This window comes from Mesoplodon mirus (assembly GCF_964341445.2).
Source record: "Mesoplodon mirus genome assembly, chromosome: 3".
Lineage (NCBI taxonomy): Eukaryota > Metazoa > Chordata > Mammalia > Artiodactyla > Ziphiidae > Mesoplodon > Mesoplodon mirus.
The window spans coordinates 76,700,620-76,772,708 of record NC_138978.1 but is presented as its reverse complement, the minus strand read 5'-3'; positions in this window follow the sequence as shown (position 1 = coordinate 76,772,708).

The following is a 72,089-nucleotide window of genomic DNA, read 5'->3' as shown; positions in this document are numbered from 1 at the left end:
ACTGAACATACTTTATATCCAACAATATCTGAGTCATGTTTTGTATGAAATATCGTAGGATAACAAAAAGTGAAGTAACAATAGCAGAGACCTTGTGAAAAGCTGAAATTTCTTTTCTTCTAAAAGAACATTAATTACATTATGATATAGAATCTTGCAGGATATACCAGCTGTGGATTTGCTGTCTGACAGTTTCCCCACCTGCTAACCACAGGTGCCAAATTTGGGTGGTGGTTGTTTTTATTTTTTTTTTCAGCTTTATTAGGGTATAATTGACAAATAGAGATTATATATATTTAAGGTACACAACACAACTTGATATTTTGATATACCTATACATCACAAAATGATCATCACAATCAAACTAGTTAACATTCCATCATCTTACATAGTTACCTTCTTTTGTATGTGTGGTAAGAATACTTAAGATCCATTATCTTACCAAATTTCAAGTATATAATACAGTATTGTTAACTATAGTCACTACAGGTGGTGGCTGTTCTTAAAAGAGAATTTCCGATGACTAGTGCTATCCTATGATTAGTGATGGATTTTAGAAACTGTTATTTGTTCCTTTCTTTCAGCTATGAATTATTTTGGGATGATAGATGGATATGTGCTAAAATGCCTGAATGTTAATGTGTTTCTTTATTTTTCATGTCATAAAATTAGAGATGGAAGAGACCTCATGAGTTATGCAGTCCATCACCCTGGCATAATGTCATGGCTCTTTCCAGAAAGGCTTTGTCTGGCTCAGTTCTAAATGAGAAAGGCAATTATACTCCTATTAGTTCCCTTGGGAGACTATTCCATTCACTGATAGATCTCCATTTTGAAATGTTGCCCAACATCAAGCCCATGTTGGTTGAATACTATTAATCCTTGACTGGATAAGCCCCATGTGGTGATCTCTATGAGAGAACTTCAGCCACATTACTCCTGTGGTAAATGTTCTTCTAGTATGCAAGTAGTAGCTGTGCTACCTCACTGGTTATTGAGTGTATTCTTCTCACTGGCTTGTAAATTCTCTCCTGTTGAATCACCTGATAAAGAATTTATTATATAATTGTTGTAAGATTTCTGCAAGGATGTTCATTGAAAGGGCATTGGGGATTCTTGCATATAGAAAATAAGTGAATGGATGATTTTATTTGATAAGAAAATTTTTACACACCAAAAGGAATGAAGTGTTGCTGAGTTATTCAACATGTTAATCAAACAATAGCCAAATGAATTTTTTTAAGAGTCACCCTAGAAAAATGACTGTTATCTGAATAAGTGAATAAACATCTCAGGCATTTGTAGTAATGATGATGAAATAATTTCATAAACTTTTAAAAGATGGAATATACATTTCTATTTCTACAGAAAGTCAAGATGTAAATCTCCAGGGGCGTGCTGTTAAAAAGATAACTTTTTTGTCTGTGCCTTGAGGATATTCATACGGCTTATTTAAACATTATTTTCTGAAAGCATAATGTTTGAATTCCCAGTTTATGCTTAGCTGATTGGGTGATGGCTTGGGAGACATTAAGCTGTCCTCTTTTCCTTGCATTTAAAAGTTTATTTCCATTTACTGCTGTAAATCTAGATTATTTTTCTCCACTTTGAAAGGAATTTCAACAAATCTCTTGATGTAGTCCAGTAAACATTCTCATGTAAAATGATCTCTAGGTTATATCTTAAGAAGCAAATTTATCCCCCTTAAAATATTATCCCCCTTAATAAGTTAATGATTTGTTCAAGTTAAGAAGAGGAAAAGCAACAAACCAGAAATAGAATTATGCTTATTTTATTATTCCAGTGCTTAGCATTTGGACAGAATATTTTTTTTTAAATTAATATAGAACACTTTTTTTTCCCCCTTTTTTTCTCCTTGCATGACTTCAGTTGGTTTTTGTTGTTGTTGTTGTTTTGTCTTTAAAGGAGACTGTTTGGATGAGTCAGTGGAGCAATAATGAAAAACAAGAGGTTGGAAGTTCCCACCCCTTTCTCCCAGACAACATGAGGCAAGGCAAGGGTTCCATACGATGTTTTAGAAAGAAATCCAGCTCTTGAGACCTCGGTTAAAAGCACAAAACTAAAAATAAAAACAAACAAAAAAAACAGCCAAAGGCTCCTCAGTGGCTGTTAAAAGGAATTTTTCTTTACTCAATCTGGAAAGGTAAATAATCCATTATTCCTTTAGAAATAGTGCTGTATCATCTTTAGGATTTGTTTTACAAAGTTTATGGCAAAGTCAATGCCAATACCCAATAACTCCATTATACACCCACATCTATGTTCTTTACCAGGAAATGAATTAACAGAAATATAAGGTAAGATTACTAAACTTTTAGAGGAATATTCAGATGCTCTTTGCTATTTCAAATCATTTTCAACTCTTGGGCATATTCTTAGCTCTAAAAGTTCATTCTGAAAAAAGAAATAAGAAAAGATAAATTTAGCTGTTACCTTAAACTAGTGCATGTGTGTGGTGTGTATACACTAACTGTTGTTAGTTTCTAAACGTGAAAGACAAAATAAGTTTTCTTTTGCAAATGCAAAGTGGGTAGTCTCCAATGATGGCTTAGCATAAAAAAATACTAATCATTTCAGACTAATGATTTATAGCTGATCTTAAACCTCTTAGGTCTATGTTATGAAAATTAAGCATATTACTCACCTGAAATTTCTCACCAATTTATACAACATTATGGGAGGTCATTATACCAAATATGATGCTTTAGAAAGCAGTCATTCTGTGATGGACTCTGGGAATACCAAAAGAAACCCAAAAGCTCTTCAGTGGAGCTAAAGTGGGCCACATGCCATGTATGTAATATCATTTCTTCATTCACTCATTCATCAAATATTTGCCTTTTATATACAAGGTGCTGTGTTAGATATTGGAGGAGAGAGGATAAGTTTGGATTATGATTTTCTCTTTTTGACCAGTTATAGATGAAGCTCATGTAGCTTTTGCCTCCTCTCTTTCTTTCTTTCTTTTTTTTTTTTTTTTTTTTTTTTTTTTTTTTGCAGTACTCGGGCCTCTCACTGTTGTGGCCCCTCCTGTTGCGGAGCACAGGCTCCGGACACGCAGGTTCAGCGGCCATGGCTCACGGGCCTAGCTGCACCGTGGCATGTGGGATCTTCCCGGACCGGGGCATGAACCCGTGTCCCCTGCATTGGCAGGTGGACTCTTAATCACTGTGCCACCAGGGAAGCCCCTCCTCTCTTTCTTGATTATGCCAAAGGCTGCAAAGAAATGAATGAGAGTCAAGAAGGTGATGGTGATTCAAAAGCCACCAGTACATTTTCAAAGCGTGTTTTTTCAATACAGTGGTGAGGGGACAGATTGAAGGAGGTTAAATAGAGAATGAGTTAAAATAAAGCTGAGTTTGAGGTATGGTCATACAACTTTGAGAATTTTTTTCTTTTTCTTTTTCTTTTTGAGACCTTTTTTCCATAAAAGTAAGAAGAGTGTTTGTCAACAGAATATGACAAGGTCAAGAAAAAGGTTTTTGCTTCCCACTAAATGAAGAAGACTTCATATGTGTTCAATCAAAGAGGAGGAAATAAAAACACTGGAGAAAAATATTTGAAAGGTGCTGTTGGTGGGGATGGTAATAGTGAGATATATATATATATATATATATATATATATATATATATATATATATATATATATATATATATATATATGTTGTGAGATTAAATGAGTAAACCTAATTTTGGGAGAAAGTAGGCTGAAATGAATCCAAATGTTCCCCACTACTGGGGGATGCTCTCCTGTGAGTGTGGCACCATCGATAGGTAGACACCCCATGGGGATGGGGATCTGCAAAGTCCTTACTTCCATCAGAAGTCCAACTATTTGTCTCTTTCTTTGTTTATAGGCTACTGGTTATTCTGTACTGTATCCAGACTGTGAGGCTTGGTTTTCAGATACTACACTAACTAGCAAGTTACTGAAATTCTCTATTCCTTGGGGATACTACATGTAAAATGGAGATATTAGTAACAATCTTCATAGGTTGCTGTGATAATGATTAAATACATTAATATACATAAAACACTTAGGAAAGTTCCTGGCACATGGTAAGTGCTTATTATTATTTTTGAAACTTTGCACCCTCTAACTGTGTCATTGGTGTCTTTCCAACAATCATATCATCAGTAGGTGTATCCAAATGATTTGCCAACATCCTGTGGCCTTTATATTCCAGAAAATGTGGTTTTCAGAAAAATTCTGGTGCAGTCCACTCTACCATTCTAAAGTAATAATTTGTTAAATGGGGTTCATAATACACTCAAATAATTCCTGCACTTCAACAATTGGCACATGAATTTCCTCTTTGCCAAAGGCTCTAGTCTCCCTAAGATGGGTAATTCAGCTTTTATCATAGGTTTTTTTTTTCTCATTACTAAAATTATTCCTATGATTATATAAAAATGCTTTAAAATCTCCTATCCTTCTGTGCACCTGAAACTATCACAACATTGTTAATTGGCTATACTCCAATATAAAATAAAAAGTTTTTAAAAAAACTCCTATCCTTAAAATATCATCTTTTGATACCACATTCCACTCTAGTTATCACCCAATTTCTCTATTTTCTTTACAGAAATTCCTTAAAATAATTATCTATACTCACTGTCTTGAATTCATTTCCCTTTGTCCTTTCTTGAATTTGATCCAATAAGACTTTCACCCCTACTGTCCACTGGAACTGCTCTTTTCAAGAATACCTAGGACCTCCCTGGGGCTTAACCCACTAGTGAATCTTGCCTTCCTCTAACTTGACCTATTGGCAGCAGGAGCATTAACAGCAGCTTATTCCCCTACTCCTACATCAACATTCTGCCCTCAGCTTCCATTTCCTCACAAGCTTGTAGTTTTCCTTCTATTCCTTTAACTTGTTTTCAATCCCCTTTGTTAAGTATTTCTCATCATTCCAATATTTAAAGATTGGGATGCCCTAGGGTACAGTCGCCAGAACTCTTCTCTTCTCTAGTTGCACTTATTTCATTGTAAACTCATCTAGTCTCTTGACTTTAAGTACTGTTTATATCCTCACAATTCTCACATTTATATTCTGGACCTGGATTTCTCCCTCGAACTTCAGACTTATCTCTGTAGCTGCCAACTCAACTTTTTCCATTTGATTGTCTAATAGCAATCACAACTAAACCAACCCTAAACTGAACTCCTGATCTTCCTTGCAAAAGTGGTTCTCTCACTGTGTTTTCTATTAAGTTAATTGTAACACCCCATTTCTGGGTTCTCAGACTCATCACTTAACATTCATCCTTGAATCTCAATTTTTTCTCATACCCTCATTTAATCTATCAAAAAATTCCAGTGTCTCTACCTTCAAAATACAGAATTTTATCATCACTTCCCATTTATCATCACGTCCAGCACTACCATCCCAGTCCAGCCATTATTCCCTCCCTGGATTATTGTAATGCATCTTGACTGCTTTCCTGGATAACATACTTGCCTACTGTGCTATACTCTATCAGAAATAGTGCTGTTACCTTACTCTAAGTAAAACTCAAAGTCCTCATCAGATACTTAGTTCAGGCTCAAAATATTGCATGACACTTAAATGGCAAAACAGAAGATCCAATAAAATAACTCTTTCCCCTCTTCAGTTTTTACGCCATGTCACTTCACTTAAACTTAAGAGAGATATTTCATAGCTGTTACAAACTCCTCTGCTACAACATCTCAGCCTTTGGCAATGCTGATGGGGGTGAGATTAAAAGAAAAAGGTAAACAAGAGAGACTGCAATAAGTCTAGGCAATAGGATAACATAAGTAACGGTTAATGAGAAAACATTCTTGTGCTTACACTCTCAAGACATAGTCTAAAACAAGCTGATTGCTGCCTTAAGGCCACTTAGACATGTTTCTTTCATGTTCTCTTACACAGTTTTGGTAGTTAACACACTGGCCCTTAAAAAGAGCATCTGTTAATTGCAATTATTGTTTCTAGGTATACTCAAATTGTATTAAGTTTACCCCAACAAATTTGATTTGTAAGTATTTTCTCACCCAGGAATTTTCAAGCCCTTTTCTGTAGTGATGAAAGAAAGACAGGAGGCAGATGGCTGAAAACACACAATATGAAGTAGGGCTGCTGAGGGCACACAAGCTTGAAACAGAAACAGACTATTTGTTAACATTCTATAAGAATGCTGGGAAATGATTGTGATTGTTTTCTGTAAATATAGAAGACCCTCTCTTCCATTTATCTCCCCAAAATAATTTTGTACAAACCATTTTCTTCTTCAATCTGGCATACTCTAAACTTACATTGGGAGTAATCAACAGATATTTTAAAAAATTGTGCTGGGCTATTGTGTCTGAAAATTTGTATAATGCTATTGATGATAACAACTTTTGTCCAAGGATCTCAAATGATAAAGGATACAAAAAAAACTCATCTTTACCAGGCACACACTCTGCCAAATATGAGACTAGAAGACTTGAAAACATTAACTCTTTCTGTCCAGGCTCAGTGGATGTTCACACCTGGTGACAGTCCTCCTATGTTTCTCCCATTCATCTCTTTCCCATTCTCAGCAGTAACTTCAGAACTTTTCTACTCTGCTCAGACTTCTGACCCTGTCATCTTTCCCTACTCTTGGGGAATGACTTTGCCTTCAACAGTACCCAGAAAACAGAAGTCATAAAAGGGAACTGTCTCAGTTTTCTTCCACCAAACTAACTAACTAACTTGAACACACTCAACTCGCCTTTTCCTATTTTTATTCATTTCAAACATTAATACTCTCCAATTGCTACTTGATTGGAAAACATCAACATTAAAACATGCTCAGGAATCTTTCACCTTAAGACAACAAATGAACAGGTAGATAATCAAAACCTCCGATCTCTCATCTATATCTCTTTACTTCCCTCCAGAGCCAAACTTTCTACTCACAGTCTCCACTTCTTTCCTTGTGGCCATGACTTTGCTTTCCCCAAGGTCTCCCTCCTTTGACCTCCTAATTGCTAAATCCAGTGGACTCTTCCCTGTCCCTAGGTTCCTTGACTTCTCAGTGTCCTTTGACCTGTCTTCTTAAAGAGTTCTCTTGCCTAGACTTTTGTAACTATACATTCTTCTGATTTTCCTGTGGACATCTTTTCTCATTCTCCCTTGTGGAACACTTTTTCTCTGTCTGCTTTGATGCTGCATTAATATTTCTTGGGGTTCTTGCCCAGAGCTTCTCTTTTCGCTGTGTGTGTGTATTCCCTGGAGATCTCACTTCAGTAAATGAATTTATAATATTGTTATAAATATTTTGTCTGTTGTTACCATAAAAAATTATGTTCAGGGAGCCTGACTCTCTTGTACATTTTGTGAATGTTTCTGGAAGCCTTCTTTGTAGTAGGTAGAATTAATGTCCTTTTCTGATTATGAGAACAAAAGTAGCATTCTCTTGGATGAGTTCTGGTTTGGAGGACTCTTTAAGATTTGTCCAAATCACTTCTCTTTAGGTCTTACTTCAGCTTCACATCTCCTCTTTCCTTGGGACAGGTTTAGCATGAATGATTCAGCACTTTAAAACACTCTTGCACTCTCTGTGTAGATTACAGCAACAAGTAGGTTTCCAGCCATACAACATGGCAGACAACTTGTCTTGATGGATTTTCAGAAGCATGAACTGAGGTTCTCTTTAAGAAGATTGTACTCAGGTTTGACATAATATACACGAGAACTTCATGTGGTCAGAAGAGATGGGATGGGGTGTGTGGACAGTTGGTTAATATTTTGAAATGAGTTGAAACTTAACCTATAGGCACAAATGCATAAACTGGGCCTGAATCTTGAAAGATGAACTTCTTGATCTTACATATTGATAATTGTTTTGTAATACTAATACTAAATTAGCAACAGTCATTAGTGGCCCTCAATATATCCACCTAGTATGAACTTCGATTGGTTTTACTCAGTATAGAACTCACTCATGAGATTGAGTTTCCATTTTGCAAAACCTTGTCACAAGGGGCCCCTTGATATGGATTAAAAAGCTATTGAAATAGAAATAAATGACCTTTTGAGCACATCATAAACACATAGATCAGGTCTTCCATATACAGGCTTACATTTTTCACACATTACCACATGTTCTTCACACGTTGTACATCTATTATTCAGAATCTTGGCCACCACTCAACTCCTCTCACCTGCCTTAAACTCCACAAATATATGTTTTATATTTTTATGTACAGTGTATGCATTTAGGCAAGCCAATATCCCCCTTTCAAAGAGATTTATTCACTTGGGAAAGGTTTACCTTCCATTCACTGTGTGTGCATAACTCAAATGAAAGCTAAGGTGGGTTATGTTTTTATGTCTTGGGAAGAATAAACTTCTTAAATGCTTTACAAGGCTTTTATTCTGGCACTGGGACAGAACCACCTTGTGTACTCCAAGTTTCTAAAATATGAAATCATTGACTCATTTTGGTTTCTGAAGGCCTTGTTTTTAACAGCAAAGAAAGGTAATCTCAGTATTGTGATGTACTACATGCCTCAGTATAGTCAGGGTAATGAGCATGTTTGAAATGGAGGTCACCAGTAACAAGAAGAACTTTAAATTGGGGGAAAAAATGTCTAGTTTGGAGCCAAAAGCTGTTGTCTTGTTAGGAGCCAACACCATCTATTGTTTCAAAACAATGTTCAAAATGGTAATACGTGAGGGAAGTAGCTAAATTTTGTAAAAAATGAAGTTGAAAGTGCCTCTCTCATGTAGCAAGTGAACCTGAGATGAAAAGGCACACTGGGGTGGACAGAAAAGTAAGTTTTCCACATGGTTGTACATATTTTTAATAAATAAACTAAGATAATTTATTCTTCCTGTGTTCCAGTAGCCACCTCTCTGCCACCTTGCAGTTCAATTTACAGAGGCTCTGTGACATGTTATTTTTATCTTTGTAGTGAAAACATATAGTAGCACAAGGCACCAATAGAAATGCAAAATCACAACTTTTCTAATCCAGATACTTAAAGTTTAAAAGTGTCTGGGGCTTGTTTTTCTTAGAGACACACTATACTTTATGGCCAGCAGCAGGAGGCATTACCGCATCAGAGCCAGGAGAGGCTGTAGGTCTTCTGACTGCTTAGATGTCCCTTCCATTTGAGCCAAATAATTCCTCCTGAAGCCACTTTTTATATCAGCATTGCATTTGTCTGCCCAAAGAGAGAGGGGTAAATCTCGCATTAGATAGTAAATTGGTAAATTTACTACTCCCTCTTATTTTACATCTGAACCTAGGCTAAACAGGCTCAAGTCCTTTGCTGTTTTGAAAATGGTATAAGTAGGTTTATAAGACATCCATATAACCTATACATTTGGGTCAAACAGATCAATAGAGTAGAGAGATAGAAAGCAAAAACAAACAAACAAAAAGTATCATTTAAGCTGTTATTTTCAACAACCAGAAGAGTCAAACCTCAGCATCCAGTAATCCTATGTAAACAGGTCCATGGAATCTTCAACTTTGACCTGGAATCTGCCACTCTAAGGAGAAGGGGCTCATGTAACATTCTTACATGTCAGCCAAGCACAGCTCCACGTCACTCAGAGACACCCTATTGTGCACTGCTTCATTCAAGTCCACCTTGCCCAGATATACAAATAGCATTTTTCATTGCATAAATATCACCACAGCCCCAAGCAAATTAACCTTGCATACAGCACTGTCTATGGCTATGAAGCCTGTTTCTTACAGACTGTAGGAGGCACCCAGGGAAAATGAGGAGAAATTAGTTTATTTTACTTATTGCCAAGATTGGAACATACTCTTTTTTTTTTTTTAATGACATAAGTGTATGTACCATGATTCTTGGCTACATGAACATTAAATTCCTTTTTAATTATGCTATTTATGTATTCATGTTGGCGCATAGCTCAAAATATTTGGATTCACCCATGATGTACAAAGGGGAGCTTTTCACACAAATAAATACTCTAATTATATACAATGCTTGCCTCAGATAGGTGGCAGGAAAGGCGGTGAGAAGAAGCTATTGTTTGCTTTCTCAGGATTTATTATACCCATTGGTCTATTTCATCATGAAATGTCTCTGTGCCCAGAACATTAGGGTTAAGAAAAAAATACATATTTCAAAGTGTGTATGCCAGCTAGTGAAAGGGCATCCTCTACCAAATAAGTCTTAGGTCAAAACCATCATGCAGCCTCTTGTAGGTGGCAGGCTCATAGAGCTGTACTTTTCAGCTGGGCAGAAGGGTGTCTATTCCTCTAAAACAACACTTAGTCCAAGCGACTGGGCCTATGGGGATGGATTCAGACTGCCAAGTTCCCATCTTGCACTTGGCTTTGCCATTTTTGTCTTCCTCCTGTTGACTTTCACTCAGCAAGGAACTTTAGATTTAGATTTGTCCCTGCAAGGATTTGTTGACACATTTTTGCTACTCTCATGTCTTCCCTTGGCTACACTCTGCAATACTCTTTTACTGTAGGAACTAAGTCTTGCTTATTCTTATCTCTGGTTTTTGGTCTGGTACTTCAATAATGTAATAAATATTTACATAGTTCCTATTATATGCTAGGTAATAAATGCTGAGGATACAATGATGAACAAGACATAGTCTCTACTTAATGGAAATGATTGTCTGGTGGAGGTTACAGGTAACTACACAGGCAATTATAATACAGTGTCATAAGTGACATGAGAAGAAACAATTTGGGTTTTTTGCCAGCAGAGAAAGCAGACACCTAGTCAGGAATGGGGGCATTAATCGGAAGTGTAAGCAAGGGAATCTTCCTAGAGGAAGTGGCGTAACCTTTATGTCTAAATAATAGGCTAGAGCCTGGCCACAGTCTACATCTGTTATACTTTATGCAAAATGACTTTTTATGGCCTCGTGAATCCAACTTGCCATTTACCATACTAGTTCATTCTCAAAATATTCATTCTCAAACTTCCACTCCTTCTCTCCCTCAGTCCTAAGTACGGCACTTAGTTTATTGAATTGACCATAACTTTACCTTGAGAACAATGGCTCATGTAACACAGAGGAGACTGCCATTGTGAGGCTCACAACAGTGGCCAGCAGGGTATTTGGGTAAAACATCAACAACATCTCCTAAACTGCAGTTGCCGCTTCCTCATTCATAATATAATTTATATGTGTCTTCTTTCTCTTTCTCTTTTACTTAAATACTGAATCCCAGGTTTTCCTGATTTATGTTCACAGCAAAATTGAGAGAAACATACAGCGGTTCTCCATATACCCTCTGCCCCTACACATGCATAGCCTCCCCGATGATCAACATCACTCACCAGAGTAGTACATTTGTTACAATTATTGAACCTTCATTGACAAATCATAATTGCCCAAACTCTGTAGTTTACATTAGGGTTCACACTGGTGGTGTAAATTCTATGGGTTTGGGCAAACTCATAATGACATGTATCCATCACTGTAATATCACACAGAGTGTTTTCACTTCCCTAAAAATCCTCTGTACTCCATCTGTTCATCCATCTCCCAACTCTGACACCTGGCAACAGACCTTTTATTGCCTCTAGAGTTTTGACTTTTCTAAAATGTTCAGATTGGCTTCTTTCCCTTAGCAAATTAGTTTCCTCTATGTCTTTTCATGGCTTGATAGCTTGATAGCTCATTTCCTTTTAGCACTGAATAATATTCCACTGTTTGGATGTACCACAGTTTATCCATTCATCTACTGAAAGACATTTTGATTGCCTCCAAGTTTTGCAATTATGAATAGAACTGCTTTAAACAATTGTGTGCAGGTTTTGGTGGTCATAAGTTTTTAACTTCTTTGGGTAAATACCAAGGAGCACTACTGCTGGATTATATGGGAAGCCTATGTTGATTTTTATAAGAACCACCAAACTGTCTTCCAAAATGGCTATACCAATTTACATTCCTACTAACAATGTATGAGAGTTCCTATTGCTCCACATACTCCTCAGTATTTGATGTTGTCAGCGTTCTAGTTTTGGGCCATCCTAACAGGCATGTAGAGGCATCCTATTGTTTTAATTTACATTTCACTGATGACATATGATGTAGATTATCTTTTCATAAACTTATTTGCAACCTGTATATCTGCTTTTGCAGTTCATTATTTTTTTTTTCCAAACAACCAGTTTTGGTTTCTGTTGATTCTCTCTATATTATCTTTGTTTTCTGTTTTAGTTTAATAATTTTGCTCCTCTGTTTATTATATCTTTAATTCTACTTTCTTAGGGTTTATTTTATTATTTTTTCCTCTAACTTCCTTCTAAAATTAGACCATTAAGTCATTAATTTTTATTCATTTTTTAATAAAACAATGTTATAAATCTCCTCTGAACATTGCTTTTAACGTTTGCTATCTGCTGGTTATGTTCTAGGCTGTCTGCCTGTGTTTTTTGCTACAGGAGGAAACACAGGTAGAAGGGTGTACTTGTCTGGCACAGGCTTTGACTCTAGCTGCTGGTTCTCTGTTGCTTTAGTCACTGATTTTTCTTCAACTTTTATTCTGAATTGCTTGTCTAGCTTTGATTTATCAAAACCTCCATGTTTGGGGGCTTCCTTTGCTTTAGATTTCTTATCTCTTTGAGTCACCCCTTCATCCAAGGTGGAATAATAGTCAAGAGCTCAGAGTTCTAGTCTTACCTCTGCTCAGTATAATGGTCTTAGGTCTAGATATGATTGTATTAGTTTTCTACTACTGGTGTAATAAGTTTCCACAAACTTAGCAGCTTAAAACAACTCAAATTTATTATTTTATAGTTCTGTATGTCAGAAGTCTGGCTTTTTACTGGTCTTACTGGGCTAATATCAAGGTGTTAACAGGGCTGCATTCCTTTCAGGATGCTCTTGGGGAGGATCCAACTCGATGCTCTTTTGAGTTGTTGGCAGAATTCAGTTCCTTATGGTTGTAGGACGGAGATCCCATTTTGTTGTTGGCTGTTAGCTGAGAGTGACCCCCCACATTTAGAGACTACTTGCATTCCTTAAGTTGTGGTCCCCTTTTACCTGTCTTTAATACCAACAACTGTGGGTTTAATTCCTCCCATGCTTCTAATTTCTCCTGTTTCCTCTTCTGTTTCATCTCTCTAGCCCTCTACTTTTAAGATTCTCCACTTTTAAAGGGCTCAAATGACTAGATTGGACTCACCTGGAAAACCCAGAAGCATTTTCCCAGTTCAAAATCTGTAACCTTTATCACATCTGCAGAATCCCTTTTACCATATAAGGTAATATTCACAGGTTTTGGGGCTTAGAGCCCGATGTCAAGGGAGGAAATCATTCTGTCTATCACAATGATTTTTGCCTCTCTCTGCTTCAAATTTTTCATCTGTGCAATGGAACTAATATCTCTCACTTATATTGTTGGGAAGGTCCACTTACTGACTTGTAATGAGGATCAATTGATGAGGTATATATAATCTGTATACTTGAAAGTAATATGCAAATTTGAGATACAAATAAAATTGTTAATAACATACTTGCTAGACATTGGGTCATATTTGACAGTGAGTCTCCAGTGACTAGCAAGGACTTAACTCTCAATAACAGTTTGCTGAGTGACAGCATCAATAATTATCACTATAATTTTCCTTCACTGGGGCAGGTTTCACTTTTGTGGGACTTTAAGGTTATATAATGTTTAGTGCCCTCTTTAAGAAATAGAATAAAAAGTTATAAATGTAAAATTAGGTACAAGCCTTGGGAGAGCCTATGCACATGAGGAGCCCTGAGATTTAATTTTCATTAGCTTTCCCCCAAATCTGCTTCTTATCTTTACTGTTGTTCCTTTTTCCTTTCTTGCTCCACACTTCACCAGTGATTTGCACCTATACTTCATTCTAGCTTTTTCTTTTTTTGGTGTTTTTATCCTGGCTTAAAACCTCGCTACATTGATTTTCTCATTGTTTCTGGCTTAGTGTGACAGTAGCTATGTAAGAAATAAATACACAATTAATGTATTTGGCATGTATTTGTTGAGTGCCCTCAACATGCCAGCAATGGGCTCAGAGCTGTGGGCACTATGATGACACCATACATCACATTTCGTAAGTTTCCAGGTTCCAACTGAGCAAAAGATAAATCCTGAGAGCAGAGGGTCCCAGTCAGGGGATTTACCTAAAGTAGCCTGAGGAAATCTAGTTTGAACAAAATTAGAACTGCTGTAAATAAGATATGACTCAAAACCCAACTGTTAGAAGTATAAGCATATATGGAAAAGAAGAGTATATTTAAAAGCCTAGAGAGTTGAAAGCAAGACAGCTCTTGTCATGTGAGGAGATGATAGTACAGGAGCCCAAGTCAGAATTGAGGTGCTGAGGGGTCAGGATATGAGGTGAATCTAGACCACATTGTGTGTAGGAGGCAGTTCGAGAGTTGACAAACTTATTAATCTCTCATAGACGTTGTGATGTTTGACACATATTATATTACTAGGATAAATGGAATTATTAACAGGAATTTCAGGGAACTTGAAATCTACTGGGAAATATATTTAAAATGAGGAGACAGGATTATTTTATTCTATGGAAAGCCTTTTAATAAAGTCACAAGAAGCATGCACCACATAACCTTGGCTGTATCTAACACAGCACATTTTATGCTTAGTCTATGTTGGCACACAATATGCACTTGTTTATTAATCATTGGGTGGGATTTTATTTGAGGCATTTTCACATGTTTTAAAACTCTCAGAGTTAAGGAAGGTGGCATTCCTTATTTTGCTTGGAGTTTGTTCTTACCATAATTGACTTATTCTCTAAAGTCCTTATACTGTCTACTTTGTTCCAGAAGCTGTACTATGTGCTGAGGATGCTAATACAAGGAAATCAAAATCCCTGCCTTAGAGATATCTCTAGCCCAGTTGGGGAGAAGACCATCAAATAGAAGAATGTTCCATGCCTGGTGAAACAGACCACAGAGAAGGAAGGGCCCACCTGCTAGAGAGTCAGGAGAAATTTTCTGAAGTCTGACATTTTATTGTTATGTCCTGAAAGATGAGTGGGCATTTGTCAAGCAGATAGAGTTAGTGAAAAAGATCATTATTTAATCAAGGTAAAGGGGGAATGGGGTTGGGGGGCAACCATGTGAAATGGCATACAGATGAAAATTTTCAAGTAGTTTAGGTGTTTGGTAGGACAGGAAAGGGTGGCTATGGAACAAGCTATAAGGTTACAAAGCCTAAGGCCTTACAGTTGAACCAGATCTCTTGACACTGGGTTCAACTCTTTCCTCTTCTGCCACTGGACTGCTTCCTAACTGGCTCATTTGTCACTATGCCTTGATCCTTTGTGTCTGGCATATCACAGGCACTCAGATACTGATATGGGAGGGTAAAAACCTGAGTGGATGTATATTACACTGCTTCTGAACTTCCCTGAAGTTTCTTTTTCTACTTTAGGGCACTATGGACAGATCCATTCTATTTTTCTCTCTTATTGTGCTGTCTCTTTTCTACTCTCTTTCATGCTCTCTCTTACAAACACACACACACACACACACACACTGGTTACCCAACAGTGTCCATTCTGAGTATCAAATTGTTTATACTTCTCAAGTGTAACTACATTCAGGAACTTTGAGCCCAGTTAGCTGACACTCTCATAACAAACTCTGGATGTGTGGGCTGGAGAAAATTTGAATAGAACAGGCTAGTTACAACTTTTAACAGGTTAAAATCACCCCTAATAATTTTGACTATATTTCAATAATCATATCTTTTCTGATTTGCCTCAATTAAAGTAGAAATGCTGAGGAAGAAGCATAATATCTCCTCTTTGGAGTCCTTTTCTTAGAACTATTTTTCCACTTGGTCAAAGAAAGACAAAGAAGAAATATCTACAAATCAGATCTAATCATTGTCCCTTTGACTGCATTGGCTTTGATTAAAAACAGGGAACTTTTTACTGTATTTAAGAAAACATGAAATAATATCTTTCTTTGTAATTTTTTCTGGTGTGACTCATTTAATCCAATACTAAATTGGAAAAACCAGCTGTTTTTTCAGTAAATTGTTTTAGCTACCATAAGGAACAACCAATGTGTAAAATCTATACATCCTTTGTATAGAAAGGAGACACTCTGAATAACATTTGATAAAACGTTTTGTGTGCAGATTTGAATAAGTTCGATGGTTGTTTTCTCCCTTCACTCTACCTTTGTTTTTTTTTTTTTGTTTGTTTGTTTTTTGTTTTTAATCTGACTTCTCCTGTAGCAAGCCTTTCTTTAGGTCTTGTTCAGCCTTCCTGCAGTCATATTTTACTGTTTTATATCTCATTCCCTCAGAGTTTTGCTCTCAGTGGAGTGATGAAATTCAATCTGTAAACCAAATCATGTTACCGGGTGGAAGCATGTAAACATGTAAGCTGTCCATCTGAAAACCCAGAGTCATGGCATTCACAGTAGGAATTTTAAGTTCTACTTAAACAGAGAGAAGTACATTTTTCTGTTTGTCTGTAGAGAAAATCCTTGTTTCCAGCTGATGCATGGATGAAAAGAAAAGAAGCTGACTATGGCTTCCAGTTTTAGGGACAGATGGAGGTACATGGACCACTTTCAGATTGTAGACCTTGGAATTAAGTGTCCTCTTCTGTACCCTGATGAGTGGAAATTTTTCTTTCTCTGGAAGACACATTAGACCTCAGAAAATACCTGTGATCCTGCGGCATTTCCGTATTTCCAATGGCATTTTAACTTATACAGACCATCTAAAAAGATTCCTTTACAATGATCTTTCCAGCGGCTTCAGCTGTACAGAAAATAGATGAATCACTCTACTAACAAGGGTATTTTCTTATCAGCATGGATTGAGTGGGAAGGGTGGAGGGAGGTGGCAATGAAAAAGGAAGCTTGATTGCTTCTGTTTGAGCTAACTATCTGATTAAAACAACAGCAACAATAACAACACCGAGAAAGAGGAAAATATACTCTACCACCAAAAAAACACAACAATTTTCACTTTGGATGGACCATTTCCTTTGAAATGGAAAGAAAAAATGAAGCAGTTACACCATGGTTGTCCCTAGCACAAGATGTATCCAACCTATAACTTCTGATTACTCAGAAATTCACAGAAAGTAAATCCAGATAGGATTAAGAAAGCCCCCAGGGATGAACAAGTGGGAGAATATTTATTTGTTTGTACCAAATAGTTGACTGAATAATGAATAACTATTAGCTTAAATTGCAATAAACACAGTTATTTAATTGAGATCTAACAGTTGCATTTTTCTTGTTTTCTCCTAAGCAGTCTCTGAACGGCATCTTCAGAGTATCTCATAAAAAGGATGACTATGATCTTTACATCTGAATAGCAGATTTGTTTTTTAGCAATTTTCTGATCCTCCCTTTTGTTCTCTAAGATGACACTTTTTAGAAGATAAGAACAGACACTCACAAAATTAATTTCCCCTGTTTGGACAAGAGTAAAGGTTTGCTTTATCTAGAAATATTTAAGTCTTTTATAGCAAAGAGATATTTTTAGAAACAGAAGACCAGGCTCTAACCCAGAATTAAGTTTCCCAGTCACTGATTATCCTCACCCTCCCCTCCACCTGTATCCTTTGGGAGTGAATGTGTTGATATTAAGGTTTATCAAGTTATATCAATTGACACATTTAACTTTTTTTCTTATTATGTTTTTTTTTTTCTAGGATATCCCATTAGAAGACAAATTTCAGAAAACCACCCTGGACTTTTAGGAAGCAATTCTTTAAAAAAGGAAGGATGGACGGGACCTTCTGGAATTGAAAAATTTTTTTATATATACAAGAGTAGGAAAGCAAGAGGACCTATTTGGAGATAAATGGAATAGAAAGGGGATATTTGTGAATAGAGCTTAGGATATTAGCTTTATGGAGAGTAAGGACAGAATCTATAGAAAGGGTTGTGATTATATCTTTATGTCTCCAGGTGTATCTAGGTTAATAATTCACAGTAGTAATCTGGAATCTTTTTCTCCATAAATTATTCTCTCTTCCTTCCATCCAGCCCAGGGAAGAGGTATGAAAATGCAGGAAGTAGAAATAGTGTGCTAATCTTTGGGACTTTTTACTTGTTAGTTTACCTGTTTGATTTTCAAACATCCCATAGGAGAGAGAGAAATGGCAGCTTGGACAAACTGTCTTAACCAGAAGCAGCAGGTAGAGCTGGACTCAGTCCCTTAAAACTATAGAGAAGTGTCTTAGCCTGGAAGGAGAAAACAAGATAGCACATACAAGCCCCTATGCAGTAGGGATAGGGGCCTCAGTCATTAACAGGAATGGTGAGCAGGGACAAAATCTCTGAGAGGAAATGGCTAGGTGGGGTATTTGGGAAGGTGGGATTCATATACAAGCTCAGAGGAGAGTTTCATGTCCCAATGTACCTGAAATCATGAGTGAGCCAGCAGTATAGAAGTGGTCATGTGCATTAAAGCTGAGGGTGTCTCAGTGGCTTTCTATTTGGATGAAGCCTGAAGATCAGAAAGGTCCCACTCCTGAATCCCAGGGCACTCTCCGAGACCCCAAAAGGAGACAGCAAATTATGAGTGGGACTAAGCTTCAGTTTCCCACCACCTCTTTGGTAAAGGTGAGTCTCAAAATAAAAATTAAGTTGAGTTTTATAATGCATAGGACTGTCTATTTCTTGCTCAAATTGAACTTGTGGCTGAGCTTCACACTTGTTAATAGGATCAAAAAAAAACAAGAACTGTAATATTGGAGTGATGATACAGGAAGTAGGGTTGAGAAGGGAAAACAGGAAAGGAAAAAAGATTGGTACCCATATTATATGGCAGATACCTGAACCATCCTCTCCTGGTGCTCTGGGGCCAGCAAACACCATGAGTTGATTGTGTAGGAGACTGAAAGGATAGTGCACTAATTGCTTCAATCAGTATTGGAAGGCTAAGTGTAGCCCTGAGGATACAAGATCAGTGCAATTCCTTGAAAGTCAGCTGGATGGAGTTTAGACCAGTGAGCCAATCAGAGCATAAGACCAGCATTGACTAGTGGACTGTGTGGGGCCGGTTTCATCGTCCACTGTGCTGCAGAAGGATTCAAAGGAAATAGTTACTTGAGACACCGAATTTCTCTACCCTTGGGTGTGAAAGTCTGTAAAATCTTCTTTTTAGTTTGTTTCAACTGCCATGATTATAACAAACCAGGGGAATGAGAAGCACCAAGAGGAAGAACCTGGGCTTCTTTTTATAAGACAGGTAATGCTTGAGTTATTGATTGGAAATATAGACATGTCCTCATCTGCACTCTGAGTTTGTGAAGGAATTCATATAGAAATAATCCATATAAAGTGATTGTCCTCAGATAAATCTGTTTCACACTGCAGTACTTATTCTCTGAATGTCAGAGGATTTATTTGGGTCAGTTGGTCTTCAATTATTTCATATAACATATATAAATTGAGTTCATTTCGATGTTGTTTGGTTTCTTGAGCCAAGTAGAAGATTCTGGGTTAAGAGTACTATGTTGGAGTCTGGGCTTCAAATTTTAGAAGTCAGATAATCTGGGGCATGACCTTTCTGACTGTTTCCTTATTTGTAAAATAGAGATGATAGCACTGCATGGTCATGTAGAGGGGAACAATGAGTAAAGGTTGACAGTTTGATATCCAAGGAAGTATAATGGAAGTACAGAGGAAGAATCATTAATTCTTCCCCAGGGATGAAATTAGAGTGACAACTGACCTTGGGATTAAAGGTTGAGTAGAATTTCACTGGCAACCACAACCACAACCACAACAACAAAAAGAGGCAGTCCCTACACAAATGACAGTTTAAGCACAGCACTAGGGATATGTGAGACTGCGTTCTATGTCCACTAAAATAGTCCTGACCAGTGCTCAAACATATATCCTTGGCATTCACCAATCCAGTAACATGCATTCTACTGGAAGCACTTATAATTCTGCCAAAGGCATTCTATCTATTCATGTATGGGACAGGCTAAAAATGCTAGAGTGAATGCAACCAGGAGCAGATAACCCTTGGAAGCAAGTGGGGTTGGGCATTGGATAACAGGGAGGGGTGTTTTTCACTGTATCCCAGGATTCTCCAGTGAGATTGAAGCTTAGTTGTCCTATCCCAAAACCTGGTTTATAATGCATACCTTATTGGTTCTCTTTTTTTCCTTGTCTCCCTTTCCTGAATGTTTATGGTCCCTTCTGGGGACATCTCCCAAATAATAAAGCAATTGCGCACAACTCATGTTTCTGGATCTGCTTCTGGGGAAATCAACTTAAGACAGAGACACTAGTTTGAAATATAGGGCATATGGAAAGGGTAGGAAGGAGCTAATGAGGAAACTGTTGTTTGGAGACATACAGTGAAACCCAGTAGAACACGGTAAGTATTTGGCTAATATGGAAAATAAGAAGCCTTTGAAAGCCTAAGCAGAGGGGAAGCTGAGAAGAAAGCAGAAGCAACATTTCATATCCATTTTTTAAAAGACATTTTTAGAGCAGTTTTAATTCACAACAAGAGGAATGTACAGAGATTTTCCATATACCCTCTGCCACCACACATGCAAAGCCTTTGCCGTCGTCAGCGTCATTCATCAGAATGATACATTTATTACCAAGAATGAATCTACATTGACACATCATAATCGCCCCAAAGCCATAAATTACATTTGAGTTCATTCTTGACCTTGTACATTTTATGAGTTTGGACAAATGTAAAATGACATATATCCATCATTCATATCATACAGAGTGCTAAAAATGCCCTAAAATCCTCTGTGCTCTGCCTATTTATCCCTCCACATCAACCGCTGGTAACCACTGAGTTTTTAATTGTCTCCATAGTTTTGCTTTTTCCAGAATGTTCTATAGTTAGAATACACAGCATGTAGCCTTTTCAGACTGACTTCTTTTACTTAGTAATATGCATATAAGGTTCCCCTATGCTTTTTCATGACTCGATAACTCATTTCTTTTTAGGGCTTAATAATACTCCATTGTCTGGATACACCCCAGTTTATTTATCCTTCACCTACTGAAGGACATCTTGGCTGCTTCCAAGTTTTGGCAATTATAAACAGAGCTGCTATAAATATCTGTGTGCAGGTTTTTGTGTGGACATAAATTTTCAACTCCTTTGGGTAAATACCAAAAAGTGTGATTGTAAGAGTATGTTTGGTTTTATCAGAGATTGTCAAACTGTGTTCCAGAATGGCTGTACCATTCCTCATCAGCGATTTTTGAGTGTTTCTATTATTGCACATCCTCACTAACATTTGGTATCATCAGTGTTTTAGATTTTGGCTATTTTGATAGATATCTAGTGGTATCTTATTATTTTAATTTACATTTCCCTGATGACATGTAATATGGATCGTCTTTTCTAATGTTTATTTGACATATGTATATCTTCTTTGGTTAGACGTATGTTAGGATCTTTGACCTATTTTTTGGTCAGGTTTTTTCTTTTGTTTTGTTTTCTTATTGTTGTGTTTTAAGAGTTCTTTGTATACTGTGGAAAATAGTTTTTTTTTTTCTTACCAGATGTGTCTTTTGAAAATATTTCTTCCATTCTGTGCCTTGTTTCTCATTCTCTTGACATTGTCTTTCACAGAGCAGATATTTTCAATCCTAATTAATTCTAGCTTACCAGTTATTTTTTTCATGTGTTGCATCTTTGGTGTTGTATTGAAAAAGACCATACCCAAGGCTATCTTGATTTTCTCCTATATTATATTCTAGGAATTTAATAGGTTTTCATTTTAAATTTATGTCTGTGACCCATTTAATTTAATTTTTGTGAAGGACATAAAGTCTAGGTCTAGATTTCTCACTATTATTATTATTATTACTATTATTGGTTGTGGATATCCAGTTGTTCCAGTATGACTTGCTGAAGAGACTATCTTTTCTCCATTGCATTGCCTCTGCTCCTTTGTCAAAGTTCAGTTGACTATATTTGTGGGAACATATTTCTGGGCTCTTTATTGTGTTCCACTGATTTATTTGAGCTTTTTTTTTTTTTTTTTTTTTTTGCCAATACCCACTGTCCTGATTACTGTAGCTTTATAGTAAGCCTTAAAATACAGTAGGATTAGTCCTTCAAATTTGTTCTTTTCCATCAATACTATATTGGGTATTCTGTGTTTTTTTCCTCTTCATATAAATATTAGAATCATTTTGTTGATATCCACAAGGTAACTTATGGGGATTTTGGTTGGGATTACATTGAATCTATAGATCAAGTTCGGAAGAACTCTGATCTTAGCAATATTGAATCATCCTGTCCATGGACATGGAATATCTCTCCTTTTACTTAGTGCTTCTTTGAGTTCAGTCATCAGAATTTTCTGGTTTTATTCATATTAATCATGTACATATTTTGTTAGATTTATATCTATGTATTTCATTCATTTTGGGTGTTAATGTAAATGGTATTGTGTTTTTCTTTTCTATTGGTATAGTGTTCTTAATTTCAAATGGTATATAGAAAAGTAAGCAGCTCAACATTAGAAAAACAAACAACCCAATCAAAAAATGGGCAGAAAACCTAAACAGACATTTCTCCAAAGAAGACATACAGATGGCCAAGAAGCATGTGAAAAGGTGCTCAAAATCACTAATTATTAGAGAAATTCAAATCAAAACTACAATGAGGTATCACCTCACACCAGTTAGAATGGGCATCCTCAGAAAATCTACAAACAGCAAATGCTCGAGGGGGTGTGGAGAAAAGGGAACCCTCTTGCACTGTTGGTGGGAATGTAAATTGATACAACCACTATGGAGAACAGTATGGAGGTTCCTTAAAAAACTAAAAATAGAATTAACATATGACCTAGCAATCCCACTACTAGGCATATACCCAGAGAAAACCATAATTCAAAAAGACACATGCACCCCAATGTTCATTGCAGCCCTATTTCTAATAACCATGTCATGGAAGCAACCTAAATGCCCATCAACAGATGAATGGATAAAGAAGATGTGGTACATATATACAATAGAATATTACTCAGCCACAAAAAGGAATGAAATTGGGTCATTTGTAGAGATGTGGATGGACTTAGAGACTGTCATACTGAGTGAATTAAGTCAGAAAGAGAAAAACAAATATCATATATTAACACATATATGTGGGACCTAGAAAAATGTTACAGATGAACCAGTTTGCAGAGTAGAAATAGAGACACAGATGTAGAGAACAAACGTATGGACACCAAGGGGGGAAAGTGGAAGGGGTGGGTGATGTGATGAATTGGGAGATTGGGATTGACATATATACACTAATATGTATAAAATGGATAACTAATAAGAAACTGCTGTATAAAACAATAAATAAAATAAAATTCAAAAATTAAAGAAAAGAAAGTTGACTTATATATTAATTTTGTATTCTGCAACCTTATTACAATTGCTTATGAGTTCCAGTAATGTTTTTTTATTTTTATTATTGTTTCAGATTTTCAACAAAGAAGATCATGTTAAGTGTGAACAAAGACATCTTTAGGTCTTTCTGCCCAATCTATGTACTTTTTCTTTTCTTTTCTTGCCTTATAGCATTAGCAAGGACTTTTAATATTATGTTAAAAAGGAGTGGTATGAAAGGATATCCTTGCCTTTTATATGATATTAGTGAGAAAGATTTAAGTTTCTCACCATTATATATTTTAGCTGTAGTTTTGTAGGTAGTCTTTATCAAGTTGAGAAAGTTCCCCTCTAATCCTAATTTAATGAGAGTTATTATAGTAAATTAGTGTTGGATTTTGTCAAATGTTTTTCTGCATTTATTGATATGATCATTCAATTTTCCTTTTTTAACCTGTTGTTGGGGTGGATTACATTATTACTTTTCAAATGTTGAATCAGCTTTGCATACCTGGGATAAATACCACTTGGTTGTGGTGTATAATTATATATATATATATATATATATATATATATATATATATATATCTTTTGAATTTTATTTGCTATCATTGAGAATTTTTCCATCTATGTCCATGAGAAATATTGGTCTGTAGTTTCCTTTTCTTATAATGTCTGTGGTTTTGGTATTAGGGCACTGTTGGCCTCATAGGATGAGTTAGGAAACATTTCCTCTGTTTCAATCTTCTGAAAGAGATTATAGACAATTAGTATAAATTCTTCCTTAAATTTTTGGTAGAAGTTACCAGGGAACCTATCTGAGACTGGTGTTTTCTGTTTTGGAAAGCTATTCATCATTGATTCAATTTCTTTACTAGATATAGGTTCATCAGGTTTCCTATTTCTTCTTGTGTGAGTTTTGGCAAATTGTGTCTTTCAAAGAATTAGTCCATTTCACCTAAATTACTGTATGATCAGGCCCTCCAAGATGAATGTTCTCTGTACACCCCCTGATCAACCAGGCCCTGCTTCACCTACACCCTACTTATGTAACTGACCTTCCATCTTAATCATAGAGCCTAATCAATAACAGCCTATGTACTTGCCTCATGCCTCAGCTAGTGATTATTCTAATATTTAGATCAGAATGTCTCCACTATGATAGTTTATCAAAGGAGCAGTGAAGTGTCTGCTCCTCTGTTGGTTTCCCTGGTAGCCAATGAATCAACCTGATGTCAGTTCTCCCTGTAACTGATAACCTCACCCTTTCCGGGGTAGAGAAGACTGCTGCCATGTCATGCCTGCCATCTGCTGTCCACGTTGGAGTATTGCTCTAAGAGCCTCTTGCTTTGGAAGTGTAAGATCCTCCATCTATTAAACCATTGCATTGATTTCTCTGTCGCTGACTCCAGGCTCCTTCTTTGATCTTGAGACATGCAGGCCTGCGGTGCAGTGTGTAGCCCAAGAGTTACCAAATTTGTGGGCATTTTGTTGTTCACAGTATTTCTTTATAATGTTTTTAATGTCAGTAGCATCTGTAGTGATGTCCCCTCTCATTTCTGATACTAGTAATATGTGTCCTTTCTCTTTTTCTTAGTTAGCCTGGCTAGAGGCTTATTGATTTTTTTTAACTTTAAAAATGTTTATTTTATTTTATTTATTTATTTTTTTATAGAGCAGGTTCTTATTAGTTATCTATTTTATACATATTAGTGTATATATGTCAACCCCAAACTTCCAATTCAACCCACCTCCCTCTCCCACCCCACTTTCCTCCCTTGGTGTCCGTACGTTTGTTCTCTACCTGTGTGTCTCTATTTCTGCCTTGCAAACAAATTCATCTGTACCATTTTTCTAGATTCCACATATATGCATTAATATATGATATTTGTTTATCCTTTCTGACTTACTTCACTCTGTATGACAGTCTAGGTACATCCACGTCTTTACAAATGACCCAATTTTGTTCCTTTTTATGGCTGAGCAATATTCCATTGTATATATGTACCACATATTCTTTATCCATTTGTCTGTTGATGGGCATTCAGATTGCTTCCATGATACGGCTATTGTAAATAGTGCTGCAATGAACACTGGGGTTCATGTGTCTTTTTGAATTATGTTTTTCTCTGGTTATATGTCCAGTAGTGGGATTGCTGAGTCATATGGTAGCTCTACTTTTAGTGTTTTAAGGATCCTCCATACTGGTCTCCATAGTGGCTGTATCAGTTTACATTTCCATAAACAGTACAAGAGGGTTCCCTTTTCCACACACTCTTTCCAGCATTTGTTGTTTGTAGATTTTCTGAGGATGCCCATTCTAACTAGTGTGAGGAAAAAGCTTATTGTAGTTTTGATTTGCAGTTTCTCTAATGATTAGTGATGTTGAGCAGTTTTCATGTTCCTCTTGGCCATCTGTATGTCTTCTTTGGTGAAATGTCTATTTACATCTTTTGCCCATTTTTTTATTAGGTTGTTTGTTTTTTTAATTTTGAGCTGCATGAGTTGTTTATATATTTTGGAGATTAATCTTTTGTCCGTTGATTCATTTGCAAACATTTTCTCCCATTCTGAGTGTTGCTTTTCATCTTGTTTATGGTTCCCTTTGCTGTGCAAAAGATTTTAAGTTTCATTAGGTCCCATTTGTTTATTTTTGGTTTTATTTACATTTCTCTAGGAGGTGGGTCAAAAAGGATCTTGCTGTGATTTATGTCATAGAGTGTTCTACCTATGTTTTCTTCTAAGAGTTTCATAGTGTCTGGCCCTACATTTAGGTCTTTAATCCATTTTGAGTTTATTTTTGTGTATGGTGTTAGGGAGTGTTCTAATTTCATTCTTTTACATGTAGCTGTCCAGTTTTCCCAGCACCACTTATTGAAGAGGCTGTCTTTTCTCCACTGTATATTCTTTCCTCCTGTATCAAAAATAAGGTGATCATATGTGCATGGGTTTATCTCTGGGCTTTCTATCCTGTTCCATTGATCTATATTTCTGTTATTGTGCCAGTATCATGCTGTCTTGATTACTGTAACTTTGTAGTATAGTCTGAAGTACTGGAGCCTGATTCCTCCAGCTCTCCATTTTTCTCTCTCAAGATTGCTTTGGCTATTCAGTGGCTTTTGTGTTTCCATACAAATTGTGAAATTTTTTGTTCTAGTTCTGTGATAGACGCCATTGGTAGTTTAATAGGGATTGCACTGAATCTGTAGATTGCTTTGGGTATTATAGTCATTTTCACAATGTTGATTCTTTCAAGCCAAGAGCATGGCATATCTCTCTATCTGTTTGTGTCATCTTTGATTTCTTTCATAAGTGTCTTATAGTTTTCTGAGTACAGGTCTTTTGCCTCCTTATGTAGGGTTATTCCTGGGTATTTTATTATTTTTGTTGCAATGGTGAATGGGATTGTTTCCTTAATTTCTCTTTCAGATTTTTCATTGTTAGTGTACAGGAATGCAAGAGATTCCTATTCATTAATTTTGTATCCTGAAACTTTACAAAATTTATTGATTAACTCTAGTAATCAACCAAAATTCATTGATTAATTTTTTCTGGTGGCATCTTTAGGATTCTCTCTGTATAGTGTCATGCCATCTGCCAACAGTGACAGTTTTACTTCTTCTTTTCCAATTTGGATTCCTTTTATCTCTTCTTCTTCTCCTATTACTGTGTCTAGAACTTCCGAAACTATGTTGAATAATAGTGGCGAGAGTGGGCACTCTTGTCTTTTCCTGATCTTAGAGGAAATGCTTTCAGTTTTTCACCATTGAGAATGATGTTTGCTGTGGGTTTATCATATATGGCCTTTATTATGTTGAGGTAGGTTCCTTCTGTGCCAACTTTCTAGAGGGTTTTTATCATAAATGGGTGTTGAATTTTGTCAAAACTTTTTCTGCATCTATTGAGATTATCATTTTTTTTATCCTTCAATTTGTTAATATGGTGTATCACATTGAATTATTTGCATATATTGAAGAATCTTTACATCCCTGTGATAAATCCCACTTGATCATGGTGCATGATCTTTTTAATGTGTTGTTGGATTCTGTTTTCTAGTATTTTGTTGAGGATTTTTGCATCTATATTCATCAGTCATATTGGTCTGTAATATCCTTTTTTTTTTGTAGTATATTTGTCTGGTTTTGGTATCAGGGTGATGGTGGACTCACAGAATGAGTTTGGGAGTGTTCCTTCCACTGCAGATTTTTGGAAGTGTTTGAGAAAGCTGGGTGTTAGCTCTTCTCTAAATGTTTGATAATATTCACCTGTGAAGCCATCTGGTCCTGGACTTTTGTTTCTTTGAAGATTTTTAATCACAGTTTTAATTTCAGTGCTTGTGATTGGTCTGTTCATATTTTCTATTTCTTCTTGGTTCAGTCTTAGAAGGTTATACCTCTGTAAGAATTTGTCCATTTCTCCCAGGTTGTCCATTTTATTTGCATAGATTTGCTTGTGGTAGTCTCTTACAATGCTTTGTATTTCTGCGGTGTCCATTGTAACTTCTTCTTTTACATTTCTAATTTTAGTAATTTGAGTCCTCTCCCTTTTTTTCTTGATGAGTCTGGCTAAAGTTTTATTAATTTTGTTTATCTTCTCAAAGAACCAGCTTTTAGTTTTATTAATCTTTGCCATTGTTTTGTTTGCTTCTATTTCATTTTTTTCCACTTGATCTTTATGATTTCTTTTCTTCCGCTTACTTTAGATTTTGTTTATTCTTCTTTCTCTAGTTCTTTTAGGTGTAAGGTCAGACTGTTTATTTGAGATTTTTCTTGTTTCTTGAAGTAGGATTGTATTGCTATAAATGTCCCTCTTAGAACTGCTTTTGCTGCATCCCATAAGTTTAGGATTGTCATGTTTTCATTGTCATTTGTCTCTAGGTAATTTTTGATTTCCTCTTTGATTGCTTTAGTGATCTCTTGGTTATATAGTAGTGTATTGTTTAGCCTCCATGTGTTCTTGTTTTTTACTTTTCCCTGTTATTTATTTCTAATCTCATAAGATTGTGGTTGGAAAATATGCTTGATATGATTTCAATTTTCTTAAATTTATGAAGGCTTGATTTGTGACCCAAGATATGATCTATCCTGGAGAATGTTCCATGCGCACTTGAGAAAAAAGTGTGATCTGTTGTTTTCAGATGGAATATCCTATAAATATCAATTAAATCTATCTGGTCTGTTGTATCATTTAAACCTTGTGTTTCCTTATTAGTTTTCTGTCTGGATGATCTCTCCATTGTTGTAATTGAGGTGTTAAAAATCCCCCACTATTATTGTGTTACTGTTGATTTCTTATTTTATAGCTGTTAACATTTGCCTTTATATTGACATGCTCCTATTAGGTGCATATATATTTATAATTGTTATATCCTCTTCTTGGATTGATCTCTTGATCATTATGTAGTGTTCTTCCTTGTCTCTTGTAACATTCTTTATTTTCAAGTCTATTTTATCTGATATGAGTTTTGTTTCTCCAGCTCTCTTTTGATTTCCATTTGCATGGAATATCTTTTTCCATCCCCTCACTTTCAGTCTGTATGTGTTACTAGGTCTGAAGTGGGTGTCTTGTAGACAGCATATATATGGGGCTTGTTTTTGTATCCACTCATTGAGCCTGTGTCTTTTGGTTGGAGCATTTAATCCATTCACATTTAAGGTAATTATCGATATGTATGTTCCTATTACCATTTTCTTAATTGTTTTGGGTTTGTTTTTGTAGGTATTTTTCTTCTCTTGTGTTTCCCGCCTAGAGAAGTTCTTTTAGCATTTGCTGTAGAGCTGGTTTCATGGTTCTGAATTCTCTTAGCTTTTGTTTGTCTGTAAAGCTTTTGATTTCTCTTTCAAATCTGAATGAGATCTTTGCTGGGTAGATTAATCTTGGTTGTAGATTCTTCCTTTTCATCACATTAAATATGTCATGCCACTCCCTTTTGGCTTGTACAGTTTGTGTTCAGAAATCAGCTGTTAACTTTATGGCAGTTCCCTTGTATGTTATTTGTCATTTTTCCCTTTTTGCTTTTGATAATTTTTCTTTGTCTTTAATTTTTGCCAGTTTGATTACTATGTGTCTCAGCGTGTTTCTCCTTGGGTTTATCCTGCCTGGGACTCTCTGAGCTTCCTGGACTTGGGTAGCTATTTCCTTTTCCATGTTAGGGAAGTTTTCAACTATAATCTCTTCAAATATTTTCCCGGGTCCCTTTCTCTCTCTCTTCTCCTTCTGTGACCCCTATAATGTGAATGTTGGTGCATTTAATGTTTTCCTAGAGGTCTCTTAGGCTGTCTTCATTTCCTTTCATTCTTTTTTTTTTTTCCTTTATTCTGTTCCATGGCAGTGAATTCCACAATTCTGTCTTCCAGGTCATTTTTCTGTTCTGCCTAAGTTATTCTGCTATTGATTCCTTCTAGTGTATTTTTCATTTCAGTTACTGTTATTGTTCATCTCTGTTTGTTCTTTAATTCTTCTGGGTGTTTGTTCTCTAATTCTTCTAGGTGTTAAATTTTTTTTGCATCTTCTTGATCTTTGCCTCCATTTTTTTTCTGAGGTCCTGAATCATCTTCACTATCATTTTTCTGAATTATTTTCTGGAAGATTCCCTATCTCCACTTCATTTAGTTGTTTGGGGGTTTATCTTGTTCTTTCATCTGGTACATAGTTCTCTGCCTTTTTCTTTTTTCTTTTTTTCTGTGAATGAGGTTTTCATTCCACAGGCTGCAGGATTGTACTTCTTGGTTTTGCTATGAAAAAAAAAGCCTCTCTAGAGTCTTATTGATTTTATTGCTCTTTTCAAGAACCGGCTTTTGGTTTTGTTGTTTTTCTCTGTTTATTTCCTGTTTTCAATTTTATTGATTTCTGCTTTAATTCTTCTTATTTATTTTTTTCTGCTTAGCTTGGATTTAATTTTCTTTTCTTTTTCTAGCAGAAACTTAAATTTTTTTTAGATCTTTCTTTTTTTTTTAAATATATATATATTCAATGCTATAACTTTTCCTCTAAGCACCACTTTCAGTGTATCCCATAAATTTTGATGAGTTTCATTTTCATTAAGTTCAAAATATTTAAAAATTTTTCTTGATATTTCCTCTTTGACCCATGTGTTATGTTTAGGAGTTTGTTGTTTAATCTCCATGCATTTTGTGGTTTTCCAGTTATCTTTCTGTTATTAATTTCTAGTTTATTTCTATTGTAGTATAAAAATGGTGATTGTATGGTTTCTATTTTTTTTAATTTTTTAAAGTCTGTTTATAACTCAGAATGTGGCCTATCTTGGTGAATGTTCCATGTGAACTTCAGAAAAAATGTGTATTCTGCTGTTGTTTGTTAGTCTATAGCAGTAGTCTATAGGTGTTATTACATACAGTTTATAGTTGATGGTGTTCAAATATTGGTCCATTTATGAAAGAGAGGCATTGAAGTCTTCAACTGTGAGAGTACAGTCAGTTTTGCAGTTCTATCAGTTTTTGCCTCATGTAATTTGACACTCTGTTGTTAGGTGCTCTTATGTTAAAAATTGTTATTTTTTGGGGGAAATTTTCTTCTTTATCATTATGTAATATTGTTCTTTATCCCTGAGAACTTTTTTTACGTTTTACTCTGTCTGAAATTAATCTAGCTACTGCTAGATCTACACTGATAATCTCTGTCTTTTAACTGGTGCATTTAGACCATTGGTGTTCAAAGTGATTACTGATATAATTGGATTAATTTCTATCATATTTGTATTTGTTATTGTTTTCTCTTTATTGCCCTTGTTCCTATTTTTGTCTTCCACTCTTCTTCTCCCTTTTGTGGTTTTAACTGAACATTTTATGATTCTATTTTTCTCCTTTCTTAGCATATCAATTATATTTCATTTTCCCACTTTTTAGAAAGCAAATACTGCCAACTTTATAATAAAATGAGTTGGAGAAAGTATTACACTAGGAAAAGTGAGTGAGTCTAAAATAATATTTTGGTAAGTAATAATGAAACCTGAATTTGTGTACCAATAGAGAATTTTCAGTCTGTTGGACTTGTTAATTAATTGGACATAAAGTTCAGAGTGGGAGGGTGTGCAGTCATGGAAGCCAACATTTTTGCCCTTGAAAATGATAGGTGATAAAGCAATCAATGAAGATAGGTAACAATGGGAGACAAAAATGGTGAATTTGTGGTGCCTGTTGAAGATTCAGATGACAGCATTTAATTTTTCGATTTAACAAATATTTGTTGAACTTACTTTGAACCAAGCAGTCTCTGGGTCCTAGGACTAAGAAGTCACAGCCTCTGTTCCTACATAGCTACACTGTGTGGTGGAAAGGTTGTAAATGTGATACAGATTGAGAAGACCATTTATATGTAGGTACTAGAATAAACTGTGGGAGTTGATTTCTTTATCTAGTAGAAAGAGTATTTTACTATTTCTCTAAGATAATATCTTTAATTTGGTGGGATTTCTTTTCATAGGCAAATAGTTCTTTGGATTTGGAAAGAATGGGTTGCAACATTTTATCTCTGAAAGCTTCACATTAACATATTTTTAAGAAGGGGTAAAGAAGAGTGAAGAGTCAGAATTATAATTTCCCTGTTTAGGTTGATATAGAATAAAGCTCATAGAGCACTGTGACTTGTTATATATTAATGGATTCTTCTCTGCTAATTTTAGTTGAATTTCAATGGCAGAGAAAATAAAGAGAAATATACTTTCTTCTCTTGATGTTACTTGCCTAGTTTGCGAATAGTAATATTTTTTGGCTTCCTGGAAAAGAAACAATGGCTGAATTGTGTTTTGAAACTCAAGGAGAAACATTAAAAAATATGTTTTATGCATCACCTAATTCTTTCTCCTTTCTTTCTTTCTTTCTTGCAATATTTCAGTATATTTTAACTAACAGTATTTTTTTTTCTTTTTTTCCTTGCTAAAGGAAGGCAGTATATGTTCTTTCCAGGTTAGAGTACCAACTTTTATCAGTTCGCTGTATAGTTCTTGGGAACCTTTATTTGTGTAATTAAAATAATGCTATTTTGAATCATTCATCTTTGAAAACCTGAGCTTTTTGTGTCCCCATTTATAATAATTCAAGAGATATAAGATATTTACCAATGTGAATGACATAATTTCATAGCTTTTACCATTGTGGGAATAGGTTTTTAAAAAATTACTGTGACTATAATTTGTCTTAAATTATTCATTCCTAATATTGTATTACTAATATTGCATAAACTTCACTCAAAACCAAATGATCTCTTTCAGGATATTTACACAGCTGTGACAATTTGACATATATCATTTCTCCTTGATTTAAAATTTTTGTTATTTTTTCAGTCACTCAACCAAATTAATCAATAAGTATTTATAGAGCTTCTATTTGGAATAACAGATCTTTAGTCTTAAAGCTCAGGCCTGCCAGGGGAATTATTCAAATTGCAACAAAAACTCTAATTTACCCACACTTTCAACAAATCCTCCAACATGTTGCTGGTTGTTTGCCTTTGGTGAGAAGGCACGGCTATAATGAAGGCCCCAAACAGTTTACACTGGCAAAGGAACACTTTTCAAAGAATCTGATGGGGACTTGGCAGCTGGGGAACTTGTAATATTTGAGACCCTGCAAGATTTGTCCCTTCTCTGTGTTGTTCCTTCCTCCATGAAGATAAAAATCTAAACCTCAGCCACATGAAAGATATGTGTATTTTCTGGGTATGGTGGTGCCTTTCTAAGAATCACATCCTCATCATCCATGTTACACGATGCATAACCTTCCTTTTACAAAACTCAATGTAAACACTAGAGGTACAGTGATATGGAAGGCACTGAAGTATGGACATCTCAAAAACCAGGGGCATTCGAGATTGTAGTGTTTCTCAAACCTTTGGTGTCAGGATCTCTTTATAGTTTTAAAAAGTCATGGAAGACCCCAATGACTTTTTTTTTTAATATGGATCATAGATAGCTATTTTATTTACCACATTATCAAAAAAGCTGAAGACTTTTTGACATTTTCATCATTAATATATTTTAAATGAAAATAATTAACCCATTACAAGTTAAGTGTGATGCTCTAGAAGCCAAAAGAAGTGTATTAATAAGGAATGCCATATCTGTCAAATGGTGTAAAATATCAGAGGCCTAAAGCTGGGTCATGAGATTTAGCAACCTGGAGGTTTTCTGTGACCTTGGAGTGAAGGTCTAGTTACAGTGGGTTTACGAGAGATTAGAAGGAGAAAAACAGAATAGACTGAGTATAGACCACCCCTTCCAGGTGCTTTGTTACAAAGACTAGAAGAAATAGTGTGATAGCTGATAGGAAGCGTGAGTCCACTAAAAGGTGTGTTTTCTGGTTTAGATTTTGCTTTTCAAGATGAGAGGATTAATAGAATGCTTATGTTCTGATGAGGATGAGTTAGCGAAGAGAAAAAGGTTGACAATGGAAGAGATACAGGGAAAACACATGAATTAATGCTTTAGAGTGTGTAACAGGGCTTGGGACCTAGTACACAGGTGGAGGGATTGGCTCTAGAAAGAACACAGAAAATTCATCTTTCAAAACAGCCAGGAAGGCTGAGTGAGTACCTATGCCAATAGTGGGTGAGGAAAGGCAGTAGAGGGAGTCTAAGCAAGTTCTCTTCTGATTGCTTCACCTCTCAGTGAAAGAGAGAGATCATGAGCTGAGAGTGAAGATGGGCAGGTTGGTGGTTTTAAAAACAGTAGGTGTGGAAGAGTCACCTAAGAGAGTGGACTGGGAATGAACTAGGACTGTGGTTCTCAAGGGGTGATCCTCAGACCAGCAGTATCTGCATGACCTGAAAACTTGTTAGAAAAGCAAACTCTCAAGGACTTGCTTCAGACCCACTTCAAACCTTACTTCTGAGGGTGAACCCAGCAAATCCTCCAGGGATTCTGATGAACACTGACATTTCAGAGTCACTGGATGAGTACGTACCATACAATTTATTTATTTATTTTTTTTTGCGGTACGCAGGCCTTTCACTGTTGTGGCCTCTCCCATTGCAGAGCACAGGCTCCCAACATGCAGGCCCAGCGGCCATGGCTCACGGGCCCAGCCGCTCGGCAGCATGTGGCATCTTCCCAGACCGGGGCACGAACCCGTGTCCCCTGCATTGGCAGGCAGACTCTCAACCACTGTGTCACCAGGGAAGCCCCCATACAACTTTTGATTCACCCTAACTACCTTGAATGTCAAGAACAATGTAAAGTGAAACCAGTCAGCTAGTGTGTTGTAGGTTTTTCTCCAGCCAAAATCAGCTATTTTTTTTTATGGGATAGGCAAAGAGTTGGAATTACAGGTTATGGTCATTGTCTTCTAAAACATTAAATGGCAAGTCTATAAAAATTACAATAATAAAGATTGTTATGGGCTGAGACGTGTCCCCCACCCCAACCAACATTCATGTTAAAAGTCCTAACTTAATACCTCAGAATGTAAGTGTATTTAGATGTAGGGCCTTGAAAGAGGTAATTAGGTTGTATGAGGTCGTTAGGATGGGTCATAATCCAATATGACTGGTGTTCTTAGAAGAAGAGAAAATTAAGAGACACAGACACATAAAGGGAAGATCATATGAAAACACAGGGATTATAAGGCTGTTTATAAACCAAGGACAGAGGCCTCAGAAGACACCAACCCTGCCAACACCTTGATCGTGGATTTCCAGCTTCCAGAACTTTGAAGCAGTAAATCATTGTTGTTTAAGCCACCCAGTCTGTGGTACTTTGCTCTGGCTGTCCAAACAAATGAATACAAAGATGCCAGAAAAAAGGTTTTATTTTCTAAACACTTAAGATAAAAAGGGCTAACTTCACTTACCAGATCAGTACCTTAGCCAACTGACTTACTCTAAGTATCTTTATTCCTTTCTATAAAAGGGAATTATAATAACATCTACCTCAAAGGGCTATTGTGGAGATGAAATGAGGTAATTCATGTAAAACTTTCACTCAGTACCTAACCCACGAAGTCCTCAAAAATGTCAGTCTGGAAAAAAATAAATGACATCACCTCACAAAAGCATGCATGTTTGGCCAGGACAATTCTCGCTCTTGAATCCACAGTTAGAACTCAAATTGCAAAGTCTCTGGAGGCATCAGCTGTTGATTTGAGGTGTGTGTTCCCGAGCCTTGTGGCACTGCCCTTTTCTTCTTCTCCAGGATTGATTTCTGAAGCAGCCCTAAAGGCCACAAAGCAGGGTTGGGACTCCTGGATTGATTTTTTATGTTGACACACCTGGCCAGGCCCTGTCTGGTTTATAAACTGAAGCTATATTATTTCCAGGTCTCTTATGGAAGTGAGCCAGAAAAATCATTTTTACAGGAAGGTTGGATGTTCTCTTGTGTAGTTTTGTTTGGGGAGCTGTGGAGGCAGGGAAGGAGGACAGAGAAGTGCCTGAGAGTGACTCCTGTTCTCCTCCCAGTTTTGTATTTCTCCATTTCAAACTGCTATCACTGAGAAAATATTAGTTAATTGACAATATGATAGTTTCTTATATAAGACCGAGTCTAGGCTTGGGGTGATATTTACCATGATTATCACTTCCAAATGTGGTACTTTGTTGTATTTTTCCTCCACAAGCAGTTATTTGTTGGTAATGGATTTCTGTAAGCCAAATTATATCCTCCCTTTAAGAATCATTTTGACTGTGTATCTGCAACAGCCTTTTCAGAGAGGGCTAATTATTATTGACAGGGATGATAGAGAGAGAGATTCTCCCTGTTATGAGCAATTAATAAACTTCTTGTTCCAGTTTACTTTGCACAGGCTTGTCATTGAACCAGCATCCTTGATTTGTGTTTAAACTACAATAAAAATAAATGTAGGAAGTCTTGGCTTATGCAAAGACCAGTACTCCTATGATCTTAAAGTGGTTTAAAAATTTTGCAAGTATACTGTTTGTAGATTTCAGACTACTCAGGGTCACTCAGTGTAAAGTAATCATCTGCAAATGCCTTATTTGTCCATTAAGGCAGATAACCAAACTGGTGGTTTATGGATGAATCAGTACTGCATGTCTAAGAGCTTTGTTCACTTACCAGAGTGTTAGTGCTTTTCTTTTGGCTGTACACGACCTTGGTTTAATAAAAATCTCTATCCAATATCTTCTATATTTGCTCAAAGTGTTTTTCCAAGGTAGTATTGGACTTTAAACTTTATTTATGATGTTTTCTGTATTGTTTCTATATTCACAAACCTATTTATATTTTCCTTTTTGATATGAGATCAAAATTCACATTGTTTTACCCCTACCCCCAAGAGCTCAATAATTATTCCCACATTTTCCTATTCCTGCCTGATTTGAAATGCCTTTATTATATAGTATTTTCTCATTTATGCTACGTAATTTATATCAGATATCTTCCTGGTTCCATGATGTGTAGGTCTATTCTTTTATAAGTTCCATTCTATAAAGGAACCTTATATTTTCATATATGGTAAGGAGAACCCTCATCTATAACTCTTTATCAAAACATTTTATTTATTCTGAGCTGTTTATTATTCCAAATATAATTTTTAACCTTGTGATTACATACATAAAACTTACACATTTTTGATTATAAAAATTATCAAATGTGGAAGGATATCATGTCAAAAGTAAAACACTTCCTTGATTTTTCAATCCCACCCTAGAATCAAACAATTAACAATTCCGTGAGTGTACTTATGGATCTTTTTCTAGGCATTTGTATATTATGTGTTTTCAAAATAGTTTGGGATTTTGTATTTACATGAATTACAATAACATATATACATATTTTTTCAATATATATCTATTAAACACTTACCCATCATGTACCTGGCACTGGGATACATCAGTGACGAAGAAAGACAGAAATCACTGGACTGGTGGGGCTTATATCCTAGTGGAGAAAAGCAGACAATTAACAATATACATAACATACAATTAAATCATTTAATATTGTAGAATATGTTTAAATGCTGTGGAAAAGCAAAGAGTGTGAGAAGTTCTTGTATGTGTAGTGGAGAGTGTTGCAATTTTAAATAGGATTGTCAAGTAGCTCCCCTAAGAGAGTCAGATATGAGCAAAGACCTGTAGGAGTTGTTCTAAAACTTGGTTTTAGCACTTATATCTTGAGGATTTTTCTTGTCAGCACATAACGATTCCTTCATTCTTTGAACCACTCTTCAATATTCTATATCATTTTAATACTTCTTTCTTGGACACTAACTAACCAAGTATAGAAGATTTAAAAGACACAATGAACAACATTTATTCACTAAACATAGAAGTATATAATGCAAATTAAGAATATTCATTATTTTCTAAAATTATTGAAATACCTACAAAGAGTTTACTATATATTAAGCTTCAATCAGTGTCTCAATACATTGACAAACAAAAGTAAACAAACAACAAAATTAAAAATGGATATTATTCCGGCTATATCCTTAAATCACAATGCAATAAATTAAGAAATGAATAATGAAATGATAGCCAACTTAATCTATTTACATAAAAATTTTAAAAAATAGATAACTTACAATTCTTTATCAGCCTTTAAAACAAATTTTGAGAATCAAAATTGATATTAGAAACTCTTTTCCTATAACTATGCTGTACACCTGAAAACAATATAATATTGCAAATCAACTATATTCAATAAAAAAAATTCTTTTAAAATTGGTGAGAATACTATTCAGAAATTCCTATGAGAGACAACAAATGCAATAATAAGAGTTAATTTTAGAAGCTCCAAAGCATTATTTGAAAAAAAAAAGTGGTTTAAAATAAAGTATTATATTCAAAATCTAGAAGCAGAATAAGCAAAACGCAAGTAAAATGGGAGAATTTTTAAAGAAAAAAATTCTTAAATAATATTTAAAATATAAAAATATATATGGTAGCTTGAAAAGATCCATACCAACCTACTTTGCAAGTTAGTTGAAGGAAAAAGGATAAGTAAATATGACAAATAAAGAGAAAACTTTTTTCACTAAAAAAAGATAGATGTATATTTTATGTATAGATAGATAGATGTATCTAGCACATACATTAAAAAAATCTAGAATCTAGATGAAATAGTTTCTAGAAAAATGTAAAGTATTAAAATTGAGCCAAGAATAGGTAGTCTTGATAGACCAATTACAATAAAGAAAATATGGTATAAAATATTTCCGTAAAAGGACACTAAAATGTTTCCAGTTTTCACATGGCTGATTAAAGCCTTCATTTCCTACTTATTCTGTCAAATATGAAAAAGTAACTAGAAAAATAAGAAATAAAAATGTAAATTTAATATTTTGTTGAAGCATGCAGACCACTTAAATTCCTGAGCAACAAAATAAGAGGGGGCTGCCCAAATCAGTACACATGAAACAGAGGTAGAGAGGGACATGGGAAAAGAATGTTCATAATTTTATTATTTATTTATTTTTATTAAACTATAGTTGATTTACAATATTGTATTAGTTTCAGGTATACAACAGTGATTCAACATTTTTATACATTATACTCCATTTAAAGTTATTACAAAACCATGGCTGTATTCCCTGTGCTGTACCATATATCCTTGTTGCTTATCTATTTTATACATAGTAGTTTGTATCTCTTTAGCCTCTACCCCTATCTTGCACCCCCTCCTCCCCTATCCCCACTGGTAACCACTAGGTTGTTCTTTGTATCTGTGAGTCTGTTCCTGTTTTGTTATACACATTTATTTGTTTGATTTTTTAGATTCCACATATGTTATAACAGGTTATTTGTCTTTCTTTGTCTGACTTATTTCACTAAGCAAATAACCCTAAGATTTATATGGAACCCCAAAAGACCTTGAATTGCCAAAGCAAACTTGAGAAAAAAGAACAAAGCTGGAGGTATCACACTCCCTGACTTCAGACTATGCTACAAAGCTGCAGAATGTCCCAGACTTTGGAGCTCAGAAAACATTGTTAAAGTACATCTTTCTAGCATAAGTAGCACACGCTATTGCAAAAGCAGCATATTTTTCTTTACAACAGAGGACTGGGGCCTGGAGACCATCAGTGAACTTCCATGGATTTGGTTCTGAGAGAGGAGGAGAGCTGCACTGGGAAACTTCACAGACAAGCTGCATTCACAGGAACAGAACATGAGGTAGAAGACATGAGGAAAATGCACATTGGGAGCAGCTCTGCAGAATTGAATTTGGCAGACTGGGGAGAGATAAGGCTAAAAAGACATATAATTTTGTCTTTCTAGACTGTCACATGACTTGGTCACTTCTCTACATATATTCTGAAAATAGTCAAAATGAAAAAGGTGAATTCTTAAGAGAACAAAAAAAGAGCTAGCTAGTATCTATGCAAAAATCTATTTAAAAAGAAGGAAGAGAACACAAAAAACAAATGATAGATATGGAACACTCTAGAGAAAACCAAACGGCTTTTCATAGAACAGAGAAAGTTGTTACTAAATATATCATGTGAAATATGACTTAAAACAATTGTTTTCACAAAACAAAGGCACAAGAAAGATATACAAGAGATTAGGAAACGTGAGAGGACTACAAAAAGAAATATGAGTTGGCGAAATACAGAAAATAAATAGAAGATTAAAAGTCATCACAGCAAAATAGATGAAATGGAACCAGAACAAACACATACACAAAAGCTAGATACTGCTGAAATCACAATAATTTATACTAAAGGATGCAGATGCTATGAGCAACTCCAAAAAAGCAAATGAAATGGAAGTGAGCAAGAGCTCAAAAAGATTAGAGAGAAAAGTATAAATAAACATTATCGTATCCCTAAAAATTTAATGAAATCATGGAACTGAAAATATATCTGAAAATTTGAGTCAAGAAAATATCCTTAAGTACAAGAAAATGTAAAGTTATATATTTAAAGGACATACTAGATTCCAGAAAAAAATAAACACATATTAGGCAACAGGCATATTCTATTGAAGTTACTGGAATTGAAAGATAATGAATGACTCCTTAATCAGGCAAAATGTTTGAGTCTTCTCTAGGAGAAAACATCATCAATAGCTCCACAGTAACATGAAGTGCTAGAAGTTGGTTGAAGCCATGACCATAACCTCTAAAGATGAAAAGGGAATGTGATCCCTAAAATTTCCACTCTGTCAAGTAACACTGACAGTCAAGTATAAACAGCAATGGAGATGCAAGAGGGAAGAGCTATGGGAACATATGTATATGAATAACTGATTCACTTTGTTATAAAGCAGAAACTAACACACCATTGTAAAGCAATTATACTCCAATAAAGCTGTAAAAAAAAAAAAGCAATGGAAATTACAATGTTACACCACTCTTGCTTACCAGATTGGCATAATTCAATAAGTATAAAAACATATTAGATGTTAGCAAGAGTGTGGGAACACTGAGGAACACTTATACATAGCAGGTGGGATGATCAAAAGGAATAACGTTTTTTAATTGTATTATTATTTTTTTACATCTCTATTGTAGTATAATTGCTTTACAATGCTGTGTCAGTTTCTGCTGTATAACAAAGTGAATCAGCTATATGTATACATATATCCCCATATCCCCTCCGTCTTGTGCCTCCCTTCCACCCTCTCTATCCCATCCCTCTAGGTGGTCACAAAGCACTGAGCTGAACTACCTTTGCTATGCAGCTGTTTCCCACTAGCTATCTATTTTACATTTGGTGGTGTATATATGTCAATGATACTCTCTCATTTCGTCCCATCTTACCCTTCCCCCATCCTCATGTCCACAAGTCTATTCTCTATGTCTGAGTCCTTATTCCTGGCCTGCCCCTAGGTTCATCACAACCATTTTTTTTTTTTTTAGATTCTATGTATATATATATATATATGTTAGATTACGGTATTTGTTTTTCTCTTTCTGACTTACTTCACTATGTATGACAGTCTCTAGGTCCATCCACCTCACTACAAATAACTCAAATTCATTTCTTTTTATGTCTGGGTAATATTACATTGTATATATGTGCCACATCTTTTTTATCTATTCATCTGTAAGTGGACACTTAGGTTGCTTCCATGACCTGGCTACTGTAAACAGTGCTACATGAACATTGTGGTACATGGCTATTTTTGAATTATGTTTTTTTCAGGGTATTTGTCCAGTAGTGGGGTTGTGGGATCATATGGTATTCTATTTTTAGTTTTTTAAGAAGCCCCCATACTGTTCTCCATAGTGGCTGCATCAATTTACACTCCCACCAACAGTGCAAGAGTGTTCCCTTTTCTCCACACCCTCTCCAGCATTTATTGTTTGTAAATTTTCTGATGATAGCCATTCTGAATGTATGAGGTGATACCTCACTGTAGTTTTGATTTGCATTTCTCTAATGATTAGTGATGTTGAGCATCCTTTCATGTGTTTGTTGCCAATCTGTATATCTTCTTTGGAGATATGTATATTTAGGTCTTCTGCTCATTTTTGGATTGGGTTGTTGTTTTTTTTTTGATATTATGCTACAAGAGCTGCTTGTATATTTTGGAGATTAATCCTTTGTCAGTTGCTTCATTTGTAAATATTTTCTCCCATCCTGAGGGTTGACTTTTTGTCTTGTTCATGGTTTCCTTTGATGTACAAAGGCTTTTAAGTTTCATTAGGACCCATTTGTTTATTTTTTATTTTATTTCCATTTCTCTAGGAGGTGGGTCAAAAAGGATCTTGCTGAGATTTATGTCATAGAGTGTTCTACCTATGTTTTCCTCTAAGAGTTTCATAGTGTCTGGTCTTACATTTAGGTCTTTAATCCATTTTGAGTTTATTTTTTGTGTATGTTTTAGGGAGTGTTAAAATTCCATTCTTTTTTATGTAGCTGTCCAGTTTTCCCAGCACCACTTATTGAAGAGGCTGTCTTTTCTCCATTGTATATTCTTGCCTCCTTTGTCAAAGATAAGGTGACCATATGTGCGTGGGTTGATCTTTGGGCTTTCTATCCTATTCCATTTATCTATATTTCTGTTTTTGTGCCAGTACCACACTGTCTTGATTATTGTAGTTTTGTAGTATAGTCTGAAGTTAGGGAGCCTGATTCCTCCAGCTCCATGTTTCTTTCTCAAGATTGCTTTGGCTATTCAGGGTCTTTTGTGTTTCCATACAAATTGTAAAATTTTTAGTTCTAGTTCTGTAAAAAATGCCCTTGGTAGTTTGATAAGGATGGCATTGAATCTGTAGATTGCTTTAGGTAGTATAATCATTTTCACAATGTTGATTCTTCCAATCCAAGAACATGGTATATCTTTCCATCTGTTTGTGTCATCTTTGATTTCTTTCATCAGTGTCTTATAGTTTTCTAAGTACAGGTCTTTTACCTCCTTAGGCAGGTTTATTCCTAGGTATTTTATTCTTTTTGTTGCAATGGTAAATGAGAGTGTTTCCTTAATTTCTCTTTCTGATTTTTTGTTGTAAATATATAGGAATGCAAGAGATTTCTGTATATTGACTTTGTATCTTGCAACTTTACAAAATTCATTGATTAGCTCTAGTAGTTTTCTGGTAGCATCTTTAGGATTCTCTATGTGTAGTCTCATGTCATATGAAAACAGTGAAAGTTTTACTTCTTCTTTTCCAATTTAGATTCCTTTATTTTCTTTTTCCTCTCTGATTGCTGTGGCTAAAACTTCCAAAACTATGTTGAATAATAATGGTGAGAGTGGGCACCCATGTTTTGTTCCTGATATTAGAGGAAATGTTTTCAGTTTTTCACCATTGAGAATGATGTTTCCTGTGAGTTTGTCATATATGGTTTTATTATGTTGAGGTAGGTTTCCTCTGTGCCCACTTTCTGGAGGGTTGTTTTCATAAATGGGTACTGAATTTTGTCCAAAGCTTTTTCTGCATCTATTGAGATGATCATATGGTTTTTCTCCTTCATTTTGTTAATATGGTGTATCACATTGTTTGATTTGTGTATATTGAAGAATCCTTGCATTCATTCCTAGGATAAATACCACTTGATCATGGTGTATGATCCTTTTAATTTGCTGTTGGATTCTGTCTGCTAGCATTTTGTCCCGGACTTTTGCATCTATATTCATCAGTGATATTGGCCTGTAGTTTTCTTTTTTTGTAACATCTTTGTCTGGTTTTGGTATCAGGGTGATGGTGGCCTCATAGAATGAGTTTGGGAATGTTCTTCCCTCTGTTATATTTTTGAAGAGTTTGAGAAGGTTAGATGTTAGCTCGTCTCTAAATGTTTGATAGAATGCACCTATGAAGGCATCTAGGTGGTCCTGGGCTTCTGTTTTTTGGAAGATTTTTAATCACAGTCTCAATTTCAGTGCTTGTGATAGGTCTGTTTATATTTTCTATTTCTTCCTGGTTCAGTCATGGAAGGTTGTGCTTTTCTAAGAATTTGTGCATTTCTTCCAGGTTTTCCATTTTATTGGCATATAGTTACTTATGGTAATCTCTCATGATCCTTTGTATTTCTGAAGTGTCAGTTGTTTCTTCTCCTTTTTCATTTCTAATTCTGCTGATTTGAGTCTTCTCCTCTTTTTCTTGATGAGTCTGGCTAGTGGTTTATCAATTTTGTTGATCTTCTCAAAGAACCAACTTTTAGTTTTATTGATCTTTGCTTTGTTTCCTTCATTTCTATTTCATTTATTTCTGATCTGATCTTTATATTTTCTTTCCTTCTGCTAACTTTGAGTTATTACTTTTCTTTCTCTAATTGCTTTAGGTGTAAGCTTAGGTTTATTATTTAAGATGGTTCTTGTTTCTTGAGGTAGGATTGTATTGCTATAAACTTCCCTCTTATAACTGCTTTTGCTGTATCCCATAAATTTGGGGTCGTTGTGTTTTCATTGTCATTTGTTTCTAGGTATTTTTTGATTTCTTCTTTGATTGCTTCAGTGATCTGTTGGATATTTAGTAACATATGGTTTAGCCTCCATGTGTTTGTACTTTTTAGAGTTTTTTTCCCCTGTAATTGATATCTAGCCTTATAGCATTGTGGTCGGAAAGATATTTGATACAAATTCAATTTTCTTAAATTTCCCGAGGCTTGCTTTGTGATCCAGGATATGATCTATCCTGGAGAATGTTGCACGTGCACTTGAGAAGAAAGTGTATTCTGTTGTTTTTGGATAGAATGTGTGGTAAATATCAATTTAATCAATTTTGTTTAATGTGTCATTTAAATCTTGTGTTTCTTTATTTATTTTCATTTTGGATAATCTCTCCATTGGTGAAAGTGGGGTGTTAAAGTGACCTACTATGATTGTGTTACTGTTGATTTCCCCTTTTATGGCTGTTAGCATTTGCCTTATGTATTGAGGTGCTCCTATGTTGGGTGCATAAATATTTACAATTGTTATATCTTCTTCTTGGATTGATCCTTTGATCATTTTGTAGTGTCCTACTTTGTCTCTTGTAATAGTCTTTGTTTTAAAGTCTATTTTGTCTGATATGAGAATTGCTACTCCAGCTTTCTTTTGATTTCCATTTGCATGGAATATCTTTTCCCATCCCCTCACTTTCAGTTTGTATGTGTTCCTATGTCTGAAGTGGGTCTCTTGTAGACAACATATATACGGGCTTTGTTTTTGTATCCATTCAGCCAGCCTATGTCTTTTGCTTGGAGCATTTAATCCATTTACATTTAAGGTAATTATTGATATGTATGTTCCTATTACCATTTTCTTAATTGTTCTGGGTTTGCTATTGTCTTTTCCTTCTCTTGTGTTTCCTGCCTAGAGAAGTTCCTTTAGCATTTGTTGTAAAGGTGGTTTGGTGGTGCTGAATTCTCTTAGCTTTTGCTTGTCTGTAAAGGTTTTAATTTCTCCGTCAAATCTGAATGAGATCCTTGCTGGGTAGAGTAATCTAGGTTGTAAGTTTTTTTCTTTCATCACTTTAAATATGTCCTGCCACTCCCTTCTGGCTTGCAGAGTTTCTGCTGAAAGATCAGCTGTTAATCTTATGTGGATTCCCTTGTATGTTATTTGTTGCTTTTCCCTTGCTGCTTTTGATATTTTTTCTTTGTATTTAATTTTTGATAGGGTGATCAATATGTGTCTTGAGTGTGTTTCTCCTTGAATCTATCCTGTATGTGACTCTCTGCACTTCCTGTAATTGACTGACTATTTCCTTTCTCATGTTAGGGAAGTTTTTAATGATAATGTCTTCAAATATTTTCTCAGACCCATTCTTCTTCTCTCCCTCTGGGACGTTTATAATTTAAATGTTGGTGTGTTTAATGTTGTCCCAGAGGTCTTTGAGACTGTCCTCAATTCTTTTCATTCCTTTTTCTTTTTTCTGCTCTGCAGCAGTTATTTCCACTATTCTATCTTCCAGGTCCCATATTCGTTCTTCTGCCTCAGTTATTCTGCTACTGATTCCTTCTAGAGTATTTTTAATTTCATTTATTGTGTTGTTCATCTGTGTTTGTTTGTTCTTTGGTTATTGGTCCTTGTTAAATGTTTCTTGTATTTTCTCCATTCTATTTCTGAGGTTTTGGATCACCTTTACTATCATTACTCTGAATTCTTTTTCAGTTAGACTGCCTATTTCCTCTTCAGTTCTTTCATCTGGTGGGTTTTTACCTTGCTCCTTCAACTGCTGTATATTTCTCTTTCTTCTCATTTTGCTTAACTTACTGTGTTTTGTATCTCCTTTTCACAGGCTGCAGTTTCATAGTTCATCCTATTTTTAGTGTCTGCCCCCAGTGGGTGAGGTTGGTTCAGTGGGTTTTGTAAGCTTCCTAGTGGGGGGGATTGGTGCCTGTGTTCTGGTGGGTGGGCTAGATCTTATCCCTCTGTTGGGTAGGGCCGCATCTGGTGGTGTGTTTTATTGTGTCTGTGAACTTATTATGATTTTAGGCAGCCTCTCTGTTAATGGATGGTGTTGTGTTCCTGTCTTGCTAGTTTTTTTGCCATGGGGCATCCAGCAGTGGAGTTTGCTGGCGGTTGGGTGGAGCTGGGTCTTCCTGTTGAAATGGAGATTTCTGGGTGAGCTCTGGCTAATTAATATTACATGAGGCCAGGAGGTCTCTGGTGGTCCAATGTCTTGAACTTGGCTCTCCCACCTCAGAGGCTCAGGCCCAACACCCAGCTGGAGCACAAATACACTGCCAGCTGCACGGCATGGAAGAAAAGGAAGAAAAAAACCCAAAAAAAAGACAGAACCTCAAGACAAATGGTAAAAGCAAAAATAAAGAGAAAATATCACACAAAGAAACATATACACACACAGTCACAAAAAGAGAAAAAAAAGAGCAACAAAACCAATAAACAAACCCACCAATGAAAAGAAGCACTATAAACTAAACTAGGATAAACATAAAACCAAAAACAATTCAAATGCAGAAAGCAAACCCCAAGTCTACAGGTGTTCCCAAAGTCCACTGCTTCAATTTTGGGAACATTCCTTGCCTTTCAGGTAGTGCACAGATGCAGGATTTATCAAGCCATTTGCAGCAATTTAATCCACTACTCCTGAGTTGCGCAGAGAAATTTCCCTTTCTCTCCTTTGTTCACACAGCTTCTGGGGTTTGCTTTGGTTTTGGCCCTGCATCTGCATGTAGGCTGCCCTCAGGCAACTGTTCCCCACCCAGACAGGAAGGGGTTAAAGCAGTGGCTGGTTAGGGCCCTCTAGATCACTCAGGCTGGGGACAGGGAAGGGTACGGTAGTCATAATTGGACTGCAGGTCATGCCTGTGGCGGCAGAGGCTGGTGTGACTTTGTAACAGCCTGAAGCACACTGTGTGTTCTCCTGTGGCAGTTGACCCTGGATCATGGGACCCTGGCAGTGGTGTGCTGTACATGCTCACAGGGGGGTGTGGGTAGTGACCTGCACTTGTACAAGGATTCTTGCTGGCAGTGGTGGCAATGGTAGTGGTCCGTGCCTGACTCTTGGGTTTGAGATGATAGTTGCAGCTCGTGCCTGTCTCTGGAGCTTGCTTAGTCGGTGCTCTGCCATCTGTGGGTACATGGAGCAGGAAGACCCTGTCCTCACGCACCCCAAAACAATGGTCTCTACCCTCTCCAGCAGGTCCATACTTTTTCCTGGACCCCTCTTAGCTAGCTGTGGTTCACTAGCCCCCTTCAGGCTGTGTTCACACAGCCGATCCCAGTCCTCTCCCTGGGATCTGACCTCCGAAGCCCGAGCCTCAGCTCCCAGCCCCCACCCACCCTGGTATGTGAGCAGACAAACATCTCAGGCTGGTAAGTGCTGGTTGGCAGTGATCCTCTGTGCAAGAACCTCTCCACTTTGTCCTCTGCACCTCTGTTGCTGTGCTTTCCTCTGTGGCTCTGAAGCTTCCCATCCCCACCAGTGAAGGGGCTTCCTAGTGTGTGGAAACTTTTCCTCCTTCACAGGTGCCTCTCAGAGGCACAGGTCCCATCCTTATTCTTTTGTCTGTTTTTTTCTTTTTTTCCTAACAGGTATGTGGGGATTTTCTTGCTCTTTGGGAAGTCTTAGTTCTTCTGCCAGTGTTCAGTATGTGTTCTGTAGGAGTCGTTCCATATGTAGATGTATTTTTGATGTATTTGTGGGGAGGAAGGTGATCTCCACATCTTACTCCTCCGCCATCTTGAAGGTCTCCTCTGGAATAACTTCTATGGAGAGCAATATGACAAGATCTGTTAAAATTATACCTTCAAGTACTCTGACTCAGCAATTACACTTGTAGAGTTTTTTTTCCATCAGAAATAATTGCATACAAGGATATGAGTGCAATAATTTTCATGTAGTATTTTGGTTATAGAAAATGATTGGAGGCAAACTAAATAACCATCAGAAGAATACTATTTAAATAACTTATTACACAACTAAAAATGCTTTAAACAAGGTAAGTAAATTTCTACTGTAAAAGGCAGATGGAAAAATTTTTGATCAAAGAAAGGGCTTTCTGGCTCCTAACTATACAGTCAGACTCCTATAAAGGTTTTCTTGATCATTAGGAATGAAACTACTATAAGCATCTCTCTTCACATTATCTTCAATGCCTTTCCTAACCCATGCTGCCTTCTCCTAACTACCATTGTATTCTCTCTTCTCTCCAACCCAACAAAACTATCTTAAGAAAGACTATGATGAATTTATTATCTTTAAAGCATAAGGTTTACTGCATATTTTTTCTTGGGGTTATTTGCTGTTTAAAAGAAGACAACATTTAAGCCTGAAGAATAAATACATAATTGTAGAGTTGCTCTGTCAGTTTACCTCGTGTTGAGCTGGTTGGTGTGAGGTAGGTGGTGGGAATGTAACCATTTCCATTGTTTCCCAAATCTTATACTCTGCCTACTTGTAATCTGGCCTTGCTCAGAAAATACATGTTGGCATATACTGCAAGAGAGATAGTTTTTTTCTTTTTAAAATTCTGAGTGGTTTTTAACCTTCTCCCTTGAGTATTTGTGTAGAGTTTGCTTATTTGTTTGTTTTATGTCCCCTCTGCCACATTAGTGTGCCATACTCTATTCAACAAATGTCAAGGAAATTCAATATAAGACTTTTTCAAATTCAATATTTTATGTGCAAATCATGGATAAGCATTCTCTTGAACATTATGAAGAACATTGGGGATTTTTCCTGAACTCTTTCCTCAGTTTAAGATTTATTGGTTCCCTTCCCACCACATTCTCTCAGATTTCCTCTTCCACTATCTAGAAGTCTGTTTTTGCCAAAGACCAGCTAATTTCTTGCCTTCTCCACAAATTCTTCATTACCTCTCCAAACCCAAGAATCTCTGCTCTGAGCTCTTGTAACCTTTATTGAATGGATCTAAAATGTGATATTCTACCAAAAAGTAGCATGTGAGCTGTCTGTTTCTACTGTGGCTGATATGAGGTTTCCGGGTTAACATTTTATGAATATGCTTCTTTGGTTACAGTGTGTTGTATTTAGAAATATTTCTTTCATTGGACTAAGTGAAATCTTTAATGTCTCTTCCACACAAAAAATGTTTTGTAAGCACTATTGGCACAAAATTATATTAACATGCTTAATTCTTTTTAAAAATAGGTAATTAACATGACTCAGTGCTTGCTAATAAGAAGCTACACTGCTCATCATGCCCACATTGGGAAATTACTGGCTCTGTGAGAGTTTATCAAGTTGTTCAAGATGGATTGAAATAGGGGGAATCTCACTTGTGCTTCCTTGCCATTAAGGCAGGCATTCCTGATTCCCAGAATGAAGTAGCCTCCATTACTGTCCTGGGTTAGGGGGTCTCTTCCTTCCTCTCTGACTGTTGCCTTCAGCAGCTAATTGGCCTCATTCACTCACTTTCAAAGTCTGAAATGCATGTTCACAAACCTTCTAGGTTATAAGGCATCGGAGAGATTCTCTGTTTTGCTCTTAGTGTTACCATTTTATCCTTTTTATCTCCTTTCTCAGATGTCTTCCCTCTGTGGTTTTGCTGCCAGACACAGTTGCTCTTCCAATCTCCTGTGACTTTCATTTTTATCACCAATACCCAGATCACATTTCCAGTGACACCTTCTGGAATACCATTTGCTGGTTATGTTTTGGGGGATTGCTGTTCAGAGAGTGGTGACTCTCTAACTAGATTCTAAGCATTTTCATGTAAATAACATGTCTTTGAATTCCCCTACCCACACCACCTAAACCTACAGATCCTTCTACAGAGTGATTGCTCCACCATTGGTGCCCATTGTCAAGGGGATGATGCCTAGTCCACACTTTCAGGGAAGGGTAGGCAGGATGGCTCAAGTGTTCTACAGCAGGTAACACATGAGTTTCTGCTCCCTTCTGATTCCTTACCTTGTTACACTTAGGTTGTTAAAGTGATGTTGGCAAATGTCATAGCTGGTGGCTGGTCAGCTTATGGTGACTGTGTCTCTTCTACTATGAACACAAGCATTTCTGAAAAGAAAATATACCAGGAGGCAACCCAGATTCTTCTCCCTTCTGTGCTCAGATCCTTTACAAGATGGAGCAAAATCGTTATTTTACTTAATCTACCCCGGAAAGGAAGGTAACACTTTAAAGCTGATTTTATAGTGTCTCAAAACCCATTGATCCAGAACCCACATCACTTTTATAAATCAACCTGTTAGTAAATCATTCTCTCCTGACATATCAAACAGGGCAATTTCCAAAATTCAAATTAGCCATATTTTATCAGATGGGGTCTGTGTCTTGAAACAGTTTTGTAGAGCTATATTTGGTAAAAACAAATATACAGAAATAGCATTTTTTTGAAAATATATTTTAAAATTATGGTTTCATTGTATAGATCAACAGGTCATGTGTAGTAAACTAATAACTACTTTGTAATAGCACTCAAGTGTTTTTACTAAAATTTAAATAAAATTATGTTTTGGCCATCATCCAGGTTGCAGAGACGTAGTGCTTTCAATATGATTCTGAAGTAAGACTTTTATTTTGCTGTTGGATATCATACAAAACTTAGTTCAGTTCTCTAATTCCCAGGGAAAGTGGAAATCACATTGGATTTAAAATTTATGGATGAGTTTTTTTTTTTTTCTTTCAGTTTAAGGGAAGTTTGGTGATACAAAGGAATGAATTCTGTGCACAGTCCTGGGGCTTGTTTAATACAACGTATATACAGTTTTTATTCTCAGAGGGTAGCTTAGAAATGTAAGAAAGTGAGACCTACAAACCTCTTTTAAAAAGGATATTGCACCCACCTTAGAATTGTATCCTCTTGAAAGAAGATTGTTTATTGAAATAAGTGTAGAAGTTGACAATTATTTCCAAGAAAGTTAGAAAAGTTTCTTTTGTGTTTTATTCATAGTAGAGGCAGTCTAAGAAAAAGGTCTCCATTGACCTAGATTCACTGTTTTCCTGAATGCCAATAATTCAAAAAACCCAAATTTATGCATCTGACACCATCTCATCATAAATAACAATATATCTGCATACATAGTATAGTGCTCTTCAAGAAGTTCAAATCATTTCACACACATTTCCTCATTATCTTCCTATGCTATTATCACCAAATTTCAGGGATGTGGAAATTGAAGTAGGGAGTAGTGGAATTACTTACCCCCAAAGCGGTAGTATGCTAAGTAAAGAGCTTAGGAATGAATCCCCAGAGTGTTCTTTGTACTGGCAGTTCTGTTCTTCCCCATAGCATCACTGGGATGTGTTCCTGCATAAAGTACCCCAGGCTTTAAATAACTGAGGATATATATTTATGCCAAGTAAACACTTACCTAACTTATTTACAGTAGCCACAGTGTCTCATTTGGGAGATCAATACCTCACCAATACTCAGCCAGGAAACATAAATTCTTTTGGTGAAAAGAAAGCTGATTCCCTTATGGATTTATGGAATTTGGCTGTTAGCATCATGACCCAGCCATCTTTCCCATTGGCATGGGCTTTGATAATTTATTTTGCCAAGGGCAAGATTTATACACATGGACCACTTTTATTCTAATAATGAATACATTACTTTCTCTCAAATGTACAGTGAAAAATTACAATGAAGTCACTACTCTGGTTCAGCTGATGGAGCTGGGGATGAGGAAATAGTTCTTTCAAGCTTTTAAAACAAACAAAAATCTCTCTTAAAGCCCTCATTCTTCTACAGGTGTGGGAGATGTACTCACAAGCCATTCTGAGGAGAAACCTCATTTAATCTTTCGAGGAGATGTCTTTCTCAATCGCCATTTAACCCTCCTGTGTGGAGTGATTGGCAAGTTAAAAAGTATACTTCCTAGACTCCTTTGCAGCTAGGTTCTGTCACTTAGACACACCTGGATGAGATCCAGAAACCAGAAGTGAGGCAAGGGCCATTCTCTTGCAGTTGTAGCAGCTGACAGGTAAGTTCTGACAGTGGTGAGGGATCCTAGTGTCTCAACATGACATCTTGGAGGACAGTTGTCAGTATCCTGGGTGTGAGGAGGCTGTGGTTGCTGCAGTGATGAGAATCAGGAGCAGTAGCTGCTGCCTGTTGTGTAGGTTTCATATACAGTCAGTAGTATGACCTTAAAACTGAAAGTTCAAGAACAGTCTATTCCTCCAGGCCTTTCAAAGATTTTGTAAACACACAGGTCCCTGATTGAAGTTACTTTCTGCTTGATGTTTTCTCAGAGGTTTTGGAACCTGACTGAAGCAACAGATGTTCTCCTACTTTTAAGTGCCAAGGAATAGATAACTGAGAGTTGGGTCCTCTAAATGTGGAAGGTCAGGCATATTTGGGTCCAAATCCTGGTTTTGATAGTAACTCTGAAAATTTGGCTCTGTTTTTTCATCTTAAAAATGAGTCGCAGTATATCAACTTTACAGGAGTTTTGTGAATTTTATAAATAATAATAAATAATAATGCATATAAAGTAGTGAGTCAATTAGTTTGACTTGGTTTTGATGATAATATTTTAAAAAATCTTTTTACTAAACCTGATTTAAATAATAATAAAATTTATTATCTCAAATAATTGGAGGTAATATATGGGATGAGCTCCAGGAATTATGTAATCTATGGCTCAATGATGTCAAAATGACTCAATGATGTAAACAGGCCAATGGCTGTTTCTGAAAATAAAATTTTATTGAACCATAGATGCGCCAGAATGGCGACTTTTGCACTACAGTGGCTGAGCTGAACATCTGCCACAGAAACTGTGGACGATCAAGTCAGCAAAGCTATTTACTCTCTGGCCCTTTGTAGAAAATTTGTGTACTCTTCATTAAACAGTGACACTACTGACCTCAGCAGTAATTTCATCCTAAGGAGAGATTTCTTCATGCCTGCAAAAATGGCTGCCAGCAGCTGTCAGAAAGAGAAAGAGAGAGGGAGGGATCTTTGGGGGATGGTAAGGGAGAAAGAGAGAGAGAGAGGGGACCATGACCTCTAAGAATGGCACAGTCTGTCCCTTCAGTTTGATTGGACCAAATTAGTTCACATGGTCACTCCTAGACCAATAACTGTCGTTAGGAGCTCTGCTAAGCATGAATGGTTTTGGATTAAACAAAATACACTCTGGAGCTAATAATGGGCTGTGTATCTGAAAAACTGGGGGTCCTATAAGAAAGAAGACATGTTGGTTCAGCAACACACATTACCACAAACATCTAACAAAGTTGATGATAATGTGATAGGTACTCAATCAGTGTTCATTACTTTGCTCAATAATGTTGGTGCCTACTTGGGTAGAGTCAAATGAGCACAGGCTAGGACTTGGTAGACATGGCATTTCATACTGACCTCAAGCTATTGTGACCTTGGAAAAATTTAATTTCTCCATTGAAATATAAAGGGCTATGGTTTAGACTATATCCAAGGACTAGTCTGGTTATTAAATAAAAATATTCAGTAATCAAAAGCTTTCATTAAAAGACATATATTTGTCTAGTGTATTAGAGTTTTCAAATTAATTTCCAGATACATTAATAGGAAACTTGTTGCAATAGTCAAAGAGAGAAGTCTCTAAGTTCTAGGATTAGAGTATATATGTTTGCTTCTTGATAGATGCTGGGGCTGAATGTCAACCAGAGGTGGGGGATAAACACTGCCACTGAGCATCTTATTCATTCATTCATTTAATACATATTATTCAGTGTCTACTGTGTGCCAGACACTGAGCTAAATAGAGAAGGGGCCCTGATGTCATAGAGTCTTCTTTCAAATGGGTGATACAGAATAGTCAGTAACAATGTAAAAACAACATAGTGATGATGTGTTTTAAAGATAAGAAAGCAGGTGAATATGATAAGAAATTACAACAGGTCAGAGGGTCAGAGTAGACCTCTGTGAGGGCATCTTTCATCTAAGATGTGAATGTATACATCTGGAGGAAGAAAGTCCTTTTCCTTTTTATATATTTTGCCTGATTTCTAGGTTTCATTGGCATGGCTACAATTTTCCATTTCTCCCCTAAGAGTTTTCTCTGTTGAAAAGCTCTTACAAAGTCTTCCCTTGGGAAAATGTTATGTATTGGAAGAAAGGATGTTGGGAAAGGGGAAATTTTAAAATAGTTTTTGAGTTAATTCAGAATTATAGAGCTATATTTCTGGAGGTTATAAACTCTTCTTCAGTCACTATAAATGTTAAGCTCATGTCTTCTAATTTTGGGAACATATTTTAGAAATAGAAACTGGAGTACCCAGAGACCTGTAGCAATATCTTTATATGCCAGTCAAATTGCATGAAGAAGCACAGAAACAGCACCCCAGATTCACCCATTCCTGAGTAACATGATTTTTTAAGCTTCAGAGAAAGGAACAAAGTACAAGAAACAACAGTTGTATCTTCCTGCATGGAGTCTAAACCGAAAATGGATTACTCATTTGTACAGGGTTCCAGCATTTCCTGTTTTCTCCACTTCTTCCCCAAATGTAGTTGATGATGTCACTGTTGAGTTAATCCTTTTGCCTCAAGAGCAAGTGTCTTATGTTACACTAATGAACCTCCTTCGTGCTTCTTACTCTCGTAGCCCTAAAACCTTGTTTCTATTTTTGAATGTGTTTTTCAAAGCAGCTTACAAGCATATTTACACATTTGAATATATTGTTAATATGACACTTGCAAAAAAATTGTGTTAATCTGAGAAATACAAAAGCAATGTGGGAAAGAATAATCCTGCCTCCAAGCAAAATTGACCCAGTTAATGTTTGTAATGATTGGTTTGCAGGGATATTTATACAAGTCAGTTTGTCATATCTGTGGGTGAGTCTACATGGTGCAGAAGCAAATGATTAATTCAATTAATTTGGTGACTTCCTCCCTTGCCCCAGAAAATAGTCAACATATTTTGTATCACAGCTCCCATGGCAAAACTCTGAAAATATCACTTAGTTCCTATTGTGTAAATGATTAAATTGTTTTGAGGTCAAAAAAGCCAACACATTTTAAAGATTAAAAATACAAAAGGTGAAATTGATTGGAAAATCATATAAATATGCACATATATAAATAATATAAATAAACAATAATAATGCAAGAGATTTTGCATGCTTACAATACATCAAGTTCCACCATGCAAAGCATTGTTTATGTTGATAAATTCTTTAGAAATTCTAAATCCAGATCCTAAACAGTACCCAGCCCTCTTCCTGACTATGACAATCTCCATATTGGCCTGAGGAAAGGAAAGGAGATGTTGGGTATATAGATCTGTAGAGAATGATCATGATTATCCCCATTTGAGGGATCACAAAATTGATTTTTTTAATTAGATTCTGCTTTATAACAAAGTGAATCAGTCATACATATACATCTGTTCCCACATCCCTTCCCTCTTGCGTCTCCCTCCCTCCCACCCTCCCTATCCCACCCTTCCAGGCGGTCACAAGGCACCGAGCTGATCTCCCTGTGCTATGCGGCTGCTTCCCACTATCTATCTACCTTACGTTTGGTACTGTATATATGTCCATGCCTCTCTTTCGCTTTGTCACAGCTTACCCTTCCCCCTCCACATATCTTCAAGTCCATTCTCAAGTAGGTCTGTGTCTTTATTCCTGTTTTATCCCTAGGTTCTTCATGACATTTTTTCCCTTAAATTTCATATATATGTGTTAGCATACGGTATTTGTCTTTCTCTTTCTGACTTACTTCACTCTGTATGACAGACTCTAGGTCTATCCACCTCATTACAAATAGCTCAGTTTCACTTCATTTTATGGCTGAATAATATTCCATTGTATATATGTCCCACATCTTCTTTATCCATTCATCCGATGATGGACACTTAGGTTGATTCCATCTCTGGGCTATTGTGATTAGAGCTGCAATGAACATTTTGGTACATGTCTCTTTTTGAATTATGGTTTTCTCAGGGTATATGCCTAGTAGTGGGATTGCTGGGTCATACGGTAGTTCTATTTGTAGTTTTTTAAGGAACCTCCATACTGTTCTCCATAGTGGCTGTACCAATTCACATTCCCACCAGCAGTGCAAGAGTGTTCCCTTTTCTCCACACCCTCTCCAGCATTTATTGTTTCTAGATTTCTTGATGATGGCCATTCTGACTGGTGTGAGATATCTCATTGTATTTTGATTTGCATTTCTCTAATGACTAATGATGTTGAGCATTCTTTCATGTGTTTGTTGGCAGTCTGTATATTTTCTTTGGAGAAATGCCTATTTAAGTCTTCTGCCCATTTTTGGATTGGGTTGTTTGTTTTTTTGCTATTGAGCTGCATGGGCTGCTTATAAATTTTGGAGATTAATCCTTTGTCAGTTGCTTCATTTGCAAATATTTTCTCCCATTCTGAGGGTTGTCTTTTTGTCTTCTTTATGGTTTCCTTTGCTGTGCAAAAGCGTTGAAGTTTCATTACGTCCCATTTGTTTATTTTCGTTTTTATTTCCATTTCTCTAGGAGGTGGGTCCAAAAGGATCTTGTTGTGATTTATGTCATAGAGTGTTCTGCCTATGTTTTCCTCTAAGAGTTTGAAAGTTTCTGGCCTTACATTTAGGTCTTTAATCCATTTTGAGCTTATTTTTGTGTATGGTGTTAGGGAATGATCTAATCTCATACTTTTACATGTAGCTGTCTAACTTTCCCAGCACCACTTATTGAAGAGGCTATCCTTTCTCCACTGTACATTCCTGACTCCTTTATCAAAGATAAGTTGACCATATGTGCGTGGGTTTATCTCTGGGCTTTCTATCCTGTTCCATTGATCTATCTTTCTGTTTTGGTGCCAGTACCACACTGTCGTGATTACTGTAGCTTTGTAGTATAGTCTGAAGTCAGGGAGCCTGATTCCTCTAGCTCCGTTTTTCATTCTCAAGATTGCTTTGGCTATTCGGGGTCTTTTGTTTTTAAATACAAATTGTGAAATGTTTTGTTCTACTTCTGTGAAAAATGCCAGTGGTAGTTTGATAGGGATTGCATTGAATCTGTAGATTGCTTTGGATAGTAGAGTCATTTTCACAATGTTGATTCTTCCAATCCAAGAACATGGTACATCTCTCCATCTATTTGTATCATCTTTAATTTCTTTCATCCGTGTCTTATAATTTTCTGCATACAAGTCTTTTGTCTCCTTAGGTAGGTTTATTCCTAGATATTTTATTCTTTTTGTTGCAATGGTAAATGGGAGTGTTTCCTTGATTTCACTTTCAGATTTTTCATCATTAGTATATAGGAATGCCAGAGATTTCTGTGCATTAATTTTGTATCCTGCAACTTTACCAAATTCATTGATTAGCTCTAGTAGTTTTCGGGTAGCATCTTTAGGATTCTCTATGTATAGTATCATGTCATCTGCAAACAGTGACAGATTTACTTCTTCTTTTCCAATTTGGATTCCTTTTATTTCCTTTCCTTCTCTGATTGCTGTGGCTAAAACTTCCAAAACTAGGTTAAATAGGAGTAGTGAGAGTGGGCAGTCTTGTCTTGTTCCTGATCTTAGTGGAAATGGTTTCAGTTTTTCACCATTGAGGACGATGCTGGCTGTGGGTTTGTCATATATGGCCTTTATTATGTTGAGGAAAGTTCCCTCTATGCCTACTTTCTGCAGGGTTTTTATCATAAATGGGTGTTGAATTTTGTCAAAAGCTTTCTCTGCATCTATTGAGATGATCATATGGTTTTTCTCCTTCAGTTTGTTAATATGGTGTATCACGTTGATTGATTTGCATATATTGAGGAATCCTTGCATTCCTGGAATAAACCCCACTTGATCATGGTGTATGATCCTTTTAATGTGCTGTTGGATTCTGTTTGCTAGTATTTTGTTGAGGATTTTTGCATCTATGTTCATCAGTGATATTGGCCTGTAGTTTTCTTTCTTTGTGACATCCTTGTCTGGTTTTGGTATCAAGGTGATGGTGGCCTCATAGAATGAGTTTGGGAGTGTTCCTTCCTCTGATATTGTTTGGAAGAGTTTGAGAAGGATAGGTGTTAGCTCTTCTCTAAATACTTGATAGAATTCGCCTGTGAAGCCATCTGGTCCTGGGCTTTTGTTTGTTGGAAGATTTTTAATCATAGTTTCAATTTCAGTGCTTGTGATTGGTCTGTTCATATTTTCTATTTCTTCCTGATTCAATCTTGGCAGGTTGTGCATTTCTAAGAATTTGTCCATTTCTTCCAGGTTGTGCATTTTATTGGCATAGAGTTGCTTGTAGTAATCTCTCATGATCTTTTATATTTCTGCAGTGTCAGTTGTTACTTCTCCTTTTTCATTTCTAATTCTATTGATTTGAGTCTTCTCCCTTCTTTTCTTGATGAGTCTGGCTAATGGTTTATCAATTTTGTTTATCTTCTCAAAGAACCAGCTTTTAGTTTGGTTGATCTTTGCTATCGTTTCCTTCATTTCTTTTTCATTTATTTCTGATCTAATTTTTATGATTTCTTTCCTTCTGCTAGCTTTAGGATGTTTTTGTTCTTCTTTCTCTAATTGCTTTAGGTGCAAGGTTAGGTTGTTTACTCGAGATGTTTCCTGTTTCTTAAGGTGGGATTGTATTGCTATAAACTTCCCTCTTAAAACTGCTTTTGCTGCATCCCATAGGTTTTGGGTCGTCGTGTCTCCATTGTCATTTGTTTCTAGGTATTTTTTAATTTCCTCTTTGATTTCTTCAGTGATCACTTCGTTATTAAGTAGTGTATTGTTTAGCCTCCATGTGTTTGTATCTTTTACAGATCTTTTCCTGTAATTGATATCTAGTCTCATAGCATTGTGGTCGGAAAAGATACTTGATACAATTTCAGTTTTCTTAAATTTACCAAGGCTTGATTTGTGACCCAAGATATGATCTATCCTGGAGAATGTTCCATGAGCACTTGAGAAAAATGTGTATTCTGTTGTCTTTGGATTGAATGTCCTATAAATATCAATTAAGTCCATCTTGTTTAATGTATCATTTAAAGCTTGTGTTTCCTTATTGATTTTCATTTTGGATGATCTGTCCATTGGTGAAAGTGGGGTGTTAAAGTCCCCTACTATGAGTGTGTTACTGTCGATTTCCCCTTTTATGGCTGTTAGTATTTGCCTTATGTATTGAGGTGCTCCTATGTTGGGTGCATAAATATTTACAATTGTTATATCTTCTACTTGGATCGATCCCTTGATCATTATGTAGTGTCCTTCTTTGTCTCTTCTAGTAGTCTTTATTTTAAAGTCTATTTTGTCTCATATGAGAATTGCTACTCCAGCTTTCTTTTGGTTTCCATTTGCATGGAATATCTTTTTCCATCCCCTTACTTTCAATCTGTATGTGTCTCTAGGTCTGAAGTGGGTCTCTTGTAGACAGCATATATATGGGTCTTGTTTTTGTATCCATTCAGCCAGTCTGTGTCTTTTGGTGGGAGCATTTAGTCCATTTACATTTAAGGTAATTATTGATATGTATGTTCCCTTTCCCATTTCCTTAATTGCTTTGGGTTCATTATTGTAGGTCTTTTCCTTCTGTTGTGTTTCTTGCCTAGAGAAGTTCCTTTAGCATTTGTTGTAAAGCTGGTTTTGTGGTGCTGAACTCTCTCAGCTTTTGCTTGTCTGTAAACGTTTTAATTTCTCCATCAAATCTGAATGAGATCCTTGCTGGGTAGAGTAATCTTGGTTGCAGGTTTTTCTCCTTCATCACTTTAATTATGTCCTGCCACTCCCTTCTGGCTTGTAGAGTTTCTGCTGAGAGATCAGCTGTTATCCTGATGGGGATTCCCTTGTGTGTTATTTGTTGTTTTTCCCTTGCTGCTTTTAATATGATTTCTTTGTGTTTAATTTTTGACAGTTTGATTAATATGTGTCTTGGCATATTTCTCCTTGGATTTATTTTGTATGGGACTCTCTGTGCCTCCTGGACTTGATTAACTATTTCCTTTCCCATATAAGGGAAGTTTTCAACTATAATCTCTTCAAATATTTACTCAGTCCCTTTCTTTTTCTCTTCTTCTTCTGGAACCCCTATAATTCGAATGTTGGTGCGTTTAATGTTGTCCCAGAGGTCTCTGAGACTGTCCTCTGTTTTTTTCATTCTTTTTTCTTTATTTTGCTCTGCAGCAGTTATTTACACTATTTTATCTTCCACCTCACTTATCCGTTCTTCTGCCTCAGTTATTCTGCTATTGATCCCATCTAGAGTATTTCTTATTTCATTTATTGTGTTTTTAATCGATGCTTGATTCATCTTTAGTTCTTCTAGGTCCTTGTTAACTGTTTCTTGCATTTTGTCTATTTTATTTCCAAGATTTTGGATCTTGGAAATAGGATCTTGGATCATCTTTACCATCATTATTCTGAATTATTTTTCAGGTAGACTGCCTATTACCTCTTCATTTGTTATGTTTGGTGGGGTTTTATCTTGCTCCTTCACCTGCTGTGTGTTTTTCTGTCTTCTCATTTTGCTTATGTTACTGTGTTTGGGGTCTCCTTTTTGCAGGCTGCAGGTTCGTAGTTCCCATTGTTTTTGGTGTCTGTCCCCAGTGGCTAAGGGGGAGGGAGGGGCACGGAGTGCGGGGCCAGCCTGCAGCGGCAGAGGCTGGCGTGACGTTGTACCAGCCCGAGGCGTGCCGTGCGTTCTCCCAGGGAAGCCGCCCCTGGATCCCGGGACCCTGGCAGTGGCGGGCTGCACAGGCTCCCGGAAAGGCGGTGTGGACAGTGACCTGCGCTCGCACACAGGCTTCTTGGCGGCGGCAGCAGCAGCCCCAGCGTCCCACGCCCGTCACTGGGCTCCACGCTTTCAGCCGCGACTCTCGCCCGTCTGTGGAGCTCCTTTAATCAGCGCTCTTAATCCCCTCTCCTCGTGCACCAGGAAACCAAGAGGGAAGAAAAAGTGTCTTGCCTCTTCGGCAGCTCCAGAGTTTTCCCGGACTCCCTGCCGGCTAGCTGTGGCACATTAGCCCCCTTCAGGTTGAGTTCTCGCCACCAGCCCCAGTCCTCTCCCTGCGCTCTGACCGAAGCCCGAGCCTCAGCTTCCAGTGCTGCCCGCCCCGGCGGGTGAGCAGACAAGCCTCTCGGGCTGGTGAGTGCTGCTCGGCACCGATCCTCTGTACGGGAATCTCTCCGCTTTCCCCTACCCAGGTATGTAGGGAGTTTCTTGCCTTTTGGGAGTTCTGGGGTCTTCTGCCAGCGTTCAGTAGGTGTTCTGTAGGAGTTGTTCCACGTGTAGCTGTATTTCTGGTGTATCCGTGGGGAGGAAGGTGATCTCCACGTCTTACTCTTCCGCCATCTTCACTTTGAACTCTTTAGACAGCTTTACACACAATCAAGGATAAGAAAGCAATAAAAGTAGGAGGGAGAAAGGAAACATATAAGTTGGAATACCTTGTATCCGATAGCATTTTTACAGTCTATAAAACATTCTTAATATCATATTTGACTTGTCAATACAGTTTTCTGAAGTTTGAGACCCTTTGATATTCTGAAAACATGTAGATTCAGAGGGGGAAGGTGAGATATCAGCATGCTTGGGAAATGGTGGAGATAGAACTCCTTTCATATCAAAGTCCATGGTGTTACTACGTTATCCCATAGGAGAATTTTATGCAAAGTTTAGTATTAAATCTGAAATCACCTCTAAGATTATTACTAAAATTATATATAATATATAAATACATTATATATACATTAGTTCTGACTATAGTGTATTGTCTGAGTGTTTGTTGAGCAATTATACTTATATATAATTGTCATGCATAGTTTTATTTCTGTGGAAAAATGATTTTCAGCCTAACTCTAGGCATAAAATATGTTTTCCTATGCCAGTAGTGACAGCACATTCCCCGCTAAAATTGGAACAGAATCTCCACAGGGCAGTAGATAAAGGACCAGGCAGTATAAACATGGCCACTTATAAGGACAGAACTCTGTACTTCTGAGTAACAGAAAACATTTTTCAAATATTTTCTGGGTCAATGATTGCAGATAAATGGTACTCATGTTACATCATCTTCCCTGTCCATGGCAGGGATAACACCTGTTACCTGCTGTAGCAAGAGAAGGAGATGGTGCAACCTGAGTGCCATTAATCTGCTATTATGGATTTTAATATAAGAGGTGTACAGGGTCAGCCACTAACTATGTCTGTTGACAGCATTCTTTGCCATTCATCACAGAAGTGACCTCAGAATCCTTAACACAGCACTCTGGGCATCCAAAGCAAATCAGTAGGTTTTGCTCCACAGTTGAAACCTGCTTGCCAAATGTGCTGTAGATATTCTGAGTTGTGTACCAGAGGTCAATTGTCTCATTAATGGGATGGGTTCTGGAAGTGATCCATTCTTACAGATATATGATGAATGTGAGTTGAGGCCTATTTCTATAGTGAAAAATTTTGTTACATTGAGAGGGCATTCAACTTATACTAATTATGAGTTATGCCAGGAGCCATACTTAATTTACTTGGACTTCATTTGGTCTTCTGCTTTTTATATCTCCCTTCAGTCCTATTGACAAGAATGAAATAAAAACAACAACAACAATGAACTTCAGTTTAATTTATTATGCTGGACATTGTATCTAGAGATAAAGTGAGAGTGAAATTTTTTCCATTAATTTCATTAATGGTTCTTTCAAATTGTTCCCTTATTTTTTACAACTGATTTAATTTCATAAGCAGTATTTCTGTGAAATTTTATTTCTACATTTACTTTACAATTATAAGCAGGCATTTATTTCTCAGGTATTTTCTGTTTGTTCTCTGTTTCATGTTTGGGGTTTGATTTGTTTTTGCCTTCAGATGTGTTCTATTTTGACATAGTTAAGTTAGAGATAACTTGACCATGGAAAGTAGCCTAGCAAAAATATGAAGTACCTTGATACTGAAATTAGTTTTAAAACGGGATTTGAGATTTAGTACAATTATATGATGTCTCCAATTTGGAAATTAGCTATTTTATAGAAATTTCCTACTAAATCAGTTGCTTAACCATTTTAGTTTGAATTTTAGACTAACTTCTAAAGCCTAATTAACACATAATATAGCTTAAAAGTTTATATGTAATGAGGAAAAAGGCAATAGTATGGCAATATTAATACAATTGGATAAAATAATGTTTCATTTATTTCAAATATGTATAGCTTAATAAAAACCTTGTTCAATTAAAGGAGAAGGAAGGTATAGTTGAGATATTTTATAGAATTTTTTTTTTGGCCACGCAGTGTGACATGCAGGATCTTAGCTCCCTGACCAGAGATCGAACCTGAGGCCCCTAGAGTGGAAGCACAGAGTCTTAACCACTGGACCGCCAGGGAAGTCCTGAGGTATTTTATAGAGCTTCTGAAACAGAATTAAGGATATTGTTAGAAATGTTTGAGCAAGAAGATTTTTTAGTTGTACATAATTACCTTTGAAAACGTTTTATTTGCATTATTCTTGTATTTTCTGCTCAAATTAGGGACATTTCTGGAAGCTACAGAAAAAAAAAAAACATGGAATGGAACAGAAATTTTAATCAGGTAAGAGGGAAGAGTTGAAAGAGAGAAGGAAATAGGAAAGATGGTTAAATGTGTTTGTGAGTTTGTGTCAGGTGAAATCAACAAAGTTGTAAGTGATAAAAGTCAGAGAAAAAACAGAACGTCTATGCATAACACCCTTAATTGGGAGGAGATGAGATGTTGAGAGAAAGATATTTTGGATTACAGTTCATAGTACGGTCATGGTTGATATCATTTGTCTAGGATGAGCTGCTACCTGTCTCCAGTGAGTGATGAAGATGGTAGAGATGGTACAGCCACTTTGGAAGATAGCTTGACAGTTTCTTACTAAAACATAAGATCCAACAATCACACGCCTTGGTGTTTACCCAAGGGAGCTGAAAACGTTTGTCCACACAAAAACCTGAATGCAGGTGCTTATAGCAGCTTTATTCTTAGTTGCCAAAACTTGGAAACAACCAAATATCTTTCAGTAGGTGAGTAGATAAACTGTGGTCCATCCAGACAATGGAAAATTATTGAACACTAAAAAGAAATGAGGTATCAAGGCATGAAAAGACATGGGGGGAACTTAAATACATATTACTAAGTGAAAGAAGTCAATCTGAAAAGGCTACCAATTGTATGATTCTAACTACAGAGCATTCTGGAAAAGGCAAAATGATAGAGATCGTAAAAAGATCAGTGGTTACCAGGGGTTGGGGGAGGGGGATGGATGAATAGGTGGAGCACAGAGGATTTTTAGGGCAGTGAAATACTCTGTGTGCTATCATAGTGATGGACACATGTCATTACACATTTGTCCAAAGACATCAGATGTGATGAACACTAAGAGTGAACCACCATGTGAACTATGGACTCTGGGTAATTATGCTGTGTTCATCTAGAGTCATCAATTGTAATAAGTGTACCACACTGGTGAGTGATGTTGATAACAAGAGAGGCTATAAATGTGTGAGGGCAGGGGGTATATGGGTAATCTCTGTACCTTCTCTTCAATTTTGCTCTGAACCTTATCTAATTTTTTTAATGATGATATAGAGACCAAGGGGAATGACCCATTCTTCGTTTTTCACAGATGAGGGATGTCAAGCAGTTAAGTTTTCATAACCCACTAAGTATCTGTGTTTGTAAAAAAACAAACAAAAAAACAAACAAAAACCGTAATGAATACATTGGTCAGTACTTTTGTGCATTAATGGAAGAGTTGGGGAATGGATCACTTCATCCCTAGTAGGGCCTTACAACAGATAGTTTGCTGGCATATATAAAAATTCTGTTCAATACAAAACATATTTCCAGGTTAGATTGACTTATTGCCATGTTCTCTGTTTTGGTATATTATTTTTAAAATGTTACTTAACCAGCTTCCTTGGTGATGACCACTACTATTCAAAGCTTTTATCTTCTCCCCCAGAGTGAAAATCTGATTTTTGTTCAAGAATTTGTTATCCTTGGTCCAATGCAAACTTACTGAGGTGCTCCAGGGTTGTTCCTATGCTTCGTAGGAATACCAGAGAGTTGTCCATTATGAGTGACTGCATCTTTCATGTGTAATTAACAGGAAAATTCCCCCTGAAATATCACAGGTTTTTACACATCCCCATACTCAGTTCATTCTCCATAGATTTTTTTTATTGCCTCCAATGAGCTACTTGTGAATAATCTGATAATTCAAATAAACGTGTTATTAAACTGCTATTGATTACATTCATTTTCCTTCATCCACTCTATTTCTTGCAAATATATATATGTTATATATATATAATGTGTGTACATATATATATATATATATATATATATATGTATGTATATAATAGAGAGACAGAGAGAGAGAGGAGAGAGGAGAGAAGATTTAAGTGCAAGAGATTAAGAAGATATTACTTGTTTTTGAATTAGTTTTATCAAAAATCTGTACCTGCTGTCTGGGCACTCATGGCCCTTCTTAAAATAATCACTTCCTTATTATCAGAAACAAAATAAGTAAAGTGATTTTGTTCAAGTTTAATTATTTTGAGCTTGTTTTCTGGCTCCGAAGTCTCCACAGTGAAACAGTCTTGACATGCAGAACACAGCTTCCGTGTAATATTTTATTTAAAGAATTTCAGAATAGTCAAGAACACCAAGGTCTTCAGATAGATTATTTCTTCCACATTTTCTGAGCAGAGGCATCCTTTAAAATGACAAACATGCTGTAACAAAATAAACTTCGAGAAACTATGACTTCTTACCTTAATTAAAAATTGCTAACTCAAGGACATGATTGTATTTCCAGTATACTGTAAATAAATATTCTAAAATGGTGTGGTAATTTCCCTGGGTATAGTTTGAAGATGTACACATTTTTTTCAATTTGTTAATTGAATAAATATTATTGGATACAAGTAGAGTCTGTTTGTGCAAACTAAAATACAGATTGACCTGATTATTGAGTAATAATTTACTAGTGTTGAAGAGATTGCTGTGCCTCCAGAATTTCTGTGCATAGTCAGGAGAATGTGCGTGCTCATTGTGGGTGCCTGATGCTTATATCAGGGCAAATGATAGAATTCTCTTTGAATCAGGTTTGGATGGGAGAGTGTTATAGTGGGGAGGTGACAGGATGCTTGGGAGCCGAAGCCAGTCTTAGCTGCTGAAGCTTGTACAACAGTTGATAGGGCCACCAGAGTGACCAGGATTAGCATGGCTTCTCCAAATTCCTCCAGCTGGACACACTCTATTAGCTACAGAACAGATAAGGGGCTTGATAGCATCCTGCAGCGTCTCAGGTCTCAGCATTTGCTTGAAGACATCTGAGATTCCTCTCCTTCTTATTTAGCACTTGAGTGGAAAGAATTAACACATCTTTTAAAAATACCTGGTAGAGTTTAGTTTCATAGCTTTTAAAGGATACTGATTATTTATTTAGTGAACAAGATAGTGTGTGTGTGTTGCTCTCCTTATTCTATGCTTCAGTTAGTAACACAAAGAACCATGTTGTCATCACTGGGAATAATGACTCAAATCTTATGTAGATGGAAAGTCCTAGACATCAGCATAATGTCCTGTATCCAGCAAACCTTCTCTGTGACAACAGGAACGTCACTGAGCAAGGATAAGTGTTTGGACTATGTATCCAATTATATCATGAGATTTGAAAGATGCTCAGGGAGCTGAGTTAAAAATTCTACTATTAAAGGTAAATATATTTAGCTTGATACATCATTTTATATTTAAATTCCCCCTTCTTGATTTTGGAGAGAAATAATTATTATTGATGGAAAGAATAATAATGATTAAAAAAATTAAACCTATGTATTGAGCCAACTATTGCATAGTTGGTGATATCACAAAACAGATAATTAATCCCCTTAGTCCAGACAACACTATTAGTGACTGAAAGCAGAACCTTCATTCCTAGAGCACTTTGTCTTGATCATTGTTTATCTCCTTGTCTAATCATTTTTACATTGCTAAGGATAATGTTCTATGAGAGTATAAGAAACCAAGAATGTAAGAATGTTTCTGCATTGGCTCATGCAGTTTCCTCCACCTTTGTTTTCACTGTCAGTTGAACTCCTTTATAATCATCCTTCCAGATCAGTTCAAAGACTACAGTCTCCAAGAAGTTTGCCTCAGCACCTCCCATCCGCTCCTATCCCATTTGTTGGAATTATTCCTTCCTCTGCACTACGAGTATGTTATCTGTGCCTAACTTATAGCACATCACATTGAGCTTATTGGATCATGTCTGTCCCATGCCTGATATTGCAGATTTGCTCAGGAGCATGAGCTATATTTGTCAACTTTGGATTCTTAGTCCCCAGGTCTCTGACCCATTATAGGTACACAATAAACAACTGTTGCAAATTTAAATTTATTCCACAATACTGGGTATAGGGAATGCAATGTTTCTTGATTTTCACTGAGTCATACTCATCTATAAGAGGAAAATCAGTTGGGAGTGCAGGAGAGAAAAGAACACAGAAAAGGAAGCTGGCAGCAAGTACACCATATTCAGATTACTTTACATTTGTGTTACGGGATAGACCAGAGAAAAGCTAATCTTTTTCCGGGAGGTGAATGGCATACCAAAGAGATTAAATGACCTGATCTGGAGTGACTTTGGGTAGGAGACAGGGTCTCTCTAACCTCAGTTGTCTTATTTGTTCTAAGAGTTTGACTAACACATAGCTGACATTTAATAAGAAATCTTAGCTGTGATAGTCATAGGTGTATTCTTATTGCATGGATGATAATAAACAAGGTTCTTACCTTTTTTGAGCCTGTTTCCTCATGGAGTCTGATCTCTTCATGGAGATTCTAGTACTGAATTTGGGGGAACCCTATATATAACTGACACACAATATTTGCTTCATGAGTAATTCTTATTTTCCTCTCTCTTGTCCCAGCTGAATGTCCCTCAAGGACTATTCTGGACAGAGAGCAAATCAGGTACCTTAGTATTTTACAGCAGCATTTTACCCTTACAGATCAAGGTTTGACTTCTTACCTTATTAGATTTTTTTTTCTGATCTTCAGTTTGTTTGTTTGTTTTTAAGTGACAGCTGAACTAATTTTATTGTAGAATAAAGAAAGATATTGTTTCCATGACACTTTTTTTGTGGCCAAGAAATACATATACCCACGTAACTTGACTCAGTAATGTGGGCCTTTCAGCTGTAACACACTTTCACTCATGTAGTTACCAGGTCCAGCCCTCTTTCAGGAAAAATTCAATTTGATTTTTAGCAATATTCTTCCAAGCAGGAAACATTAAGGTTAACAGACAATTCATTAAGTGAAGGCACAATCCAGTAGGATCATTTTCTTTAACAAATAATGGCAAACATAAAAAAAAAAAAGAGAGTTTATCAGGTTTAAGCAAAATTGTTTCCAAATTGTTATGAAGCTCTTTGTGACCTGGCTTTTCAGTGGGCAACAGTGGTCCCTACATTTGTGGAATTTAAGTAAAGATAAAACAATTGGTGTTTGGCACATCATAAAAGTTATGAACAGGGTAGTGGTGGATTTGCTCACCAAACCACAGAATATTTGAAAGTTTATATAAGTCTATGAATTCCTAACATGTTTGTAATGGAAACAAATGAGGATTGAGGTACATACCTGACCTCTTGAAGTTAACATGAGGATAAATTCTGTCCTCCCACGGAATTTTCCAGAATGTCCTTGTCAGTTAAAAATGTACAATATTTGTACAATATATCTCTAAAAAAAACACATCTTTTTTCTTAATAAAAATGAAATACTTTTTAAAAATTAAAAGTACTTATGATGAATTGTTTTCAAATTAATTTCTTACATGTATAATTTGCAATTATTTTTTAACTTTTTTTTATTGAATGAAAGATTCTTTAAATTTGATAGTGCTCTACAATTTTCAAAAGTTTCCCACACATGATTTCATATAATTCCATTATAATTTGCAATTCTTAAGGTGGGGTGGGACTCAAAATCTGAATCACAGCAGACTCTTAATGGAGGCTTGTTGAATAAACAAATGAATGAAAGGAAGAATGGAAAGAAACTTCAGAGATAGGAAAACAAGATGATCCAGTAGATTACCATGAAATATTCCTATTCATAAGTCTTAACCAGTGATCGTGGCTCCAATTCAATCACCTATAGCTACTATTTTAGTGTAAACCAGTATAAAAGCACAAATGAGGTAATGTAATTTGGATGAAAAATGGATGCTTTACTGCCATTTGCTTTCACTACTTCTATTAATTTATTTTAATTATTTTATTCATAATTACATTTATTTCTTTTGTTTACTTTATTCACTGTTGTATTTATTTATGGTTTTTTATCTGCCTTTTGGCTGTATCCACTGACTTCAAGTGAAGCCTAATGTGGCATGGCCAATTATGGCTGATTGTAGTGCTGTCATGAGGCTGCTGGTTGCAGCTGCCACTGGGATAGTATTCTCCAGGTCATCACCTGGGTCAGAATACTCATCATCTAGATCAGAGGCTATTTTTTATGCTCAAATGGATCCTGCCTATATTTCATTGTCTTTTTCTCTACGATATTAAATTACACTAAAACCTGAGATTTTAAAATGTCTGAAAGGCTATAGGATACACAACCTTAGATTTGGTGGTTGCATATGGTACACTCAAAGATCTGCTTAATTATGAAGTAATTCCAAAGTACCAGTTGGGCCATTTCCCTAAAGGAAAACTAGAAATGAATGTCAAAAAGTTGTCAATTATTCAATGCAAATTCCATGAGTTCATCGTTGTATGTGTTATCTTCTTTAAGGAATAAAATTCAAAAGAGAAGCTCATCTTAGACGCAGAGAGCTTTAAAGGTCTCCCTTTGCATTCTTTTTAGTTTACTCAGACCCTGGCTCTTTTGGGTTCATTCCTAAGTTTCCTTTGCTGCCTTTTTTTTTTTTTTTTTTTGTAGCAGAACCATCAATCCAATTCAGACTGAGCCATGTGGTCTATGTTTACAAAGTACTAATGCCTTCATTTGGACTCCCAATCTTTCTTTCTGACCTTCATACGCTGTTATAGAAAGAGCCTAGCTCTTTAAATTATAGAGTCCTGGACAAATATCTGTCTCCCCTCAGAAGTGTTTCTTCACAGGCCAGACAGTCAAAAGATGTTAAATACCAAATTCATGATTGCTTTTTCAGGACAAAGTGTGAAGCCAGAGTCTTGAATATACAGTCTGTTCACATTCTCAGACAAACAAGGTTACCATTTGAGGAGAGGCTAGTGGCTCTTAAAAATTTTGGTTAAGAAATAATAGCACCTATGAATGAAAAAAATGACTAATCAACAAGTGAATGTTGAATTTTTCATAGGCTCTGGCAATTACTATTGTAATGGACATTAAAAGACAAATACATCTATCAGCCCGTTAAAATCAATGTCATTATCCAAATGAATTTACAAACATTAAATACATCTTCCCATAAAACATAAATAATGAACCCTGGTTCTGACCTTTTTTGAAGGTCTGTGTGAAGCAGAAGAAATATTCATTAATGTTTCTGGCCTGCATCCAGATCTGAGCCAAGAGAAGTTCACTTATTTACAAACAAAAGTCCCAATAACTTGCATTTGCAGGATCACAAATTCTTACCATGAATCATTTTGTATTGTCTGATATATTTTCTAAATTTAGGATGCAATTCATTATCTAAGTCCTTGCATGTTTCAAGATTTTTGCCCTTTGTTCTTCAATGTGTAAAAATAAAATAAAAGTCCCTAAATCCACAGCACAATGTAACATGATAAAAACCTTTTTGTTTTAGAAAATTACATGTCAGTACTGGGTAATCTATGGCACCAATTAACCAACAATGATAATTATATGTTTTTAAATGCTAACAAATTTGTCACTATATCTTGGAGATGATGTTGATTGTTTTCATATTCTTTTGAGATTTTTCCCTTACTTCATTTTATAAGGCTCCTTTGTTTAAGGGCACAAAGTTATTTATTACAATAGTTGTTTTAGGAATTGATAAACTGTGAAATCCTAGATGGAATGGCAGAATAGCCCCTCAAGGAGGGAATGAACTTCATTTATTCTTGATGAATTCCAAATATACAAAAATAAAGGGCTTACAAGTTGCCAGTGGGAAGTGAACATAATTATGACTTCACAGCTGCTTCTCCTAAAGAAGAAGGTGAGAGAGAGAGGGAAAAAAAGGAAGTCATGCTCTTCTGTACTGCATCTAAAAAGAATATGCACAAAGGGAATATATTTATGCCAGATATTAGAAGCCATAATCAAAGTAATACTGTACTACCAAAATAATGCCAAGAAATTCAGAAATTTTGACTTGGCAGACTATAAATCAAAGATGTGCATCCTTAGTACTGTAGTAAACAGAGCAAAGTATGGAAAGTCAAAGTCCTTAAATATGTTCCCACAAACTTATTTCCCCTGACACAAGTGGAGTGGTCTTTCAGCAAATTTGTCATCATCTGCTTTATTGGTTTGACGTTTGCAAAGTGACCCTGTTCAGAGAAGAATTCAGAACTTGATGGGTCTGACTCCAAAGTGTGTGGTCTCAAGCGGGACCTTTGGAAAGTTTTTGCTTGGGACTTTGGACATTAAACTTTATGAGTGCTGTGAGATAGTCAAGGTTACCATTCACACCTGCCAGGATTGATACATTGTTTAATCTATAACAGTTGTTGGCAACTTTTTCTGTAAATGATTGCACCGTAAATATTTTAGATTTCGTAGTTCATATAATCTTTGTCCTAACTGCTCAACTCTGCTGTTGTATTGGGTTGGCCAAAAAATTCGTTCGGGTTTTTTGTAGCATCTTATGGAAAAACCTGAACGAACTTTTTGGCCAGCCTAGTAGCATGAAAGTAGCCATAGACAATATGCAAATAAATAGCAAGGAGGCTGTATTCCAAAACTTTATTTACAAAAACAGACAGCAGTTGCCTTTGGTAGTAGGGCCATAGTTTGCAGTCCTCTGATGTAGAAAATTCCAATCGCAAAGCTGGGACTGTAACAGCCAAATGGTTATGTGAATTTTTATCAATAGTAATATTTAATGCCATTAGGGC